The following is a 60948-nucleotide window of genomic DNA, read 5'->3' as shown; positions in this document are numbered from 1 at the left end:
GGGGGTGTGGCCAGCCAAGCCATCTGCGCCAGGATTGCCTCATGTCCCTCAGAGCTCAGGGAAATGGCTCGGGTCCGCATAGACGGGGCAGTGCGGACCCCTGGCTCTCTTTCCCAACCATCACCATCGCCAGGAGGAGCCCACCGGCACGGACCGGGGAGCAAGGCTCCACTTCCCCCAGAAGCAGACGAGTGCAAGCAGATGGAGCCTGTTGTTGTGGTGGGCCGGACCTGTGTTGGGGACTTTTGTCATGTCCCTGTCACTGTGGAGGGGGTGCCCTGCTCTGCCCTGGTGGACATTGGGTCCACAGTAACTCAGTTTGAGCCCATAACTGTGCCACTCCGCACAGTCACAGGTCAGCTGGCACCCATGAAAGAGAAGGGAATGACTCTGACAGTAGAGGGCAGGACTGTGCGTCATCCTGTGTGGGTAGGGGCTGTGTAGGTAGCGGGGTTGGACTTTCTTAGGAGCACAGGCTGCCAGTTAGACCTAAATGGAGGCACACTGAGCTTCCGGGGAGAGCCGGCCGTCACCATGGCCCCCCTAATGTCACGTTCACACAACCCAACAACCCCCTTACTCCAACAGTTAAAGCAGCAGAGACTCATGGCTGCCCCCCCTCCCCCACATCTGTGTGTGACTTTTGCCCAGCCCCTCTGTCACCTATGGCTGTGTGTTACATTCCCCCAGCTACCTCCACGACACATCCCTCCGTGAGCCCGGGCCACACCCCCCCAGCCCAGCTACCCCAGATGGGAGAGGAGAGGACACTGTCTGCAGTGAGGGAGATATGGGGGAGGAACTGTGTTGGTCTTGACCCCGAGCAGCAGGAACGGTTGTGGCAGTTGCTGTTTGAGTTCAGAGACAGCTTTGCTCTGAGTAGGAAGAGGTGCGTCAGACTCAGCTGGTGCAGCTTGAGATCGACACAGGTGATGCTTGGCCCATCAAGATGCGTCCCCGCTGTATTCCGCTGGCATGCCAGGAGGTGGCAGACAAGGCTGTGTTGGAGATGCAGCGGGCAGACTTCATCGAGCTCTCAGACAGCCTCTGGGCGGCACCAGTCGTCATGGTTCCTAAGAAGGGGGGCAAGCTGAGGTTCTGTGCGGACTACAGGTGGCTGAATGAGGTAACCAGGAAGGACTCATACCCCATACCATGCATCGATGAGTCGCTGGACCTGGTTAGGGGGTCCTCCTGGTTCTCCTCACTAGACCTCCGTAGTGGCTACTGGCAGGTGCCGCTCTCCCCAGAGGCCGGAGCCAAAACTGCGTTCTCCACTAACAGAGGACACTGGCAGTTCAAGGTCCTGTGCTTCAGCCTGTGCAACGCTCCAGCTACTTTTGAGCGTTTGATGGACAGGGTGCTGGATGGCATCCCCCGACAGGTGTGTCTGGTATACCTCGACGACATCCTGGCCCATGGCAGCTCCTTCCAGTCAGCCCTGGGGGTGCTACGGCGTGTGATGGAGAGGGTGGCTGCTGCAGGCCTGAAGCTCCACCCCAAGAAGTGCCACTTCATGAGGAGAGAGTTGTCCTTCTTGGGCCACCAAGTGCGGGAGGAGGGTATCAGCACCATGGAGGACAAAGTGGGGGCTGTTCGAGACTGGCCCACCCCCACCGACCAGCAACAGCTGAATAGCTTCCTGGGCCTGGCCTCATACTACAGGAGGTTTGTACGAGGCTTCTCAAGCGTCGCTGCTCCCCTGAACCGCCTGCTGCCGAAGGACAAGGCCTTCACTTGGACAGTGGAGTGCAAGGAGGCCTTCAACATCCTGAAACGTGCACTGATCGAGGCCCCTGTGCTCGCCCCCCCCTGACCTCACCTTGCCCTTTATCCTGGACACAGATTTACTGTAAGGACTGACCACTCTGCTCTCCAGTGGCTCATGTCTTTCAAAGAGCCAGAGGGGCAGGTTGCATGCTGGGTGGAGGAGCTTCAGCCGTACGACTTCACAGTGGTGCACAGGGCTGGAGCACGCCATTCCAACGCTGACACCATGTCCCGTCGGCCCTGTACTGCAGACGGGAGCCGACACTGTGAGCGGAGAGAGGCCCGTGAGACAGAGCTGTGTGCAGAGGAGGGGGTCTGGGCCACAGTGTGTTTACCATTTCTCATTACCATATGGTTGTCTGTTACGGTAATGATAAAAATTGTTTCTGATACATGTACAATGAATGAATTCCATCACAACGTGTGCAACTGATACATCACTAACCAAACAAAAAGTGCTAGGTGCATGCATACTTGATTAAAAGGATAGTTTGGGATTTTGGCAATTAAGTTCTTTATCTACTTCCCCAGAGTCAGATGAACTCTTGGATACCATTTTTATGTCTCTGTGTTCAGTTTGAAAGAAGTTGCCAGCTAGCGTTTGCACAATTGGCAACTAGTGTTAGCGCAATGACTGTAAATCTCATGCTCACTGTTCCTATAGACTTAGTTAGCATTGGCTCGCGAAACTACCTCTAAATTCCTTCATACTGGACGCATTGACATAAAAATGGTATCCACGAGCTCATCTAACTCTGCCAAAATCTCGAACTATCCCTTTAAAGCGTAACTGCAAAAAAAATGGTATCCTGATGTGGTTACAGCATTGTTGTGGACTTAAAATATCACACTGTGTTTATGGATAATTCCTATTTCCTTTCATATCGACAAGGCCAAACAAGAGGAAATGAATCATTTTATAATTTGTCTAGTTGAAAACCAAAATGAAAATTGGATATCAACTCGTTTTCTCCTTTATGGTTTCCAAATTGGGCATCGAATTACAGAAAACAAATAGGACAAAATGTATCCATTTTTTTGTTATAGTTTTTTTGTTCATACCTGGAAGTACACGCCCCCTGATATAATATTCATAGTGAGCTGCAGTGTCGGCAGCACAGAGAAAGGGTTAGACAGTTGTGTGACAGGAAGATAAAAATAGTAATGTTAGCTAAGATGCTTAACTTATCATGAAGTTCGCATGCCAAGAGAACGAACTCAACAGCAAGTGCACAAAGTTGGCTTGCATTAGCCGTCTAACGTTACTGCTGACTAGCTAGCAAGCTGGCTAACTGACTAGCTAGCCCTACTTGGCTACTGGCTATAGTCATGTTAGCTAGCAGTAGCTAGTGAAAGTAAGTTAGTACCTCAACCTGCTACAAGATGAAGCTGCCCGGCCAGAGGTACCTGCTGCAGAAAGGTGAGATTTCTACATTACTTTCTGTAGGTAACTTAGCGAGCTAGATCTTCTGTCTAGCTGGTGCTTATTGACTAAGTAGTGTGATAATGAACTGCAGTTACTGTAAATGGTTACCTATCTGTCCCTTTGCATAGGTATTTCTTACACATTCAATATAACAATATCCAGTTAAGCTACAGTCAATGCTGATATTGTGTGTTTGTGTGGGTTCAGAATGTGCCCAGAGGAGAAGGGCACAGTATGGCATCTGAGCAGATCATCATGAACTTCATCCAGTTGCATCAGCCAATACAGTAAGTTAAAATCAGCCTTTTTATTGGTGTGGGTATAATTCACAAACCTCCTTCCTGCTTACTGAAAGGCAGATGTAGAAAAGGCATATATGTGCGGATACTACATGAATTGCTATGACAATTTGCCTACTTTTCTGAATGTATACCTACCACCTTTCAGGGGGGCTGATGATTCGATGCCCAATTTCCTCTTGTTTGGCCTTGTCGATAAAGTAATCCTTCTACCCCCCCCCCCCCCCCCCCCAAAAAAATTGTAAAGTGGTTATCCCACTGGCTATAGGGTGAATGCATCAATTTGTGAGTCGCTCTGGACTAGAGCGTCTGCTAAATGACGTAAATGTGCCCTTGAGCAAGGCACTTAACCCTAATTGCTCCTGTAAGTCGCTCTGGATAAGAGCGTCTGCTAAATGACTAAAATGTAAAATGTAAATGTAATGATCAATGATACAGAGCCAGTCTGATATTACTTGATTACTGATTCCCCCAATACTCTCTCTCCCTCTCTCTCATTCACAGGACCATTCACACAGTCCAGTCACTCAGCACTATCCAGAATCTCTCAAAGTCCTACACTACTTCTTTCTCCTACAACACCCTGACGAGAAACAAAAAGTCTGGCCCCATGACTGTACGTTTGCATATCTCTCTAACCCTGCTGTACCCTACCATGCTGAGACAATCTGACTCTAGAACAGTATTACACTATTTTTAAATGGAATGCTCAACAGTGATTGTTGATCTCTTACTCTCCCTCTCTCTGCCATCCTCACAGTTAGCTCACTCAGATGGTATGTAGGCTGGTTGATGGCACCTACAGGCCTGTTTGAGGGACAGCTGGACAGAACATATCAAAATGCTTGGACCTCAGCTGAGACCCTCCTCTCCTTCCCTGTCTTTCAAGGAAAGCCCCTTCTTTACACTTCCTGTTTGGCATGATGCTCTCAAGGTGTGTCTCTTTCTCATGTTGTGTGGTATTACCTATAGATGACTCCTAGATACTTTCACATAGTTAGCCTCTGAATTGGTGTCCACATCAGGCTATTTACTTGTTACCTGTGTGTTAGAATACTGCGTCCCTTTCACATAATTTGAATGATCCCTCCACTGCCACCTGCTCTCTCTCTTTCTCTCCAGGATACATTGGGGGAAGTTGCTTTGCTGTTGGCACCAATCCCACCACGCTGCCAGACAACATCAACAACTTTATCCCCCTCAACCTAAACTTTACTAACTCTTGTTCAACTGCTCTTAAATCAGTTTAATTAAATGTTTACATTTGCTTCAAGTGTGTTTTTTTAAAACTAAAAGTTGACAGATGACACTTGTATGGAGTTAGACGTTTCAAAGGGTAACTAGAAGCATAAAGCCCATTTTCCAGTTGGTTTTGGCGCAGAGTAAAACTAACTAAAACACACCAATCAAATCAACAGTGGCGCAGTGGTCTAAGGCACTGCATCTCAGTACTTGAGGCGTCACTACAGACACCCTGGTTCTATTCCAGGCTGTATCACAACCGGCCGTGATTGGGAGTCCCATAGGGCGGCGCACAATTGGCCCAGCATCATCCGGGTTTGGCCGGTGTAGGCCGTCATTGTAAATAAGAATTTGTTCTTAACTGACTTGCCTAGTTACATAAAGGTTAAATAAAAAATCTAATCAAATTTTATTTGCCACATGTGCCGAATACAACAGGTGTAGACATTACAGTGAAATGCTTACTTACAAGCCCTTAACCAACAATGCCGTTTTTTTTTTTTTTTTCAAAAATAGCAAATAACTAAAGCAGCTGTAAAATAAAATAACAGTAGGGAGGCTACAGTGAGGGAAAAAAGTATTTGATCCCCTGCTGATTTTGTACGTTTGCCCACTAACAAAGAAATGATCAGTCTATAATTTTAAAGGTAGGTTTATTTGAACAGTGAGAGACAGAATAACAACAACAAAAAACCAGAAAAACTTATGTCAAAAATGTTATAAATTGATTTGCATTTTAATGAGGGAAATAAGTATTTGACCCCCTCTCAATCAGAAAGATTTCTGGCTCCCAGGTGTCTTTTATACAGGTAACAAGCTGAGATTAGGAGCACACTCTTAAAGGGAGTGCTCCTAATCTCAGCTTGTTATCTGTATAAAAGACACCTGTCCACAGAAGCAATCAATCAGATTCCAAACTCTCCACCATGGGCAAGACCAAAGAGCTCTCCAAGGATGTCAGGGACAAGATTGTAGACCTACACAAGGCTGGAATGGGCTACAAGACCATCGCCAAGCAGCTTGGTGAGAAGGTGACAACAGTTGGTGCGATTATTCACAAATGGAAGAAACACAAAAGAACTGTCAATCTCCCTCGGCCTGGGGCTCCCTGCAAGATCTCACCTCGTGGAGTTGCAATGATCATGAGAACGGTGAGGAATCAGCCCAGAACTACACGGGAGGATCTTGTCAATGATCTCAAGGCAGCTGGGACCATAGTCACCAAGAAAACAATTGGTAACACACTACGCCGTGAAGGACTGAAATCCTGCAGCGCCCGCAAGGTCCCCCTGCTCAAGAAAGCAAATATACAGGGCCGTCTGAAGTTTGCCAATGAACATCTGAATGATTCAGAGGAGAACTGGGTGAAAGTGTTGTGGTCAGATGAGACCAAAATCGAGCTCTTTGGCATCAACTCAACTCGCCGTGTTTGGAGGAGGAGGAATGCTGCCTATGACCCCAAGAACACCATCCCCACCGTCAAACATGGTTGAAACATTATGCTTTAGGGGTGTTTTTCTGCTAAGGGGACAGGACAACTTCACCGCATCAAAGGGACGATGGACGGGGCCATGTACCGTCAAATCTTGGGTGAGAACCTCCTTCCCTCAACCAGGGCATTGAAATGGGTCGTGGATGGGTATTCCAGCATGACAATGACCCAAAACACATGGCCAAGGCAACAAAGGAGTGGCTCAAGAAGAAGCACATTAAGGTCCTGGAGTGGCCTAGCCAGTCTCCAGACCTTAATCCCATAGAAAATCTGTGGAGGGAGCTGAAGGTTCGAGTTGCCAAACGTCAGACTCGAAACCTTAATGACTTGGAGAAGATCTGCAAAGAGGAGTGGAACAAATTCCCTCCTGAGATGTGTGCAAACCTGGTGGCCAACTACAAGAAATGTCTGACCTCTGTGATTGCCAACAAGGGTTTTGCCACCAAGTACTAAGTAATGTTTTGCAGAGGGGTCAAATACTTATTTCCCTCATTAAAATGCAAATCAATTTATAACATTTTTGACATGTGTTCTTCTGGATTTTTTTGTTGTTATTCTGTCTCTCACTGTTCAAATAAACCTACCATTAAAATTATAGACTGATCATGTCTTTGTCAGTGGGCAAACGTACAAAATCAGCAGGGGATCAAATACTTTTTTCCCTCACTGTATATACAGGGTGGTACCGGTACAGAGTCAATGGGCGGGGGCACCGGCAATATGTACATGTGGGTAGAGTTAAAGTGACTACGCATAAATAATAAACAGAGTAGCAGCAGTGTAAAAGAGGGTTATGGGGTGGGGTGGGGTGGGGGAGGCAGTGCAAATAGTCCAGGTAGCCATGATTAGCTGTTCAGGAGTCTTATGGCTTGGGGGTAGAAGCTGTTGAGAATCATTTTGGACCTAGACTTGGCGCTCCGGTACCGCTTGCCGTGCGGTAGCAGAGAGAACACTATGACTAGGGTGGCTGGAGTCTTTGACAATTTTTAGGGCCTTCCTCTGACACCGCCTGGTATAGAGGTCCTGGATGGCAGGAAGCTTGGCCCCAGTGATGTACTGGGCCGTACGCACTACCCTCTGTAGTGCCTTGCGGTCGGAGGCCGAGCAGTTGCCATACCGGGCGGTGATGCAACCAGTCAGGATGCTCTCGATGGTGCAGCTGTAGAACTTTTTGAGGATCTGAGGACCCATGCCAAGTCTTTTCAGTCTCCTGAGGGGGAATAGGCTTTGTCGTGCCCTCTTCACGACTGTCTTGGTGTGTTTGGACCATGATAGTTTGTGGACACCAAGGAACTTGTAGCTCTCAACCTGTTCCACTACAGCCCCGTCGATGACAATGGGGGCGTGCTCAGTCCTCTTTTTTTTCCTGTAGTCCACAATCATCTCCTCTGTCTTAATTTCAACAATGTGTACCAATGTATATCTGGTATTTTTAGAAGTAAATCTTGCTCATTTGTGCTCCCTCAGTCATATTTTTAGACCGATTTTCTACTTCAGTAGCAAAATGTTCTGACTGCTCCCATAGGATATAGTAATTACAAAAGTGGACAACGCTGAAAGTAGGGCTTAGGTTTAAAAGCTCTCGTATGGTGTTTTTCATTAGCATTTTTGTGGACACTATGCTGGCCAAAGGTTCCATGGCCACAGTAAAGCTAGATTAGGATTCAGAATGTCATAGAAATGTACTACCACCATTTATTTTACCAGGATAACAGAGGACCTGATGCCTCTGGATCTCCAGATACACTATACAGTGCATTCGGAAAGTTTTCAGACCCCTTGACTTTTTCCAAAAAAAAAATTACGTTACAGCCTTATTCTAAAATGGATTGAATAGTTTTTTTCCCTTCATCAATCTACATACAAAACCCCACAATGACAAAGCAAAATCTGGTTTTTAGAAATTGTATAAAATATCACAATTACATAAGTATTCAGACCCTTTACTCAGTACTTTGTTGAAGCACCTTTGTCAACGATTACAGCCTTGAGTCTTCTTGGGTATGACACTACAAGCTTGGCACACCTGTATTTGGGGAGTTTCTCTCATTCTTCTCTGCAGATCCTCTAAAGCTCTGTCAGGTTGGATGGGGAGTGTCGCTGCACAGCTATTTTCAGGTCTCTCCAGAGACGTTCGATTGGGTTCAAGTCCGGGCTCTGGCTGGGCCACTCAAGGACATTCAAAGACTTGTCCCGAATCCACTCCTGCGTGGTCTTGGCTGTGTGCTTAGGGTTGTTGTCCTGTTGGAAGGTGAACCTTCGCCTCAGTCTGAGGTCCTGAGAGCTCTGGAGCAGGTTTTCATGAAGGATCTCTCTGTACTTTGCTCTGTTCATCTTTCCCTCGATCCTGACTAGTCTCACAGTCCATGCCGCTGAAAAGCATCCCCACAGCATGATGCTGCCACCAACATGCTTCACCGTAGGGATGGTGGCAGGTTTCCTCCAGACGTGACGCTTGGCATTCAGGGCAAAGAGTTCAATCTTGGTTTCATCAGACCAGAGAATCTTGTTTCTCATGGTCTGAGTCCTTTAGGTGCCTTTTGGCAAACTCCAAGCGAGGAGTGGCTTCCGTCTGGCCACTACCATAAAGGCCTGATTGGTGGAGTGCTGCAGAGATGGTTGTCCTTCTGGAAGGTTCTCCAATCTCCACGGAGGAACTCTGGAGATTTGTCAGAATGACCATCGAGTTCTTGGTCACCTCCATGACCAAGGCCCTTCTCCCCCGATTGCTCAGTTTGGCCGGGTGGCCAGCTCTAGGAAGAGTCTTGGTGGTTCCAAATTTCTTCCATTTAAGAATGATGGAGAATACTGTGTTCTTGAGGACCTTCAATGCTGCAGAAATGTTTTGGTTCCCTTCCCCAAATCTGTGCCTCGACACAATCCTGTCTCAGAGCTCTACGGACAATTTATTTGACCACATGGCTAGGTTTTTGCTCTGACATGCACTGTCAACTGTGGGACCGTATATAGACAGGTGTGTGCCTTTCCAAATCATGTCCAACCAATATAATTTATCACAGGTGGACTCCAATCAAGTTGTAGAAACATCTCAAGGATGATCAATGCAGACAGGATTCACCTGACCTCAATTTAAGTCGCAAAGGGTCTAATAATAAGGTATTATTATTTATTTATTTATATATACTTATATTTCCAAAAAATTCAAAAAAACTGTTTTCGCTTTGTCATTATGGGGTATTGTGTGTAGATTGATCAGGAAAACAATTAACTTAATCCATTATAGAATAAGGTTGTAACATAAGAAAATTATTGGAAAAAGGGAAGGGGTCTGAATACCTTCCGAATGCGCTATATATATAAAAGTATGTGGACACCCCTTCAAATTAGTGGATTCTGCTATTTCAGCCACACCCATTGCTGACAGGTGTATAAAATCAAGCACACAGCCATGCAATCTCCATAGACAAACATTGGCAGTAGAATTGCCTTACTGAAGAGCTCAGTGACTTTCAATGTGGCACCGTCACAGGATACCACCTTTCCAACAAGTCAGTTGATCACATTTTTGCCCTGCTAGAGCTGCCCCGGTCAACTGTAAGTGCTGTTATTGTCAAGTGGAAACGTCTAGGAGAAACAACGGCTCAGCCGCGAAGTGGTAGGCCACACAAGCTCACAGAACGGGATCACCGAGTGCTGAAGCGTGTAATGTGTAAAAATCGTTTGTCCTAGTTTGCAAGCCTCCGAGTTCTTACCGTGTTACTACTGAGTACCAAACTGCCTCTGGAAGCAACGTCAGCACAATAACTGTTCATTGGGAGCTTCATGGCCGAGCAGCCGCTGGAGTGGTGTAAAGGTCGCCCCCATTGGAAACATGTTCTCTGGAGTGATGAACCACGCTTCACCATCAGTCAGTCCGACGGACGAATCTGGGTTTGGCGGATGCCAGGAGAACGCCACCTGCCCGAATGCATAGTGCCAACTGTAAAGTTTGGTGGAAGAGGAATAATGGTCTGGGGCTGTTTTTCATGGTTCGGGCTAGGCCCCTTAGTTCCAGTGAAGGGAAATGTTAACGCTACAGCATACAATGACATTCTAGACGATTTTTCCAAATTTGTGGCAACAGTTTGGGAAGGCTCTTTCCTGTATCAGCATGACAATGCCCCCGTGCACAAAGTGAGGTCCATACAGAAATGGTTTGTCGAGATCGGTGTGGAAGAACTTGACTGGCCTGCACAGAGCCCTGACCTCAACCCCATCAAACACCTTTGGGAAGAATTGGAATGCCGACTGCGAGAAAGGCCTAATCTCTCAACATCAGTGCCTGACCTCACTAATGCTCTTGTGGCTGAATGGAAGTAAGTCCCCGCAGCAATGTTCCAACGTCTAGTGGAAAGCCTTCCCAGAAGAATGGAGGCTTTTATAGCAGCAAAGGGGGGACCAACTCCATGTTAATGCCCAGGATTTTGGAATGAGATGTTTGACGACCTTTTGGACATCTTGTGTTTGTGTGTGTAAGTGTGTGTGTGTATATATATATACAGTTCCAGTCAAAAGTTTGGACACATCTACTCATTCAAGGGTTTTTTCTTTATTTTTACTATTTTCTACATTGTAGAATAAAAGTGAAGACATCAAAACTATGAAATAACACATATGGAATCATTTAGTAACCAAAAAAGTGTTAAGCAAATCAAAATATATTTTATAATTTAGATTCTTCAAAGTAGCCACCCTTTGCCTTGATGACAGCTTTGCACACTCATGGCATTCTCTCAACCAGCTTCATGAGGAATGCTTTTCCAACAGTTTTGAAGGAATTACCACATACAGTGCTATGAAAAAGTATTTTCCCCCTTTTTAATTTTCTCTACTTTTGCATATTTGTGATACTGAATGTTATCAGATCTTCAGCCAAAACCTAATATTAGATAAAGGGAACATAAGTGAACAAATAACACAACAATTACATATTTATTTCATAAACAAAGTTATGCAACACCCAATTCCCCTGTGTGAAAAAGTAATTGCCCCCTTACACTCAATAACTGGTTGTGCCACCTTTAGCTGCAATGACTCCAACCAAATGCTTCCTGTAGTTGTTGATCAGTCTCTCACGACGCTGTGGAGGAATTTTGGCCCACTCTTCCATGCAGAACTGCTTTAACTCAGTGACGTGTGGGTTTTCAAGCATGAACTGCTCGTTTCAAGTCCTGCCACAACATCTCAATTGGGATTAGGTCTGGACTTTGACTAGGCCATTCCAAAACTTGCTTTTTAGCAATTTCATGTAGACTTGATTGTGTGTTTTGGATCATTGTCTTGCTGCATGACCCAGTTGCGCTTCAGCTTCAGCTCACAGACGGATGGTATGACATTCTCCTGTAGAATTCTCTGATACAGAGCAGAATTCATGGTTCCTTCTATTAAGGCAAGTCGTCCAGGTCCTGAGGCAGCAAAGCATCCCCAAACCATCACACCACCACCACCATGCTTGACCTTTGGTATGATGTTCTTACTGTGGAATGCAGAGTTTGGTTTTCGCCAGGCATTACTGGAACCATGTCGTCCTTAAAGTTATACTTTTGAATCATCTGTCCATAGAACGTCTTGATGATCATCCAGGTGCTTTTTGGCAAACTTGAGTCAACTTTTTGGACGAGATGGGTCCCATTATGTCCTTTAGTAGTGGTTTATTTGAAGGCCTGATTCACGGAACTCTGTGAACCATTTATTTGGGCTGCAATCTGAGGTGTAGATAACTCTAATGAATTTATCCTCTGCAGCAGAGGTAACTCTGGGTCTTCCTTTCCTGTGGCGGTCCTCATGAGAGCCAGTTTCATCATAGCGCTTGATGGTTTTTGCGACTGCACTTTAAGAAACGTTCAATGTTCTTGAAATGTTCAATATTGACTGACCTTCATGTCTTAAAGTAATGATGGACTGTCGTTTCTCTTTGCTTATTTGAGCTGTTCTTGCCATAATATGGACTTGGTCTTTTACCAAATAGGGCTATCTTCTGTATACCACCCCTACATTGTCACAACACAACTGATTGGCTCAAATGCATTAAGGAAAGACATTCCACAAATTAACTTTTAAGAAGGCACACCTGTTAATTGAAATGTATTCCAGGTGACTACCTCATGAAGCTGGTTGAGAGAATGCCAAGAGTGTGCGCAGTGGTCTAAGGCACTGCATCGCAGTGCTAGCTGTGCCACTAGAGATCCTGGTTCGAATCCAGGCTCTGTTGTAGCTGGCCGCGACCGGGAGACCCATGGGGCGGCGCACAATTGGCCCAGCGTCGTCCAGGGTAGGGGAGAGAATGGCCGGCAGGGATGTAGCTCAGTTGGTAGAGCATGGCGTTTGCAACGCCAGGGTTGTGGGTTCGATTCCCACAGGGGGGCAGTATGAAAAAATAAAATAAAATAATAACAATGTATGCACTCACTAACTGTAAGTCGCTCTGGATAAGAGCGTCTGCTAAATGACTAAAATGTAATGTAAATGTGTGCAAAGCTGTCATAAAGACAAAAGGTGGCTACTTTGAAGAATCTCAACAATAAAATATATTTTGATTTGTTTAACACCTTTTTGGTTACTACATGATTCCATGTGTTATTTCATTGTGTTGATGTCTTCACTATTATTCTACAATGAAAAAAGTAGTTAAAAATAAAGAAAAACCCTTCAATTAGTAGGTGTGTCCAAACTTTTGACTGGTACTGTATATACAACTTGCACTCCAACGTGTAGACGTGTGTACGTAAGTGGTGTAAAAAGTATTCTGAGAATGTTCATTGGTCCCCTTACGGATCATTTGTATTGATAAGGTTAAAGCACTGTACAATCCCAGAACAACAGCAAAGGACCTTGTGAAGATGCTGGAGGAAACAGGTACAAAAGTATCTATATCCACAGTAAAACGAGTCCTACATCGACATAACTGAAAGGCCGCTCAGCAAGGAAGAAGCCACTGCTCCAAAACCGCCATAAAAAAGCCAGACTACGGTTTGCAACTGCACATGGGGACAAAGATCGTACTTTTTGGAGAAATGTCCTCTGGTCTGATGAAACAAAAATAGAACTGTTTGGCCATAATGACCATCGTTATGTTTGGAGGAAAAAGGGGAAAGCTTGCAAGCCGAAGAACACCATCCCAACCGTGAAGCACGGGGGTGGCAGCATCATGCTGTGGGGGTGCTTTGCTGCAGGAGGGACTGGTGTACTTCACAAAATAGATGGCATCATGAGGAAGGAAAATTATGTGGAAATATTGAAGCAACATCTCAAGACATCAGTCAGGAAGTTAAAGCTTGGTCGCAAATGGGTCTTCCAAATGGACAATGACCCCAAGCATACTTCCAAGGTTGTGGCAAAATGGCTTAAGGACAACAAAGTCAAGGTATTGGAGTGGCCATCACAAAGCCCTGACCTCAATCCTATAGAACATTTGTGGGCAGAACTGAAAAAGTGTGTGCGAGCAAGGAGGCCTACAGACCTGACTCAGTTACACCAGCTCTGTCAGGAGGAATGGGCCAAAATTCACCCAAGTTATTGTGGGAAACTTGTGGAAGGCTACCCGAAACGTTTGACCCAAGTTAAACAATTTAAAGGCAATGCTACCAAATACTAATTGAGTGTATGTAAACTTTTGACCCACTGGGAATGTGATGAAATAACTAAAAGCTGAAATAAATAATTATCTCTATAATATAATAATAATAATATGCCATTTAGCAGAAGCTTTTATCCAAAGCTACTTACAGTCATGTGCGCATACATTTTTACGTATGGGTGGTCCCTGGGATCGAACCCACTACCCTGGCGTTACAAGCGCCATGCTCTACCAATTGAGCTACAGAGGACCACATTGATATTTCACATTCTTAAAATAAAGTGGTGATCCTAACTGACAAGTATTTTTTACCAGGATTAAATGTCAGGAATTGTGAAAAACTGAGTTTAAATGTATTTGGCTAAGGTGTATGTAAACTTCCGACTTCAACTGTATGTGTCACGCCTACTCCTGCTTCCTCCCTCCGGTGCTTGACGTCGCCGGTCTACTAACCACCGGTCCTGGCAACCCACATTACGCACACCTGAACTTCATCACCATCCTGATTACCCTCCCTCTGTTGCCTCAGTCATTAGGTATTATTCGTTTTGGTTACGTTCAGTATGTGTTTCCTGTTTTGTATTTTCTTCATGTTTATTATTGTTAAACTCACCTTTTGCACCTGCTTCCTGACTACCTGCGTATACATTACAGAATACTGCCTCAAAGTATGGAAGCAGCAGAAGAGAAAGACATCCCAGACAGTGGGCGAACAGGGACACGTACTCCGCCAACACAACGATCAGTTGGCAAAACTGGGCGTGGCAATGGATGAGGTCCTCCACATCCTCCACCGCCTCGACACCATCCGAGAGGATTCACCTTCAAATAGCGGAGGGCCTTCTACCCCGAGTCGGCCCTGCAAGCCAGTCCCCCAGCCTACCCAGCAGTCCACCCAGGTCAGCGATGCCCAACTGTCCCTCCCGGACAAGTATGACGGGACTCCATCCAAATGCCGTGGCTTCCTACTCCAGTGCTCCCTCTATTTCGCCCATCAGACGGGAGCCTCCACCACTGAGAGGTCCAAGGTTGGAGTGGGCTACGGCTATGACCGTGCGGGCGTTGGAGTGGGCTACGGCCATCTGGGAGAGAGGAGAGGAAGATCTGGGTTCCTACGAGGGGTTCATGGCTCTGTTCAGTGCAGTCTTCGACCATCCAGGGGGCAGAGAGGTGAGGGCAGAGAGGGAGGTGAGCGACTACTCCAACTCCGGCAGGGTGCCCAGACCACTGCGGAGTGCACCCTCACCTTCTGGACCGTGTTAGCCTCCAGCGGATGGAATGAGCCGGCGCTCTGCACCATATTCCGAAGAGTCCTGTGCGAGGAGGTCCAGACTGAGTTGGGACGTGCTCATTGCGATGGCCATCCGTCTGGACAACCTTATTTGGGAGCGCCGGTGCCCCCCCCCCCCCTCTCGCCCTCCTCCTTTGGCCGTCCTGAGGCAGAGTCTGAACCCATGGAGATAGGGGTCACACACCTCTCCGCGGTAGAGCGACGTCGTTTCAGACAGCTGGGGTTGTGTGCCTATTGCGGCAAGGAGGGGCACCAGCTTCAGTGGTATCCAGTGCGTCCCAACCCAAAGTCCACTGGGGCAGAGGGACAGCTCCGTGATCATCCGTCTCCCAGGGTAGGCTTGAGTATTCCTTCATTGTTTTCCGCCAAACCCTTCCTGGTTTCCATTTCGCTGGCTGTTCCTCAGGTGTTGTTTCTACGGCTCTAGTGGACTCTGGTTATGTGGGGAATTCTATCGACCAGGCCCACATCTCCTCCCTGAACATCACCGCATACCCGCTCTCCTCTCCTTTTCCGGTCCAAGCCTTGGATAAACGACCATTGGGATCCGGTACTATCACAGCACCACTCACCCTCACCGTTGGACCCTTGCACCAAAAAAGCCTTCCCTTTTAAAGGAATACCACCCCGGTAATACATTTGAAACTAAACCCATGCCCTGTGTAAGTAGGCAAATTGAACCACTCCACCAGGAGGAGTGTGGGTCTGACACTGCCTCCCAGTCTATTCTGTCTCAGGTGCCAGAAACCTTAAGGACATAACAATGACAGTGGACTGATATGCAGTGCCAGCCCAGTTGTAATTAATGTTGATCCCAAGAAGAAACTCCCCAGGTTACCTCAATATCCTATTAAGCCAGAAGCAACAAAAAGTGTTTGCAATACACCAATTTTTCCTGTTACGAAACCTGGGAGAGATGAGTGGCGCCTGGTTCAGAACCTGAGAGGTGTAAATTATATGGTAATCCCAGTTTATCCCGTGGTACCCAACCCAGTTGCCATCCTGTTATAAGTTCACGCCGCAGGCAGAATGGTTTACTGTTATAGATCTCTGTAGTGCGTTTTTCTCTGTTTCTCTGTTCCAGTGCACAAGGATAGTCAGTACCTGTTTGCATTATATGAGTGACATCTTGGTGGCATCTAGGAGCAGAGAAACACACATTAAGGATGTTACCACAGTATTACGATATTGCCACTCCTATTTGCCATATTTTCAATTTAAGCCTACTAGAATTGGCTCAGAACAGGGCAGCACGGCTGGCCCTTGGATGTACACAGAGAGTTAATATTAATAATATGCATGTCGATCTCTCCTGGCTCAAAGTGGAGGAGAGATTGACTTCATCACTACTTGTGTTTATGTTTGGGGCAAATCTAATACAACACATTACTGAGTACCACTCCCCATATTTTCAAGCATAGTGGAAAATATGGAAAATGTATGCACTCACTAACTGTAAGTCGCTCTGGATAAGAGTGTCTGCTAAATGACTAAAATGTAAAATGTAGTGGTGGCTGCATTATGTTATGGGTATTCTTGTAATCGTTAAGGACTGGGGAGTTTTTCAGGATAAAAAATAAACGGAATGGAGCTTAGCACAGGCAAAATCCTAGAGGAAAACCTGGTTTAGTCTGCTTTCCACCAGACACTGGGAGATGAATTAATCTTTCAGCAGGACAATAACCTAAAACGCAAGGCCAAATCTACACTGGAATTGCTTACCAAGGAGACAAAGAATGTTCCTGAGTGGCCGAGTTACAGTTTGGACTTAAATCTACTTGAAAGTCTATGGCAAGACCTGAAAATGGTTGTCTAGCAATGATTAACAACAAATTTGACAGAGGTTGAAGAATTGTAAAAATAATAATGGGGAAATGTTGCACAATCCAGGTGTGGAAAGCTCTTAGAGACTTACCCAGAAAGACTCACAGCTGTAAATGCTGCCAAAGGTGCTTCTACAAAGTATTGACTCAGGGGTGTAAATACTTATGTAAATGAGAAATGTCTGTATTTAATTTTCAATACATTTGCTAAAATTCTTAAAAACATGTTTTCACTTTGTCATCATGGGGTATTGTGTGTAGATGGGTGAGATAAAAAACAAAACTATTTAATCCATTGTGAATTCAGGCTGTAACACCACAAAATGTGGAATAAGTCAAGGGGTATGAATACAGGTGATTAAACCACCATTTAATGGTATTGTTGCAGCCATATTGGATTTTGGACGCCATAATGGATTTGGAATCAAATCTAGCTGTGTCCCCTAACGTAATTGAAAGAGGCTGAACATATAACATCCACAGAGAAACCTTTGACTGAAAATATGGGACAGTTTTCACTCTCAACCCAGTTGTTTTCCTTGGAGCCGATTAGATTACAATAGCCACAACATCATTATTTCCTACTGGCCCTCCAACACCACTTAGAGCAGCATCTGGTCTCCCATCCAGGGCCAACCCTGCTTAGCCTCAGAGGCAAGCCAGCAGTGGGATGCAGGGTGGTATGCTGCTGGCTTACACATTAAACATGTGTAACTGTGTATATTGTTGTCAGACAGGACCATACAACACTGAATGAGAGTAAATGTGCCTTGGAAAGTTGTCTATAATCAGCTAACAAAAAGTAAAGCTTACATTCATCATAAATATTGATGGTTGATATTTCTGCCTATTGTGTCTCTGCGTTTACAGGTCTATATTCCCAATATGCATTAAGATATCCTAATGCTGTTTGTTTGTGTATGTAGGGCAGATAATTGACTACTTGTTTTCCACATTTTAACAATTCCAGAGCTTGCAATAAAATAGCTTAACTTCTTTCAGTGTGAAGTAATTGGTAGCTTGGTAAGTGTATTTTCAGAGTAGCTTCCCCAACACTGTCATTTATACACATCATCACATCATTTACACATCATTGGCAAAACCCCATGGCAAAAATGATCACTACTATATCAGTGCAGCCTTAGCTGAGTGTACTCCTGTCCAGTAGGTTGCGGTATACAGCTGAACTTGGTTGCGCTAGCTGTTGTTATTGATGAAGCGGAATAATTGTGAAAGCCTCTGAAAAGGACCGACTTATCAGCTCGCCGGGTTAGACAGCTAGCTAAGTACAAATACAAGGTAAAACAAAGACATGTATCTTGTATCATGTTTCTCTGAAATTGGGGAAATCAAACTAGCTAAATGCGTAACGTTAGCTAGCTAATGCTAACTTGAGCAAGAGTCATCTAGCTAACTAGCTGCCAGTTAGCAACTGAATAGGGAGTTCCCTTTGACCAACGTTACAGTTGCCAATGTAGCATGCTAGGTTTTCTCCATAACATTACTGTTTTGCCCCTTTTCTCTGATCTAGCTAGCAACACAATTTCAAAAATCGAATAGGCCTAACTTAGGGTGTGTTCGTAAATTCACTCTGGAGTGCTAGAGTCATAGGCTAGATGACGACTAAATGGAACGTTTGCTACCTAGCTAACGTTTTAGCTAGCTTATGGTTTTTATTTCAAGCTTGACATTTTGCATGTCTGTTGTAATGGGCCTCAGGCTGTGGCAGGGTTGTTTATAGTTTACATCCTGGTTGGTGTTATTGCTAGCTAGAACGTTTAATGCAAATTGACGTTCCTTTCTTTATTCTAGAGCCGAAATGACGACTGCTCCATACAACTACTCTTACATCTTCAAATACATTATTATTGGTAAGTGGCCAAGTTTCCCATATTTTACATAGCTCACTGAAATTAATCTGAATGTTATCTGATGTCTCATCGCAGTTGTGTTTGGTTTTATGTAAATGTGCCCTCAATGAGAAGACTGCATAAGTGTACATACTTATCCTGCAACTCTTTTATAAATTAGCCTAACTACAACACTCTTCCTATAAATCTTCAACGTCACTGTTTCATATAAGCCTTTGAATAATTGTAAGCGTTGCCTAAATTGCTTTGATTTAACTGTGTCTGTTTTCTCCCACTACAGGGGATATGGGTGTAGGGAAATCATGCCTGCTTCACCAGTTCACAGAAAAGAAATGTGAGTATGGTCTAAAGTAGTGGTGTCTCCTTTTAGGGGTGGGCCAGATGAACTAAAATTCATATCACGATATTTTCCACTGTCCGGATGATAATGATATATCACGATATACCGTAAAGGTTTTAATTTTTAATTTTTTTAATTTTATGAGCCCTTCAAAGTTAATAAATGACAAAATATTGATTTTAACCTTATAGAAACAGAAAGGGGGCATTGCACATGTTTTTATTATTTGTTTTACTGCTGTGGTAAACCTGTGTAAACATGAAACATAAACAAAGGTATATGTAGTAAAATGTAATTAAAAAAAATATTTTAAGTACTCAGGATGTAAAGTTTTCCCATCCAAATATAAGAAGTGCAGTCTTTTTTCAGCATAACACCAGTCATTATGAATTCAAGTTGTAAACCTTTTCAAATTAACTTCAAGCATTAACTAGACAGTCTGTATGTTTCTCAGTTCAGCATGTAACAATTCACTGCCTCCCTCTTCACAAGTTCCGTGCCAGGAACACCAGCCTATTGACAGTTTCTGGCTTCAAAGTTGCCCTGTGGCATGTGACCACATTGCCCCCAGTGCTAAATGCTCTCTGGTGAACTTGTGGCAGGGATGCATACGTATTTATTTGTCACTGTGGGAAGTTGGATGCATGAACTCGCCAACACTCCAAAGAATCAGCCTCACTGTCTGCTGCCATCATCAGAGTGTAGCTGTCCAGCTGTTGCTCGATGACCTGTCTCTGGGTTCTTAAGGCATGTGCACTACTGGTTTTCTTAAAGATGCTCCCAAGGCTCTTTTTGGACTTCTTTGCTGATTGTGGCGCAGTGGCAGCTTCTTTCTCTCTCTCACTCTGGTCCTCTTCAAGAGAGAAGTCTCCCACGGCTGTGTTCCCTACCAGGAGGGCTTCTGTCTCTGAGGCAGCTCTCACCTTCACCTCCACCAGCTTCTCAGTGGTCATGTAGGTGGTCTTGAACCTTGGGTCCAGAAAAGTAGCCATGGTGAGCAGCTCATCTGTTTCCGGGTTGGTGTATTTGTCATTCTGGTAATTGAGGACCCTCATCTTAATCTCTCGGGTCAGTTTGGCTTCGCCCTCATTTGATTTGAACAAATGGCGGACCGGCTTCAGATAGGACACACTCACGTATGTCTCTCCTGACAGGGCATCTGTGAAATCCTGGAGGGGCTTAAGTGCTGCCGTGATAGATTCAAAGACCTCAATGTCTTGCCAGGAGGGTGCAAGGTGCTGTGTTTTTTTGTCTGCTGCCAGGTCTTGTGTGATGGCCTTTTCCTGCTCCAGGACTCTTTCCATCATCTGCAGTCGAGATCCCCACCTTGTCGGGGATTCCGTGATTAGCTTTTGGAGGGGCAGGCTCAGTTTATCCTGTGCACTTGTCAGGGCCTTCTGCTTCTTCCAACTATAGGAAAATGTGCTGACCACTTTCTAGCACACTCCTGTGGCCCGGGAAACCCGAGGTTCGTTTTGGACACTCCTCTCTGAAAAATAAAAAGGCGAAAAATAATTACATATGAATCACAATTATTCAATAGAAATAACATTGCATCTGCTGTAATTACAACAATTTACAGAATGGACACTGGACATGATTACAAATGTAATCCATCTATAGATTTACAAACAACTGTTGTGATTAAGAGAGCTATGTTGCTTTAGAAAACGGGATCATTTATTGAGTAGGCTATTTATTATTGAAAGAGAGAGGATATATTCATATATTGAAACCATAGGCTAATGTATCAATTATAAATAAAAGCAATGTAATCCATGTAATGTTTGGATATTGCACACATTTACAAATTACAAATATTATAGATTTGCTTAGCTGTATATATTCGGCTTAACGTATAAGAAGGATCAGGCAGTGTAGGCAGCTCTAACTTTAAACAGAGGGGATAAGGAATACAATAGTTATTCTGCATTTTATGTTGTTTTTAAGTTACGTTATTTTTCTACCTAGCTCTGTGTTTTGGATGTTGAAACTTACCAATAGCAATGTGTAGCCTGTGTCCGAAACACCCTAGTCTTGTCCATTTGTTCAGCTCCAATGCTTTGACCATGTTCGATCCGCTGTCGGTAGTCATACATACTTGACATGACTCTTTCAAGCCCCAGGATGAAAGTGCCTCCCTCAGCCCAGCTGCAATTATTTCTCCGGTTTGGTCGTCTGGGAAATAAGAGGTCTGAAGGCATTTCCTTTGCAGCTTCCACTTGTCGGCAATGTAATGAATCGTGAGGCTAATGTATGGCTCTGTGGTCCGGCTTGACCATAAGTCGGCAGTGGTAGAGAAGAATGCAGCATCCCGAGAGGCGGACTTGATTTTTTGTGATTCTGCGGATCAGAAGGAACATGCGTTGTCTTAATCGATTAGATAACTTTGAAGTGTTGTGTGTGTCGCTTCGGAACAGGGCACCCCTTAAGGGGGTTATATCTGGCGTTTCGTGGGAAGTTGATTTGGAAGAGATGAAAAATATTCCTGGAGTGATTGAAGCACGTCGGATGAATCGAGTGGTAAATGGGGGAAAAAGTGAAGAGTTTGTCTGCGGTTAGGGTATATTAACTACAGAGTTAGAGCATTTATCCCAAGAACAATGCATTGTGAACATTGTAAAGCTTTTGGTCATGTAGAAAGTGTTTGCAGAAGGGAGAAGCCGAGATGTACAAGATGTGGAAAAGATAATATGTGTTATAAAAGTGAAGGAAATGTGACATGTTGTAATTGCGGTGGGAATCATGAAGCCACATCTTCTGAATGCCCCACAAGGGTAAAAGAGAATGAGGTGGCCAAAGTCAGGGTTGTACAGAGCATTTCATATGCAGAAGCTGTGAAAAGGGTTGAGGGTTTGAATGTTGCACCAGAAGAGTCCATGATAGTGGATAGGCCTTCACTGCAGGCTGCAGTGATTATTGGCACTGCCAAGGTGGAGAAAAGATCTAGGAAGATTGAAATCATTGTGATTGCGGCAGAGCGGTTCCTGGGGCTGAAAGATTTCACAGCAAAGGAGTTACATGGAATATTAGTAAAAGTCGTACTACCTTCTCAGGTACTAGAGCCTGAGAAGGGAGATAAGGTGAACTAAAAGAAGGAAGAAGTGGGAGTTTTGTTTGTTTTGGCAATGTACTATTTTTATTAGGGTGGATTGTTAGAATCACTAAGTATGAATTTATTTATTAAAATGTTGGTTTCAAAACATTGGTGGCGGCAATACAACTTTTGGATGTAGTCCGCCATAAAACCCACAGAAGAGGAAGAAGAATGCAGCGTTACGGATATCGTTGGCAACTCTGTCCCGACATTCTGTGTAGTTCTGGCAGACGTTTTGCTGAAGTATTTACGGCTCGGGATCTCGTATATCTAGAGTTCGAATCAACTTTCTGAAACAGTCTTTCGCCACAGTTTGAATTGGTTCCGTGTCTTTCACTATGTGATACGTAATTGCACTCGTTATCTCATTCCACTTCTTGCTCTTCTTGTCATAGTGAGTACCACTAACGAATGATGCCTTGAGTGATAGCTGAGTGCTGGTCTGGCTTGAAGATGTCTTGGGACTTGCTCTGCTGCTCCGGGGGTTTGTTGCACGCATTCTGGTAGATTGTTCAGACTCACGCACATGCAGGGTTTTCCGGTGGTGAAAAAGATTGCTGGTGTTTCCACCATTGGCAAGCACAATGCGTCGACACAACTTACACAGTACTATTTGTTGGTCGAGGTCGGATATCTTAAAGCCAAACCAGTTCCAAACGACAGAGGAGGCCCCCTTTTTTCGAACCAATTCTTCGTCGTCCTGCAAATCAACCTCAATAGCGTTATTTTCCTTGTCTTCAGTCATCCTCAATGCTTGATTTTTGGACACTTTTGCTAACGAAAGGAGTTTACTTCACTCTCTAAATGTTTGCTTACTCTGCAGTTGCGCATGCTTGTTTGTTGACTTTGACTGGCAGGCAGATTGAGTGTAACGTCCATGCTTCTAGTTTTTTTCTTTGCTAAAAAAAGGCTATGTTTTTAGTAAAATAAACAATTTGAACTAGCCCACTAGGATGTATCACTCAACAGACATTTTGAACGAAACAAAAACACCTTATTTCAAACATTTAATGTATCATGATATGCACGATATGGCACAATGTCATACCGGTATTCACATTCATACCGGTATACCGCCCACCTCTATCTCCTTTATGGAAGATTGTACACAATCATTTTACTGTACAACTGTTCACAAAGTTTACTTTCGATTCAAGGTTACATAATCCAGGGGTGTACAGTGCCTTGCAAAAGTATTCATCCCCCTTGGCATTTGTCCTATTTTGTTGCATTACAACCTGTAATTTAAATGGATTTTTATTTTGATTTCATGTAATGGACATACACATAATTGTCCAAATTGGTGAAGTGAAATAACAAAAAGAACTTGTTAAAAAAAATTATACAAAATAAATAAAGGAAAAGTGGTGCGTGCATATGTATTCACCCCCTTTGCTATGAAGCCCCTAAATAAGATCTGGTGCAACCAATTACCTTCAGAAGTCACAATTAGTTAGATTCCACACAGGTGGACTTTATTTAAGTGTCACATGATCTGTCACATGATCTCAGTATATATACATGTTCTGAAAGTCTGCAACACTACTAAGCAAGGGGCACCACCAAGCAAGCAGCACCATGAAGACCAAGGAGCTCTCCAAACAGGTCAGGGACAAAGTTGTGGAGAAGTACAGATCAGGGTTGGGTTATAAACAAAATATCCGAAACTTTGAACATCCCACGGAGCACCATTTTAAATCCATTATTTAAAAAATGGAAACAATATGGCACCACAACAAACCTGCCAAGAGAGGGCCGCCCACCAAAACCCACGGACCAGGCAAAGAGGGCATTAATCAGAGAGGCAACAAAGAGACCAAAGATAACCCTGAAGGAGCTGCAAAGCTCCACAGCGGAGATTGGAGTATCTGTCCATAGGACCACTTTAAGCCGTACACTCCACAGAGCTGGGGTTTACGGAAGAGTGGCCAGAAAAAAAGCCATTGCTTAAAGAAAAAAATAAGCAAACATGTTTGGTGTTCGCCAAAAGGCATGTGGGAGACTCCCCAAACATATGGAAGAAGGTACTCTGGTCAGATGAGACTAAAATTGAGCTTTTTGGCCATCAAGGAAAACCCTATGTCTGGCGCAAGCCCAACACCTCTCATCACCCCAAGAACACCACCCCCACAGTGAAGCATGGTGGTGGCAGCATCATGCTGTGGGCAGGGACTAAAAAACGTCAGGGACTGAAAAACTGGTCAGAATTGAAGGAATGATGGATGGCACCTGTTTGTCTTCCAGAGATTTGAGACTGGGACGGAGGTTCACCTTCCAGCAGGACAATGACCCTGAGCATACTGCTAAAGCAACACTCGAGTGGTTTAAGGGGAAACATTTAAATGTCTTGGAATGGCCTAGTCAAAGCCCAGACCTCAATCCAATTGAGAATATGTGGTATGACTTAAATATTGCTGTACACCAGCGGAACCCATCCAACTTGAAGGAGCTGGAGCAGTTTTGCCTTGAAGAATTGGCAAAAATCCCAGTGGCTAGATGTGCCAAGCTTATAGAGACATACCCCAAGAGACATGCAGCTGTAATTGCTGCAAAAGGTGGCTCTACAAAGTATTTACTTTGGGGGATGGTGAATAGTTATGCACGCTCAAGTTTTCTGTTTTTTTTGTCTTATTTCTTGTTTGTTTCACACCAAAACATTTTTTGCATTGTCAAAGTGGTAAACATGTTGTGTAAATCAAATGATACAAACCCCCCCAAAAACATTTTTTATTCCAGGTTGTAAGGCAACAAAATAGGAAAAATGCCAAGGGGGGTGAATACTTTCGCAAGCCACTGTATTCATTAGTGCCCACTAGCAAAACATTTAGCAACATAACTTTTTGAAACTAAAACAAGTGTTTCTTCAGTATCAAAATGACCTTTATTTACCAAGTACATTTACAGCAATATACAAACAGAATACAGACACACGTCAACATAGTCACCATACAGAATAGGACTTATTGGACAAGTTGTGATTAGTCCCTCCCTGTTTCAGCCTGTTTGCTTTTGTTTGGTTCCTAGTGAATACACCACTTTTTAACAAACCAAGAAAGGTGCACTGCACTCCAAAGCTACTCGCTTCAATTGATACTTCTAGTAAGCTAATAGGGCCTATCTGTTTTCCCAACAGTCATGGCAGACTGCCCCCACACTATTGGAGTCGAGTTTGGCACGAGGATAATCGAGGTGAGCGGACAGAAGATCAAACTGCAGATCTGGGACACTGCGGGACAGGAGCGCTTCAGGGCCGTCACACGCAGCTACTACAGGGGTGCAGCAGGGGCACTCATGGTCTACGACATCACCAGGTAGGCCAGGACCTCAGCTCGGCCTTACTTGGAGTGACTATCAGGGCCGGCACCAGAACGAATCAGTTGGACGGGCATTTGATTTCCGCCCAAAAAATTACGCTAGAACTGCTCGGCTTCGAGGGACCCCCCTTCAAGCTAATGAGCTGTCATTCTGACTGCAACATTCTAACAGTGTTATGAATACATTTCATATATGCTATCGCAAATATAATCATTTGGTTGTGTTTATGAAGGTCTTAGGTAACATTAGAATACGATTATATATTTTTCAAATAAAACAAAAGCATTTGAATTAGTTTGTTACTTTTGGTCATGTAGTGTATATCCAACAGTATGCGGACACCTGCTTGTCGAACATCTCATTCCAAAATCATGGGCATTAAAATGGAGTTGGTCCCCCCTTTGCTGCTATAACAGCCTCCACTCTTCTGGGAAGGCTTTCCACTAGATGTTGGAACATTGCTGCGGGGACTTGCTTCCATTCAGCCACGAGCATTAGTGAGGTCGAGCACTGATGTTGGGCGATTAGGCTTGGCTCGCAGTCATCGTTCGAATTCATCCCTAAGGTGTTTGATGGAGTTCAGTTCAGGCCTCTTTGCAGGCCAGTCAAGTTCTTCCACACCGATCGCGACAAACCATTTCTGTATGGACCTTGCTTTGTGCACGTGGGCATTGTCATTCTGAAACAGCAAAGGAAGGGCCTTCCCCAAACTGTTGCCACAAAGTTGGAAGCACAGAATCGTCTAGAACAGGGTTTGGCAAACCTGGTCCCGGAGTGCTGCAAGCACTTCATGGTTTTGATTTAACTGACCTGGAAGACCAGGTGTGTTGAATTTAGGCAATCATTGAACTGATCAATTAGCTCAGTTGGTCAGGTGTGGTGCCTAGTTGGAACAAAATCCTGCAGTACCTGCGGCACTCCAGGAACAGGGTTGCCTACCCCTGGTCTAGAATGTCATTGTATGCTGTAGCGTTAAGATTTCCCTTCACTGGAACTAAGGGGCCTATACCGAACCATGAAAAACAGCCCCAGACCATTATTCCTCCACCAAACTTTATAGTTGGCACTATGCATTCGGACAGGTAGCGTTCTCCTGGCATCCGCCAATCCCAGATACGTCTGTTGGACTGCCAGATGGTGAAGCGTGATTCATCACTCCAGAGAATGTGTTTCCACTGCTCAAGAGTCCAATGGCAGCGAGCTTTACACCACTCCAGGTGACGCTTGGCATTGCGCATGGTGATCTTAGGCTTGTGTGCAGCTGCTTGGCCATGGAAACCTATTTCATGAAGCTCCCGACGAACAGTTATTTTGCTGCCGTTGCTTCCATAGGCAGTTTGGAACTCGGTAGTGGGTGTTGCAACCGAAGACAGACATTTTTACGCGCTTCAGCACTTGCCTCTCCCGTTCTGTTAGCTTGTGTGGCCTACCACTTCGCGGCTGAGCCATTTTTGCTCCTAGACGTTTCCACTTCACAATAACAGCACTTACAGATGACTGGGGCAGCTCTAGCAGGGCAGAAATTCGACGAACATGACTTGTTGGAAAGGTGGCATCCTATGATGGTGCCACGTTGAAAATCACTGAGCTCTTCAGTAAGGCCATTCTACTGCCAATGTTTGTCTATGGACATTGCTTGGCTGTGTGCTCGATTTTATACACTTGTTAGCAACGGGTGTGGCTAAAATAGCCGAATCCACTAATTTGAAGGGGTGTCCACATACTTTTGTGTATATATAGTGTATTAAAAACAAACAAAAAACACTAAACACCAAAATTCAAGTGTTCATTACAATTTATCCGTGGAGTGCCTTTGTTACAACTATAAAACAGAAAGTGTATGTGTTGGAACGCGGTAACAGCTTATTTTTATAATGATAAAATACCCCAACCAAGACGCACGGTCAGCAAGATATCCGGTCAAATTATGAAAACATCAGTAGCCTAAACATCATTATAAGCCCCAAGTGTGCTTGATAAATAATGAAAATCAGCACAAAAGCAACAATGGCATTATATACTTTCAGAAAGTATTCATAGCCCTTGACGACTTATTTTTCTCACCCATCTACACACAATACCTCATAATGACAAAGTGAAAACATGTTTTAGAAATGTCAGCAGATTTATTGATAATGATGTACAAAAAGATCATATTTACATAAGTATTCACACCCCTGAGTCAATACTTTGTAGAAGCAGCTTTGGCGTCGAATACAGCTTTGATTTGTCTTGGGTATGTCTGTATCAGCTTTGCACATCTGGATTTGGGGATTTTCACCCATTCTTCCTTGCAGATTTTCTCAAGCTCTGTTAAGTTAGAAGTGGAGTGGCAGTGAACAGCAATCTTCAAGTCTTTCCACAGATTTTCAATGGAATTCAAGTCTGGGCTTTGGCTGGGCCACACAAGGACTTTCACGTTCTTGTTCTGAAGCCATTCCATTGTTGCTTTGGCTGTATGTTTGGGGTCATTGTCCTGTTGAAATGTAAATATTCACCCCCAGTCTAAGGTCGTTTGTACCCTGAAGCAAGTTCTCATCAAGGATTTGCCTGTATTTGGCTCCATTCATTGTACCCTCTATCCTTATCAGTCTCCCAGTCCCTGCTGCTGAAAACCATCCCCATAGCATGATGCCGCCACCACCATGCTTCATGGCAGGGATGGTGTTAGATGGGTAATGAGCTGTGCCTGGTTTTCTCCAGACATAGCACTTTGCATTCAGGCCACATTTTTTGTCTCATCAGACCACAGAATATTTTCCCTTATGCTCTGAGACTTTCACGTGCCTATTGAATAGAAGTTTGAGTTCCTCCCTTCTAAACTCCCCTGTGGTATTGTGCTCCATACGGTCAAAAGCTAGTTTAATTTAAGAAGACCACGAGTGGGGCTTTTATTTTCTTCATGGAAAATGACCATCTAGTTTTTCAGATGCAAATAGCACTTTTAGGTAGAGCTCAAAGCATGCCATTCCAAGAGCAGCAAAAACAACAGATTAGTCTAATTAGTCCTTAGTTTTTGGGTTACACTCAGGTAAAACAATTTGGCTAATCTGTAATTCCAGATTTCCAAATCCTATTCTTGAAGATCAAGGGGTATTAAATTAATTGGAATGACTGGAAATCTGACTGTAAAAAAAAAAAGAAAATGATAATGTATGTAAAGATATAGCCTAATCATATATTATCTGTAGTAGAAAGCAACGGGTTAGAAGAAGTCTACATAACCAACCCATAAAGTAAAATCATCAATTTATGGCCAGCTATGTAAACTCTAACAGATTAATCATACAATAGATGTTGTTCAATTGGTAATATTCATTTTCGTCATCTTCTAATGCCTGTTAAGCAGGTTGATGTTTATTGGGATGAGTCTTATCCTTGAGGCAGAACTGAGCGATTTCTGTTACAGTGGGGAGAACAAGTATTTGATACACTGCCGATTTTGCAGGTTTTCCTACTTAAAAAGCATGTATTTTTATCATAGGTACACTTCAACTGTGAGAGACGGAATCTAAAACAAAAATCCAGAAAATCACATTGTATGATTTTTAAGTAATTCATTTGCATTTTATTGCATGACATAAGTATTTGATCACCTACCAACCAGTAAGAATTCCGGCTCTCACAAACCTGTTCGTTTTTCTTTAAGAAGCCCTCCTGTTCTCCACTCATTACCTGTATTAACTGCACCTGTTTGAACTCGTTACCTGTATAAAAGACACCTGTCCACACACTCAATCAAACAGACTCCAACCTCTCCACAATGGCCAAGACCAGAGAGCTGTGTAAGGACATCAGGGATAAAATTGTAGACCTGCACAAGGCTGGGATGGGCTACAGGACAATAGGCAAGCAGCTTGGTGAGAAGGCAACAACTGTTGGCGCAATTATTAGAAAATGGAAGAAGTTCAAGATGACGGTCAATCACCCTCGGTCTGGGGCTCCATGCAAGATCTCACCTCGTGGGGCATCAATGATCATGAGGAAGGTGAGGGATCAGCCCAGAACTACACGGCAGGACCTGGTCAATGACCTGAAGAGAGCTGGGACCACAGTCTCAAAGAAAACCATTAGTAACACACTACGCCGTCATGGATTAAAATCCTGCAGCGCACGCAAGATCCCCCTGCTCAAGCCAGCGCATGTCCAGGCCCGTCTGAAGTTTGCCAATGACCATCTGGATGATCCAGAGGAGGAATGGGAGAAGGTCATGTGGTCTGATGAGACAAAAATAGAGCTTTTTGGTCTAAACTCCACTCGCCGTGTTCGGAGGAAGAAGAAGGATGAGTACAACCCCAAGAACACCATCCCAACCGTGAAGCATGGAGGTGGAAACATCATTCTTTGGGGATGCTTTTCTACAAAGGGGACAGGACGACTGCACTGTAATGTGGGGAGGATGGATGGGGCCATGTATCGTGAGATCTTGGCCAACAACCTCATTCCCTCAGTAAGAGCATTGAAGATGGGTCGTGGCTGGGTCTTCCAGCATGACAACGACCCGAAACACACAGCCAGGGCAACTAAGGAGTGGCTCCGTAAGAGGCATCTCAAGGTCCTGGAGTGGCCTAGCCAGTCTCCAGACCTGAACCCAATAGAAAATCTTTGGAGGGAGCTGAAAGTCCGTATTGCCCAGTGACAGCCCAGAAACCTGAAGGATCTGGAGGAGGTCTGTATGGAGGAGAGGGCCATAATCCCTTCTGCATTGTGTGCAAACCTGGTCAAGACCTACAGGAAATGTATGATCTCTGTAATTGCAAACAAAGGTTTCTGTACCAAATATTAAGTTCTGCTTTTCTGATGTATCAAATACTTATGTCATGCAATAAAATGCTAATGAATTACTTAAAAATCATACAATGTGATTTTCTGGATTTTTGTTTTAGATTCTGTCTCTCACAGTTGAAGTGTACCTATGATTAAAAATTACAGACCTCTACATGCTTTGTAAGTAGGAAAACCTGCAATATCGGCAGTGTATCAAATACTTGTTCTCCCCACTGTAGGTGGGCAGCTGCAAAGTGGAAATTGGTTATGTTGTAAAAATGTATGAAAACAAAGATTTTCGTTTCTTTTTGTTCTTAATTTAAGGTTAGGGATAGCAGTGTGGTTAATTTCAGGTTTAAAATCCGATTTTATGACTTTGTGGCTGTGCCAGCTACTAACCTGCACCTCTTAAGGGAAAAGTAATCTAAGTTTGGGTAATCAAAAAGTTAAGTTACTGATTACAATTGGACAGGTAATTAGTAGCTGTAATGGATTACGTTTAGAAAGTAACCTACTCAACCCTGCTCAAGACTATATTCTGGTTTAGGAGGAGAATGTCTATGGAATGGTTTATGGAAACAGTGTTCCTCAAGTACTGCAAGAAGAAGTGGCAGAGGTGGTTTAACTTAACAGAAGCCCATGTTGATGTCTGTGGCGATGCCTACGCACTTGCCCTTCAGCACAGGCATCATGACCCCCAGCACGGCCTGTCTCTTCTCTCCACTTCTCCTGCTGTAGGACGCAGAGAAGGTGAAGAAGGTAGTACGTGCAAGAGGGTGTTGTGGATGATAACAGACAACGGAAATGCTCAGAGACCCATGCCAGCTGCGCCACTGACATGAGGTGTGTCACAAATGCACTTGCTGGCTAGGCTACCTAGACCTTTTCATTCCAAATTATTGACTAAAATGAACCAAAATAGTGATGGCATATACAGTGCATTCGAAAAGTATTCAGACCCCTTCCCTTTTTCCACATTTTGTTACATTACAGCCTTATTCTAAAATGGATTTAATAAAAAAATTTCCTCATCAATCTACACACAATACCCCATAACAACAACGCAAAAACTGTTTTTTAGAAATGTTTGCTAATTTAGGAAATATAAAAAACAGAACTTATTTGCATAAGTATTCAGACCCTTTGCTATGAGACTCGAAATTGAGCTCCGGTGCATCCTGTTTCTATTGATCATCCTTGAGATGTTTCTACAACTTGATTGGAGGCCACCTGTGGTATATTCAATTGATTGGATATGATTTGGAAAGGCACACACCTGTCTATATAAGGTCCCACAGTTGACAGTGCATGTCAGAGCAAAAACCAAGCCATGAGGTCAAAGGAATTGTCCGTAGAGCTCAGAGACAGGATTGTGTCGAGGCACAGATCTGGGGAATTTTCTGCAGCATTGAAGGTCCCCAAGAACACAGTGGCCTCTATCATTCTTAAATGGAAGAAATTTGGAACCACCAAGACTCTTCCTAGAGCTGGCCGCCCGGCCAAACTGAGCAATCGGGGGAGAAGGGCCTTGATCAGGGAGGTGACCAAGAACCCGATGGTCACTCTGACAGAGCTCCAGAGTTCCTCTGTGGAGATGGTTGTCCTTCTGGAAGGTTCTCCCATTTCTGCAGCACTCCACCAATCAGGCCTTTATGGTAGGGTGGCCAGACGGAAGACACTACTCAATAAAAGGCACTTGACAGCCCGCTTGGAGTTTGCCAAAAGGCACGTAAAGGACTCTGACCATGAGAAACAAGATTCTCTGGTCTGATGAAACCAAGAATGAACTCTTTGGCCTGAATGTCAAGCGTCACGTCTGGAGGAAACCTCGCACTATCCCTACGGTGAAGCATGGTGGTGGCAGCATAATGCTGTGGGGATGTTTTTCAGCGGCAGGGACTGGGAGACTAGTCAGGATTGAGTGAAAGATTAACAGAGCAAAGTACATAGATCATTGATGAAAACCTGCTCTAGAGCGCTCAGGACCTCAGACTGGGGCAAAGGTTCACCTTCCAATAAGACAATGACCCTAAGCACACAGCCAAGACTATGCAGGAGTTGCTTCGGGACAAGTCTCTGAATATCCTTGGGTGGCCCAGCCAGAGCCCGGACTTAGACTTGAACCCGATCGAACATCTCTGGAGAGACCTGAAAATAGCTGCGCAGCAACGCTCCCCATCCAACCTGACAGAGCTTGAGAGGATCTGCTGAGAAGAATGGGAGAATGGGAGAAACTCCCCAAATACAGGTGTGCCAAGTTTGTAGCGTCATACCCAAGAAGACTCAAGGCTGTAATCGCAGCCAAAGTGGCTTCAACAAAGTACTGAGTAAAGTACTGAGTAAAGGGTCTGAATACTTATGTAAATGTGATTTAAAAAATATATATATAAATACATTTGCAAAATATTCTAAAAACCTGTTTTTGATTTGTTATTATGGGGTACTGTGTGTAGATTGATGAGGGGGAAAAAACAATTCAATCAATTTTAGAATCAGGCTGTAATGTAACGAAATGTGGAAAAGGTCAAGGGGTATGAATACTTTCCGAATGCCCTGTATACTGTGTGAATAACTTTTTACTTACTTACAGGTGCATACTAGATGATGCACCCTACATAAAGCAAGCTCAGCCCTATTTGTTATATTGTCTAGTTGGGTTTTTCTATAAACTAGGGTACCATTGAGGATTTCTTACGCTGGACAACTTGTTACATATTGTGGCGGGCAAGGCGCATGCACGCTGACTTCGGTCGCCAGTTGTACTGTGTTTCCTCCATCACATTGGTGCGGCTGGCTTCCGAGTTAAGAGAGTCGTGTGTCAAGAAGCAGTGCGGCTTGGCAGGGTCGTGTTTCAGAGGATGCATGGCTCTCGACCTTCACCTCTCCCGAGTCCGTACGGGAGTTGCAGCGATGGGACAAGACTGTAACTACCAATTGGAAATCACGAAATTGGGGAGAAAAAGGGGTTTAAATAAATAAATAAATGCGGTGTAATTACGTAACATTTCGTGTTTCCTTATGTTACGTGGTGAAAACGGTTTTCATGGGCACACATTTCCCCCCCAAATTATGCAATTGCTAAATCGAATGCTTCTAACCGAAAGAGTCACCTGACCTTGATACTTAAAATCTAAATTGATACTGCCGTTAATGTGGTTCTTCAGTAATTATGTATGTTACTTGTTGGATGCACATTTTGGTTTTGAGCTGTTTAATTATGCAGTGATAATTTCACACATCATCTGATCCAGGAAGGACTTTTCTGAATGACAGTCAAGTTATGAACAGCTGTTGTGGTAGCGCATGCAATGCTACAACAGACCAAGTGCTGGAGAAAAAGTGTTTGCGAGGAATGTCCAGAATATATTGGTGTCTCATTCATTATGCCGGTGAAGACAGTTGTGACTGGATCGACAATTGGATCTAATATCTCCAGCGAATTGATGTTGATCATCTGTTGTAGTCTGCTTGATTTACAGCAGGGTGTTGTTCGATTTACAAGAGAAAGCATATTGAGTTCATGTTTTTGTGCCTCAGATTGGACACCCTGATAGACTATTGCACAACACCCAACACAATTCTTAGACATTTTTCTGGATATAATGACAACAAATTATATAGCCTAGTGGGCTTCTTCACAATATGATCTGGTATTGAAATAACATCACTAATATACACTGCTCAAAAAAATAAAGGGAACACTTAAACAACACATCCTAGATCTGAATGAATGAAATAATCTTATTAAATACTTTTTTCTTTACATAGTTGAATGTGCTGACAACAAAATCACACAAAAATGATCAATGGAAATCAAATGTATCAACCCATGGAGGTCTGGATTTGGAGTCACCCTCAAAATTAAAGTGGAAAACCACACTACAGGCTGATCCAACTTTGATGTAATGTCCTTAAAACAAGTCAAAATGAGGCTCAGTAGTGTGTGTGGCCTCCACGTGCCTGTATGACCTCCCTACAACGCCTGGGCATTCTCCTGATGAGGTGGCGGATGGTCTCCTGAGGGATCTCCTCCCAGACCTTGACTAAAGCATCCGCCAACTCCTGGACAGTCTGTGGTGCAACGTGGCGTTGGTGGATGGAGCGAGACATGATGTCCCAGATGTGCTCAATTGGATTCAGGTCTGGGGAAGGGGCGGGCCAGTCCATAGCATCAATGCCTTCCTCTTGCAGGAACTGCTGACACACTCCAGCCACATGAGGTCTAGCATTGTCTTGCATTAGGAGGAACCCAGGGCCAACCGCACCAGCATATGGTCTCACAACGGGTCTGAGGATCTCATCTCGGAACCTAATGGCAGTCAGGCTACCTCTGGCGAGCACATGGAGGGCTGTGCGGCCCCCCAAAGAAATGCCACCCCACACCATGACTGACCCACCGCCAAACCGGTCATGCTGGAGGATGTTGCAGGCAGCAGAACGTTCTCCACGGCGTCTCCAGACTCTGTCACGTCTGTCACGTGCTCAGTGTGAACCTGCTTTCATCTGTGAAGAGCACAGGGCGCCAGTGGCAAATTTGCCAATCTTGGTGTTCTCTGGCAAATGCCAAACGTCCTGCACGGTGTTGGGCTGTAAGCACAACCCCCACCTGTGGACGTCGGGCCCTCATACCACCCTCATGGAGTCTGTTTCTGACCGTTTGAGCAGACACATGCACATTTGTGGCCTGCTGGAGGTCATTTTGCAGGGCTCTGGCAGTGCTCCTCCTGCTCCTCCTTGCACAAAGGCGGAGGTAGCGGTCCTGCTGCTGGGTTGTTGCCCTCCTACGGCCTCCTCCACGTCTCCTGATGTACTGGCCTGTCTTCTGGTAGCGCCTCCATGCTCTGGACACTACGCTGACAGACACAGCAAACCTTCTTGCCACAGCTCGCATTGATGTGCCATCCTGGATGAGCTGCACTACCTGAGCCACTTGTGTGGGTTGTAGACTCAGTCTCATGCTACCACTAGGGTGAAGGCACCGCCAGCATTCAAAAGTGACCAAAACATCAGCCAGGAAGCATAGGAACTGAGAAGTGGTCTGTGGTCACCACCTGCAGAACCACTTCTTTATTGGGGGTGTCTTGCTAATTGCCTATAATTTCCACCTGTTGTCTATTCCATTTGCACAACAGCATGTGAAATTTATTGTCAATCAGTGTTGCTTCCTAAGTGGACAGTTTGATTTCACAGAAGTGTGATTGACTTGGAGTTACATTGTGTTGTTTAAGTGTTCCCTTAATTTTTGAGCAGTGTATTTAGGTTTCCATGTTACAGCTGCAATTTAAACAAGACAAGGGGTTTGAAGTAGCCTATTTGAACTTGCTGGCTTCAACTTGGCTTTCCATACAAATCCTTACATTACAAAAAATAACCTGGTTTTTGGTTGCTTTCTCGTTATAAAAACAGACATGGTGAGATAAATGCTACCGCTATTCATGGCTTTATTATGTGTGCTTGCATCGGCCACATAAGCTACAGAAAAATCGCCATGCATGCTTCCAATTTATTTAGTCAGGCAAGTCCACATTTATTCTCACATTTTATAATAATAATTAGAAAATCAATGCATTGGCAAGGCCTAAAAACACCTTAGTTGGCTGGCTTTCTATGGGCTGAACAATGCTAGCTAACGTTAGCGATGCTAGCTAACGTTAGTTGCTACTTACTAACCACAACATTGTAACATTTAACAGGGTGGTGCAGTTGTCTAATGATTTGATTTGATTTGATTAACATGTCACTTGTGTTAGTGCCCTATTCATGATGTTAGCGGCAAACAATGTCCAAACTCCAAAGGTTTGTGCTAGCTACTGTGTGTTTGGTTATCCTGGAAGCGGAAGGACTGGGCCGGTCCTATGTAAACCAATAGATCATGATTTGTTCGATTCGAAACGGAGAGATCCAACCAGCATAGGGTGCAGCCTTGAAGTCTGAGGGCACAGCCCCTTCATTATCGACACTTTGTGCCAACACATCAAAGCATCCTTTACAGCAGGGTTCCCCAACTGGCAGTCCGAAGGCCAAATGGGGTTTTATTTGACCCCCCAAGTTTTCTGAACAACTTGTAATTTTCATTGTTGGCTATAAAAGAATGTAAAAACACCAGGAAATCAGCTCCAAGTGATTTTAATTTAAGTAATCAATTCCCAAGTATTCCCACGCATAATAGATTATAGTAAAGACATGTCATTTAACTGGAAAGATGTATCACATTTTAATATGGCATGAACACAACCAGTCATGATGTTTTCATCTGGTTGTGAAATAAATCACTTAAAAAATTAGGTTACCTTCGCACGTTCGTCCAAATATATTCCAGCATCCGAACAGTGCACTTTGCACCCACCAACTTTCCTTTAATTCGCAAGTGGCTGAAACTACTGTCTCACCGGAGAAGCATCCGAGCGAGCGAAACAGCGCCCCTCTGTCGTACCATATGTACACTACATGACCAAAAGTATGTGGACACCTGCTCATCGAACATCTCATTCAAAAATCATGGCCATTAATATGGAGTTGGTCCCCCCCTTTGCTGCTATAACAGCCTCCACTCTTCTGGGTAGGCTTTCCACTAGATGTTGGAACATTGCTGCGGGGATTTGATCCATTCAGCCACGAGCGTTAGTGAGGTCGAGCACTGATGGGCCATTAGGCCTGGCTCGCAGTCTGCGTTCCAATTCATCCCAAAGGTGTTCAATGGGGTTGTCAGGGCTCTTCAGGCCAGTCAAGTTCTTCTACACCGATCTCAAAAAATCATTTCTGTATGGACCTCACTTTCTGCACGGGGGCATTGTCATGCTGAAACAGGAAAGGGCCTTCCCCAAACTGTTGCCGCAAAGTTGGAAGCACAGAATCGCCTAGAATGTCATTGTATGCTGTAGCGTTAAGATTTCCCTTCACTGGAACTAAGGAGGCTGAACCATAAAAAACAGCCCCAGACCATTATTCCTCCTACACCAAACTCTACAGTTGGCACTATGCATTGGGGCAGGTAGCGTTCTCCTGGCATCCGCCAAACCCAGATTTGTCCGTCGGACTGCCAGATGGTGAAGCGTGATTCATCACTCCAGAGAACGCGTTTCCACTGCTCCAGAGTCCAATGGAGCTTTACTCCACTCCAGCCGACGCTTGGCATTGTGCATGGTGATCTTAGGCTTGTGTGCGGCTGCTTGGCCATGGAAACCCATTTCATTAAGCTCCCAACGAACAGTTATTGTGCTGACGTTGCTTCCAAAGGCAGTTTGGAACTCGATAGTGAGTGTTGCAACCGAGGACAGACGATTTTTACGTGCTACGCACTTCAGCACTCGGCGGTCCCGTTCTGTGAGCTTGTGTGGCCTATCGCTTCGCGGCTGAGCCGTTGTTGCAACTAGATGTTTCCAGTTCACAATAAGAGCACTTACAGTTGACCTGGGCAGCTCTAGCAGGGCAGAAATCTGACGAACTGACTTGTTGGAAAGGTGGCGTCCTATGACTGTGCCACGTTGAAAGTCACTGAGCTCTTCAGTAAGGCCATTATGACATGCCATACTCTTTTTGTCCAGACAGCATCAGATACATGGGCCACACGCACTGAGACAGATGGGCTCTGTTTCGCCGGCTCGGATGATTTATCTGAGATTGATGCGTCTTCCTGTCGGCTCGCGTCCCGTTCAAATAAATTATCAATATTGAAATATCCGAAATATTTTATTTGGACGGACATTGAGGTATATGGTAGGGCGGACCAGGCCCCCTAAGGCCCGCCCATAACGCCGGCCCTGGTGACTATTAGTTTGAGTATAAATCTGGCCTCCACAGATTAAGCCTAGTCCTGGATTTAAAAGCATGTTTTAAAATCCTGCCTATGCATAATCTGGGTTTCGGTAAACCAGCCCATAAGGTGCCCAGCATTCGAGTGTTGAGAATTAGCATGGATTCAGTAACCCCATTTAACCTGTTGTCCAAATGCCATTGTCTTGTATTCACAATTACTATGTTATCTGATGTTATATACAGTGGGGAAAAAAAGTATTTAGTCAGCCACCAATTGTGCAAGTTCTCCCACTTAAAAAGATGAGAGAGGCCTGTAATTTTCATCATAGGTACACGTCAACTATGACAGACAAAATGAGGAAAAAAAATCCAGAAATTCACATTGTAGGATTTTTTATGAATTTATTTGCAAATTATGGTGGAAAATAAGTATTTGGTCAATAACAAAAGTTTTTCAATACTTTGTTATATACCCTTTGTTGGCAATGACACAGGTCAAACGTTTTCTCTAAGTCTTCACAAGGTTTTCACACACTGTTGCTGGTATTTTGGCCCATTCCTCCATGCAGATCTCCTCTAGAGCAGTGATGTTTTGGGCCTGTCGCTGGGCAACACAGACATTCAACTCCCTCCAAAGATTTTCTATGGGGTTGAGATCTGGAGACTGGCTAGGCCACTCCAGGACCTTGAAATGCTTCTTACGAAGCCACTCCTTCGTTGCCCGGGCGGTGTGTTTGGGATCATTGTCATGCTGAAAGACCCAGCCACGTTTCATCTTCAATGCCCTTGCTGATGGAAGGATCGTTTTCACTCAAAATCTCACGATACATGGCCCCATTCATTCTTTCCTTTACACGGATCAGTCGTCCTGGTCCCTTTGCAGAAAAACAGCCCCAAAGCATGATGTTTCCACCCCCATGCTTCACAGTAGGTATGGTGTTCTTTGGATGCAACTCAGCATTCTTTGTCCTCCAAACACGACGAGTTGAGTTTTTACCAAAAAGTTATATTTTGGTTTCATCTGACCATATGACATTCTCCCAATCCTCTTCTGGATCATCCAAATGCACTCTAGCAAACTTCAGACGGGCCTGGACATGTACTGGCTTAAGCAGGGGGACACGTCTGGCACTGCAGGATTTTAGTCCCTGGCGGCGTAGTGTGTTACTGATGGTAGGCTTTGTTACTTTGGTCCCAGCTCTCTGCAGGTCATTCACTAGGTCCCCCCGTGTGGTTCTGGGATTTTTGCTCACCGTTCTTGTGATCATTTTGACCCCACTGGGTGAGATCTTGCGTGGAGCCCCAGATCGAGGGAGATTATCAGTGGTCTTGTATGTCTTCCATTTCCTAATAATTGCTCCCACAGTTGATTTCTTCAAACCAAGCTGCTTACCTATTGCAGATTCAGTCTTCCCAGCCTGGTGCAGGTCTACAATTTTGTTTCTGGTGTCCTTTGACAGCTCTTTGGTCTTGGCCATAGTGGAGTTTGGAGTGTGACTGTTTGAGGTTGTGGGCAGGTGTCTTTTATACTGATAACAAGTTCAAACAGGTGCCATTAATACAGGTAACGAGTGGAGGACAGAGGAGCCTCTTAAAGGAGAAGTTACAGGTCTGTGAGAGCCAGAAATCTTGCTTGTTTGTAGGTGACCAAATACTTATTTTCCACCATAATTTGCAAATAAATTCATTAAAAATCCTACAATGTGATTTTCTGGATTTTTTTCCCTCATTTTGTCTGTCATAGTTGACGTGTACCTATGATGAAAATTACAGGCCTCTCTCATCTTTTTAAGTGGGAGAACTTGCACAATTGGTGGCTGACTAAATACTTTTTTTCCCCACTGTATGTCTTTGTACATCTGAACTGAAATTCTCTTATTGTTATGATTCCAAATGTTCTCTTGTCCTTTCCTGTAGGAGAAGCACATACAACCACCTTAGCAGCTGGCTGACTGATGCTAGAAACCTCACCAACCCTAATACCGTGAGTCAGCCAGCTGGAAATCTGAACTCCTGATCAGACTGTGGGATGTCTTTACAAGACAGTTGTATGTTTTATGCTGCCATGACAACCCTGGCCTGTGTGCTATCTCCCCAGGTGATCATTCTTATTGGTAACAAGGCAGACTTGGAGGCCCAGCGAGATGTAACCTATGAGGAGGCTAAGCAGTTTGCTGAGGAGAACGGTACGTTTTATCACAGCATCATGGGAAATCACAAAGTTTGAACGATCACTTTCTATTTGCAAACAACTTTTCTTATCAACCTAATTCAGTATTTTGTTTTTTGCAGGTCTATTGTTCCTAGAGGCTAGTGCAAAGACGTAAGTTAACACACCCAAATGTTTTCACTTGCATCAAAGAGTACATTGAAGTTGTGGGGGGACTAGTCAGTCCATTGTGCCTGAGTCTGTTGTTTTCCTGTAACCCAGGGGTGAGAATGTGGAGGACGCGTTCCTGGAGGCAGCCAAGAAGATCTACCAGAACATTCAGGACGGAAGCCTGGACCTGAACGCCGCCGAGTCTGGTGTCCAGCACAAGCCCTCCGCCCCGCAGGGCGGCCGGCTGACCAGTGAACCGCAGCCCCAGAAGGAAGGCTGCAGCTGCTAATGACCCCACCCGCTGACCTCTGCCCCCTGTGCCACAGCCTCCCTCCACCACCCAGGAGCCCACCTGCCTCCACCAAGGCCCTGTCAGTCTGGGCCCCAGAAGGCTCTGAGCCAGGGATGGGCTTTACACCACACCCAGCCATCCACATCCATCTCCCCCCCTCATCTCTCTCTTTCTCTCTCTCTGTGTCTCTCTGTCTCCCCGTATCTATCTCCCACAGCTATGCTGTATGGACCCATGGCCTACACAACCCAGTGCACCCAGCACTTATGATGAGATGAGCAAGCCTCATAGGTCACACATTGTGATTAGAACACTGCAACAGAGAAATAGGCCTTGGTGGCTGGCTGGCTGCTCTACTGAAGAAAAAGGCTTTTTCTATCCACAGCAGAAACCATGATGTGCATAACTATAAATGGAATGATTCATCACTGTTGTGGTGTTTTGAATGTAGTACTATTTTAATTCAAATTAAATTATTACATTTATATATTCTATGGAAAGAGTTTCTGCAAAATACTCAGCAAACAGGCACAGATATCAAAGATAATGGATGCATGTGTATAACCATTATCCATATTGTTCATTCTTTTTAAACGTTTCCGGAGGTTATATCGGTCTTGGAATACATTGGATTGACTTTTTGTTTGATATAATTAATACCAAATATTTGTTCTTTTTTACCCATTTATTTTGTGAACATTAGTGGGAAACGATGGGTACAATATAATGTAGAATATGAGCGTGTGAAAGACCAAATTGTCCATTTTCTTAGGTGCCTCAATGAGAGATCTGACCGAACACTCGGGCATGAAGTCCAGGAGAAATCTTTGCACTTTTTGTGATGTGTAGCGTTGCTGGTCTGGAGGCCGTTTCAGTGGAGATGGCCTCCAGCAGGGGTGTATTCACTAGAAACCATATGGAAGCAAACAGGGAGGGACTAACCTGAAATTGTCCAATAAGAAAAGCTTGTTTCCGTTGCAAAATATTTTCCTTTGCAAAACGTTTTGCATATGTTTTGCGTATGTGCACTAATGAATACACCCCAGCAGTAGAGGTTCTGACCAGTGAGACGTCTCAGGTGCCCACTCCAGCTGTGACTCAAACGGGAGTATTGTATGTGGATCTCTGGTGGCTGTGAAAATGTGTCATCCTGCTCAGCCCGTGGCTTTCTATCAGAGGGATAATTTGTAAGTCGCTCTGGATAAGAGCGTCTGCTAAATGACGTAAATGTAAATGTAATATCTCTCCTATGTCACCTGGGGCACTTTAGTAGGACTTAGCTGGTGAACCGAGGTGAGGTGGTTCAGCAATGCACCTCTGGCCCTTTGGTTGATGTAATCTCAGGCACTTCATCTCCCTGCTTGCATCCCAAATTGCACCCATGGGGCTCTGGTCAAAAGTAGTGCACTACATAGGTAATATGGGGGCATTTGGGATGCAACCCCTCACTGTGATTGTTTTTGCCTAATTTAGTGTTAACTTGTCACGCAGACTAATGTAGAACACCTTTCTGTAAATTCAATAGGCTACTATATTAGATTCAGAACTATATTTTGATATATTTTACAGCCTCGCTTCAGATCATATACATGGAGTGTACAAAACATTAGGAACACCTTAATTATGAGTTGCACCCCCTCTTGCCCTCAGAACAGCCTCAATTCGTCGGGGCATGGAATCTACAAGGTGTCGAAAGCATTCCACAAGGATGTTAGCCCATTGACTCCAATGCTTCCCACAGTTGTTAAGTTGGCTGGATGTCCTTTGGTTGGTGGACCATTCTTGAAACACAAGGGAAACTGTTGAGCATGAAAAACCTAGCAGCTTTGCGTTTCTTGACACCTACTACCATACCCTGTTCAACGGCACTAAAATATTTCGTATTTTTTGGCTGGTTTGTTCCAATTCTAATAACACCAGATTCATTCCCTTCTTCTAATGGAGCATCCAGGAGCTCTAGCTGAGCCATGTAATGAGAGCAGTTTATCTTAGCTACTCACCTAAAGCAGTTCCTGTCCCTTTCTTCATGTCTTAGCAGGGGTGTATTCCAGAGGAGGCTGGTGTGAGGCACTATAGGAGGACAAGCTCATTTTAATGGCTGGAATGGTATAAATGGGGACGGAGTCAAACAAGTTGATTCCATGTGATTGATGTGTTATGATTCAATTCCAGCCATTACAATGAGCCCGTCCTCCTATAGCTCCTCCCACCAGCTTCCTCTGGTGTATACACTAGGAACCAAATGAAAGTAAATGGCTGAAACGGGGAGGGACCTACCTGAATTTGTCCAATAACAAACCCTCGTTGTTGTTGCAAAATGTTTTCTAATGCAAAACGTTTTGCACTAATGAATACACCTCAGAGGACAGGAAAGCTCATTCCTCAACAATGATCTTCACATTGGGATGACTGCATGTGGTGCATTCTGTAGAGAGATTATATTTCCCATGTTTTGGGAAATATATTTTTCTTACTAATCTTTCGTTGAAGTCATTCCAGACGTACTTTTCGATTTACCTTGACATCACTGATGTACGTGATTTCTTAGTCGGAGAGATGTCGAGCTATGATTCTGAAGGACTTGACTCATTCCGATTTCCCACAGAGGCGTTAATGTGTTATGTTGAATCTGTATTTGCTTGTGCTGTATTTCAGGGCCCAGTATCGCGACGCAGCAATGGTGTTATCTTGAAAATGGGCTTAGACGATACAACTGTAATGCAATTTCTTAAAGCTCGATGCACTGTAAAAAGACTGGTCCAGTCCGCCTTTCACTCAAGTTTTTTGGTGGCATGAAGAGACTGGCTGATATAAGTTGTGGTGCTTTTCCCCAAACGGTCTCCTCGGAAGTGTTGAGAAGGATTTAAATTGGTCTCATTAAATTTAGCTCCATCACATTCTCTCCTCTACAAAAAACAATGTAGGCCTAGTCTCGTATTCACAAAGCATCTGAGTGGGAGAGCTGATCTAGGATCAGGTCCCCCCTGTCCATGTAGTCTTATTCATTATGATGTAAAAGGCTAAACTAATCCTGGATCAGCACTCTTACTCTGATAGGCTTGATACATATGGGCCCTGGTCAAAAATCTTAAGTGTTGGAATTGGTTCACTGATGGCAAGCCATTTCTGTTTGTAATGATTTTCTTGGACTAATGTTACATTTTTGGCTTGAGCAAATGTCAAATTGAGATCGCATAATGTACAGTCATTATTTAATGACTTTATTTAGATAACCATTATTGTACATTATTTATACTATTGTGAATCTAAACACTGATGCTCTTGACCAGATCAGATTATAAAAAGTTTCTCTGTGTAATAATACTGGCTTCGAAGGACCACCTCTTTTAACCATGGTAAATATTTGTGGATACACAACTCTTAAATCACAGTTTGGTGCTTTCCCTAATTTGATTTTGTTCTGAGAGCAGCTCTGCATTAAGGGTGATCTTGTGTGGCAACTAGGGATGTGCATCTTTCCCTTTCAAGATGATTCGGTACGTATCTATACTGAACAAAAATATAAATGCAACATGTAAAGTGTTGGTTTCATGAGCTGAAATAAAAGATCATAGGAATGTTCCATACGCACAAAAAGCTTATTTCTCTCAAATTTTGTGCACAAATTTGTTTACATCCCCGTTAGTGAGCTTTTCTCCTTTGCCAAGACAATCCAGCCACCTGACAGGTGTGGCATATCAAGAAGCTGATTAAACAGCATGATCATTACACAGGTGCACCTTGTGCTGGGGACAATAAAAGACCACTACAATGCCACAGATGTCTCAAGTTTTGAGGGAGTGTGCAATTGGCATGCTGAGTCCAGGAATATCCACCAGAGCTGTTGCCAGAGAATTGAATGTTCATTTCTCCACCATAAGCTGCCTCCAAGGTCGTTTTAGAGAATTTAGCAGAACATCCAACCGGCCTCACAACCTCAGACCACGTGTAACCACGCCAGCGCAGGACCTCCACATCCAGCTTCTTCTCCTGCGGGATCGTCTGAGACCAGCCAGCCGGACAGCTGATGAAACTGAGGAGTATTTCTGTCTGTAATAAAGCCCTTTTGTGGGGGAAAACTCATTCTGATTGGCTGGGCCTGGCTCCCCAGTGGGTGGGTCTATGCCCTCCCAGACCCACCCATGGCTGCGCCCCTGCCCAGTCATGTAAAATCCATAGATTAGGGCCTAATGAATTTGACTGATTTCCTTATATGAACTGTAACTCAGTAAAATTGTTGCATGTTGCGTTTATATTTTTGTTCAGTATAGATACATGGGCTCCGATGCGATACAGGAACGATATGTTTTAGTTTGAAATGATTCGGGTTGATTAGAGAACGAACCGATGCGATACGATGCACTAACATTTGTTGTATAAATACATTAATTTTCCATTCTAAATTAAAATCTGCTGCTGACAGAGCTCATGAGCTTGGGCCTCTGAGCTGGATCCGTCTGAGCTGACTTTTGTGTGTGTAAATTGTGTAGGGACTATGTAGGCACCTGAGAGAGACCAAGCATCTACCACCTCTACCACTATCAGATTAGGGGGAGGGGGGAGGGGGGGGGGGGGCAATGTAGCCGTTTTTTCTGTCTCCCCACTTTGGTTCTGAAATCACCATCACCCATAAATACATTTGTCATATTTGCAGATTAAGTGTTTGAGCTAGTAATGTATCAATATTTATCGTTTACAAATTAGCTATGACACAGCCAATGGATATATAGCACAACTTTGAATTTCACCCCCATCTCAAAATCCAATGGTTTTGACCATTTGGAAGTTTTTATGGAGAGATCTTTTCCATGCAGTGCGCCTCGCAAAAGTGATTGCTCATTATGAAAAACAGTTACATGACTTACAGCATGGTCAAGCAAGTTAACGTCTCCGACATCTTCGGACTACTAAACAACTATTGATTTAGAACCACGCACAGTTACCGCAAGTCGCAAAGAAAACAGGCGCTGCCTCCACTATTCCAGCACCGTTTCAACTTCAACATCACCTATACTTAGTCTAATACAGTGACAACTAAAAGATACCAAAACCAATTTAGTCCAATCAGTGTAAGCTAAATATGATGTGGCTGTCCATGGAACTGATTTATGTGTGTGTGTGTGTGTGTGTGTGTGCACGCGTGCGTGCAAGTAGAAAAAACATGTTGATTCACCCTACTTGTAGAGAAACGCCAATGCCATCCTTCTCTTTCATGTTGCCTAAACGGTCTATGACTCTGTCATACAGTACAAGCTTTTAGTTTTAGTTTTGCTGGCTAAAATGCTTGCTCGCTAGCCTAACTTCCTTTCATGGGCAACGATACGCCAGGCCAGCTAGTTAACATTAGCCTACTACATCTACAGTGGGGAAAAAAAGTATTTAGTCAGCCACCAATTGTGCAAGTTCTCCCACTTAAAAAGATGAGAGAGGCCTGCAATTTTCATCATAGGTACACGTGAACTATGACAATGTAGGATTTTTAATGAATTTATTTGCAAATTATGGTGGAAAGTAAGTCTTTGGTCAATAACAAAAGTTTCGCAATACTTTGTTATATACCCTTTGTTGGGTAGGTCAAACGTTGTCTGTAAGTCTTCACAAGGTTTTCACACACTGTTGCTGGTATTTTGGCCCGTTCCTCCATGCAGATCTCCTCTAGAGCAGTGATGTTTTGGGGCTGTCGCTGGGCAACACGGACTTTCAACTCCCTCCAAAGATTTTCTATGGGGTTGAGATCTGGAGACTGGCTAGGCCACTCCAGGACCTTGAAATGTTTCTTACGAAGCCACTCCTTCGTTGCCCGGGCGGTGTGTTTGGGATCATTGTCATGCTGAAAGACCCAGCCACGTTTCATCTTCAATGCCCTTGCTGATGGAAGGAGGTTTTCACTCAAAATCTCACGATACATGGCCCCATTCATTCTTTCCTTTACACGGATCAGTCGTGCTGGTCCCTTTGCAGAAAAACAGCCCCAAAGCATGATGTTTCCACCCCCATGCTTCACAGTAGGTATGGTGTTCTTTGGATGCAACTCAGCATTCTTTGTCCTCCAAACACGACGAGTTGAGTTTTTACCAAAAAGTTCTATTTTGGTTTCATCTGACCATATGACATTCTCCCAATCCTCTTCTGGATCATCCAAATGCACTCTAGCAAACTTCAGACGGGCCTGGACATGTACTGGCTTAAGCAGGGGGACACGTCTGGCACTGCAGGATTTGAGTCCCTGGCGGCGTAGTGTGTTACTGATGGTAGGCTTTGTTACTTTGGTCCCAGCTCTCTGCAGGTCATTCACAAGGTCCCCCTGTGTGGTTCTGGGATTTTTGCTCACCATTCTTGTGATCATTTTGACCCCACAGGGTGAGATCTTGCGTGGAGCTCCAGATCGAGGGAGATTATCAGTGGTCTTGTATGTCTTCCATTTCCTAATAATTGCTCCCACAGTTGATTTCTTCAAACCAAGCTGCTTACCTATTGCAGATTCAGTCTTCCCAGCCTGGTGCAGGTCTACAATTTTGTTTCTGGTGTCCTTTGACAGCTCTTTGGTCTTGGCCATAGTGGAGTTTGGAGTGTGACTGTTTGAGGTTGTGGACAGGTGTCTTTTATACTGATAACAAGTTCAAACAGGTGCCATTAATACAGGTAACGAGTGGAGGACAGAGGAGCCTCTTAAAGAAGAAGTTACAGGTCTGTGAGAGCCAGAAATGTTGCTTGTTTGTAGGTGACCAAATACTTATTTTCCACCATAATTTGCAAATAAATTCATAAAAAATCCTACAATGTGATTTTCTGGATTTTTTTTCTCAATTTGTCTGTCATAGTTGACGTGTACCTATGATGAAAATTACAGGCCTCTCTCATCTTTTTAAGTGGGAGAACTTGCACAATTGGTGGCTGACTAAATACTTTTTTCCCCACTGTACATGCAGTTCGACACTGAAAGAGAGGACGCATCAGTTGTCACAAAAGATTAGGTGTTTTTGGAAGGTAAAAATAATGTAATATGATCTAAACATTTTGGTTAACCGACGATTTGTAACGTTTGAATTGGTTTTCTGACTGATGCATGCTACATTTGGATCACTTTGGGGTTCGCGGATCGGGACTGATGCGTATTGATGAATTGTTACATTCGTAGTGGGAACCCGCGTGTTACACAAGCCTACCACCTAGCAAGCCTTTTCCTCTTTTCAATCTCAGGACGATGTAAGCTCTGACCATTGATTTCACACAAGTAGTCGCATTCATTCAGCCCTCAACAAGATTGAAAAAAGGACAACTCTACTGAGCAACTTAAACTGGCTTTAACATGTGCTTGGTTCATACGTATTTTCTGCAACCTTTTGTTTCTGTAAATGATCTTAACCACATGCACATGGGTCTTGTTATTTATATCTGTAACATTCTTGTCAGCTGTACTTTTCATTTTATGACCATAATGCAGTTTATCGTAATATTTGTAAATAAAGTATATACACAAGTCTTGACCATTCCATTTTCTTTGACCTTGAGTAGTAGCTGCAATTAGTTTGTTAGCTGGGGTCTCCTGTACATGCCACTCACAGAACAGACAGTTCTTTAAATTGTCTATATCTGTCTAAAAATGTGGGCACAATCAACGTGTGGACAAGATTAAAGCCTAGGGGCTCAATTCAATCTGTAGTGCTGAAGAGCTATGCTACAGCGTGATATAAATTTTAATGGCAATGTTCCCGCATTAATGTATTTTCACCAGACGCGGCATTGGCAGGAGAAGTTCCGCCCCCATTCAATTTCAACAAAGGCGTGCAGGGATTTGTGGGAAGGTGAGAGGCAAAAACCCTGCTAGTGGAGGAGTAGATCACTTTTGGCTCTGCTCTAATGTATGCAACTGAAATATCACGTTTACATAAGTATTCAGACCCTTTACTCAGTACTTTGTTGAAGCACCTTTAGCAGCGATTACAGCCTTGGGTTTGGAGTTTTCTTGGGTATGACGCTACAAGCTTGGCACACCTGTATTTGGGGTTCTCCCATTCTTCTCTGCAGATCCTCTCAAGCTTTGTCAGGTTGGATGGGAAGCATCGCTGCACAGCTATTTTCAGGTCTCTCCAGAGATGTTCGATCGGGTTCAAGTCCAGGCTCTGGCTGGGCCACTCAAGGACATTCAGAGACTTGTCCTGAAGCCATTCCTGCGTTGTCTTTGCTGTGTGCTTAGGGTCGTTGTCCTGTTGGAAGGTGAACCTTCGCCCCAGTCTGAGGTCCAGAGTGCTCTGGAGCAGGTTTTCATCAATAATCTCTCTGTACTTTGCTCCATTCAGCTTTCCCTCAATCCTGACTAATCTCCCAGTCCCTGCCACTGAAAAACATCCCCCCCCAACGCGCGGCTGCTGCCGCAGGACGACACTGGCCAGGAGGACAGCCATGAGAGCGAGAAGTGGGCCGGTCCGGACGACGAAGGTGGAAATCTCTGATGATGTTGGGATCTAGAATGTCGTCCACAGGAACCCAACACCGCTCCTCTGGACCGTACCCCTCCCAGTCCACCAGGTACTGGAGCAGACCCTTAAGACGTCGGGAGTCCAGGAGTGATCTGACGGCATAGGCAGGCTCCCCTCGATGTTCAAGGGAGGCAGAGGGGTGTCGTGGGGGACGACATCAGCCAGGGGACCAGGAACCACCGGCCTGAGGAGGGAAACATGAAAAGATTGTGAGATCTGGTAGTTAGTGGGGAGTTGTAATCTGTAAAATACCTTGTTGACCTTAAACGGCCCCACAAACCGGGTACTGAGCTTTTCACAGGGCAGGTGGAGCGGGAGGTTCCTGGTGGAGAGCCAGACACGATCACCAGGATGGAACACAGGAGCCTCACTGTTGTGGCGATCCGCCTGCTCTTTCTGACGGCGGACGGCATGCTGGAGTCTCATGTGGGCATCATTCCATACCTCTTCTGCGCGCCTGAACCACTCGTCCACCGCAGGAGCTTCGGTCTGGCTCGGAATCCACGGAGCCAGGACTGGCTGAGTCAGCTCGGTGGAGGAGTGTCGCAATGAATTCTGGACGTATTCAGCCCAAGGAAGGAATCGGGCCCACTCCCCCTGCCGGTCCTGGCAGTGGCTCTTTAGGAACCTCCCCAAATCCTGGTTCATCCTCTCCACCTGCCCGTTAGAGTGAGGCTGACCGTGACGCCCAGCTTCTCCATGAAAGCCTTCCATACACGTGATGTGAATTGGGGACCACAATCGGAGACGATATCCTCCGGAAGGCCATAGTGCCAGAAGACCAGAGAGAGGGATGAAATGGCATAAAGAGAATCTGTCCACTATCACCAAAATGGTTGAAAAACCATCAGAAGAGGGGAGATCAGTGACAAAGTCAATGGACAGATGAGATCAGGGATGCTGAGGCACGGGAAGGGGAAGGAGTTTCCCTGTTGGAGCGTTCCAGGGGGATTTGGATTGGGCACATACAGAACAGGAGTTGACATAACGAGTGACATCCTGTGCTAAGGTGGGCCACCAGTACTTTCCAGAGATGGACTGAATGGTATGGGTGATACCTGGATGCCCAGCAACGACAGCTGTGTGCGCCCAGGTCAATAGCTGATCCCCCCGTGGGAACATAGGTGCGCTCAGGTGGCAGGTTCCCTCTCCAGGGCCTGGCGAATGTCCACATCTACGTCCCAGAGCACGGGGGCTATGACTCGAGAGGGCGGGATTATGGGTGCACTCAAGCCAGGAACCTCTCCTGAATCGTAGCGATGGGACAGGGCATCGGCTTTGATGTTTTTTTTACCTGGGCGATATGTCAGCGTGAAATAGAATCTGGTGAAGAAAAGGGCCCACCTAGCTTGGCGCGTGTTCAGTCGCCTCGCTGTCTGTATGTACTCCAGGTTCCGATGGTCGGTGAGGATGAGAAATGGGTCCTGAGCGCCCTCCAGCCAGTGTCTCCACTCCTCTAATGCCAACTTCACCGCCAGGAGCTCCCTAACGCCAACATCATAGTTCCTCTCTGCAGGAGACAGCTTTTTTGGAGAAATATGCACATGGATACAACCTTGACGTTGGGACAGGACAGCCCACACACCTACTTCTGAAGCATCCACCTCCACCACGAAGGGCAGCGTAAGATCTGGATGTTTAAGCAACGGGGCAGAGGTGAAACGACCCTTCAGTAGGCGGAAGGCTTCGTCAACTGCAGAATTCCATCCCAACTTCCAGGGACCACCCTTGAGGAGAGAAATGAGAGGAGAGGCGATCGAACTAAAGTTCTTAATGAATCGGCGGTAGAAGTTGGCAAATCCCAAAAAATTTTGTAACCCATTTATGGTGGTTGGGACTAGCCATGACCTGACAGCATCCACCTTCCTCTCATCCATCTTGACTCCTTGTGGGCCGATCTGGTAACCCAAAAAGGAGACCTCCTCCTGATGGAATTGGCACTTCTCCACCTTGACGTACAGGTGGTTTGCCAGGAGGCTTCCAGGACTACTCGGACGTGAGGATGTCGTTGATATACACGTCCACCTGGCGTCCAAGCATGTCCTGGAACACCTCGTTGATGAATGCCTGGAACACTAACGGAGCATTGGCTAATCCAAAAGTACTCGTAGTGACCAAACATTGTGCTGAAGGCCGTCTTCCATTCATCCCCCTCCCGGATGCGGATCAAATTGTAGGCACTCCACATGTCCAACTTGGTGAAAAAACGGGCCCTGCGGAGTTGTTCAATCACGGCCGGCACCAACGGGAGAGGGTAGCGGTACTTCGTGGTGATGGAATTCAGATTTCTGTCATCGATGCACGGGCGCAATCCTCCGTTATTCTTGGCCACGAAGAAGAAGCCTGCCGACGCAGGGGAGGTGGACGTGCGAATGAAACCCTGCTGGAGAGCCTCCTGGATGTACTCCTCCATAGCCTTGGTTTCGGCCACCGACAGAGGGTAGATGCGGCCGCAAGGAGGCGCAGAGCCTGCAAGCAGGTCTTCTGGCACTCGGGTGCCCAGTCTGTGATTTTTATCCTCGGCCATGAGATGGTGGGGTTATGACGTTGAAGCCATGGGAGGCCAAGGATGATCTTGTGTATGGGTGCACTGATGATGAGGAAGGGAAGGCTTTCTTGATGTATGGATTCCACTGTGAGGGTGAGTGGTGCTGTGATGTGTGTGATTGTCCCGGATCCCAGTGGTTGACTATCCAGCGCTTGAACCGGACAAGGAGAGGAGAACGGGTATGAGGTGATGTTAAAGGAGGAGGTGAGGGCCTGGTCAATAAAATTCCCTGCGGCACCGGAGTCCACTAGAGCTGTAGAAACAAAACATGAAGGACAGCCAGCCAGTGAAATCGTTATTAGGAAAGGTTTGGCGGAAAGTGATGATGATGGAATACTCACGCCTAACCCAGGAGACGGATGATGACGTGGCTGTCCCTCTGCTCCCGTGGACCCCCGGTTCGAACGTACCGGACACCGTTGAAGCTGGTGCCCCTCCTGTCCGCAATAAGGACAGAGCCCCAGCTGTCTACGACGGCGTAGCTCAGCCGCGGAGAGACGTGTGGCCCCACCTCCATGGGTTCAGGCTCTGACTCAGAATGATCAACGGAGGAGGGAGAGAGGCGATGGGGGTACCGACGCTCCCGAAGAAGGTTATCCAGGAAGAAGGTAAACCTCTTTGCGCAATCCTCTTCTGAATAGGGTACGGAGCACCGGCTCATTCCTTCCGCTGGATGCTGCCACTGTCCGAAAGGTGAGCGCGTACTCAGCCGTGGTCTGGCCATCCTGCCGTAGTTGGAGTAGGCGCTCACCCCCCTCTCTGCCCTCTGGTGGATGGTCGAAGACCCCCATTAACAGAGCCATGAATCCCTCATAGGAACCCAGCTCTTCCTCTCCTCTCCAACGCCCGTCCAGTCAGCAGAGAAATAACCGTGGCAACCTTGGACCTCTCGGTGGTGGGGGCTCCCATCTGATGAGCGAAATAGAGGGAGCACTGGAGTAGGAAGCCACAGCATTTCAATGGAGTCCCGTCATATTTGTCCGGGAAGGTCAATCGGGCATCACTGACCAGGATGGACTGCTGGATGTGCTGGGGTACTGGCTCGCTGGGTCGACTTGTGGTAGAGAATCCTCCGCTGGTTGGAGATGTCGACTCGTTGAAGAACGTGGAGGACCTCATCCATAGCCATCCCCAAATGAGCCAGCTGGTCATGGTGTTGACGAAGAAGGTGTTCCTGTTCACCGACCATCTGGGAGATGTCTTGGTTAACTGCTGCTTCCATTTGTAGAGGTAGTATTCTGTAATGTAGATGCAGGGAGTCAGGAAGCAGGTGCAGTTAGTGAGTTTAATAATAACGAACATGGAGCGATACAAAACAAGAGAAGCATCTGACATAGAAACATAAACAATACTACCCGATGACTGATAACAAAATATTGCTATATAAAGGGTAAGTAATCAAGGGAGTAATGAAGACCTGGTGTGACTGATGATGAGACGCAGGTGTGCGTAATGATGGTTTGCCAGGATCGGTGGGTGGTAGACCGGTGACGTCGAGCGCCGAAGCGGGAGTGGACGTGACATTTAGTTCAAAGTCAGCTCCATGAAGTTTGGTTTCCAGGCTATGGAGCCCTTGTTGATTCTTCAACGGCAGAAGGCCTTCTTCACATATTCTGCAGCATTCTGCTATGAGGCGTAGGATGAGCGTTTGCTGTTCCAGGATCTTTTCTTGCTTGGTGAGCATTTCCCACATTTTAAGGGGCATTTCACTACAACACAGCGAAGTGGGCTAGAGGGAGGTAAGTGTATATTGCTGCCCTCCAGGAGAAGAAGAGACCGGGAAGATGTGTCTTTCCGATGCAACGGATGGGTACATCCTCCCCATCTCTCCCTCCACCAGCTGATACTGAAACATGAGTGAGTGAGGAATTGTTGCCCACCAGGAGAAGAAGGAGAGACAGGGAAGATGTGTCTATCCTCTGCGTCGGATGGACACATGCTCCCTTGAGTGTCTGATGAATCCTTCGGTTTTCTTGTGGTGGTGTCTGCTGGGGCCAAGGTCTTGCATGGTCTTGAGGAATCTGGTGGACAAATTGGGGTACTAAATATATAAAGTGCTTTCATTTCTAAACAGTAAAACTGATATGTATGAAAATACCCTCAAATAAAAGGTGACATTCTGTACTGTCACCTCATATGAAACATGCTGGAGTACAGAGCCAAATAAAATGTTTTAGTTTCACTGTCCACATACATACGAGCGGAGTGTATGTTGTAGTTAGGGAGATTAACCACAGTCAATAGTTTTAATGTTCGTTTTAGTGAGAGGCCACTGTTTTTAGTGACAGACCATGCTGTGTCACTGCAGCTGGATAATATTAGGTTGGGCCACATACCACCCGCCACACTCAGGCCGACACAACTCAAACACCCTATGTGGATTTAGCTAAATTGCAAATGTTTGTGGAAGGCCAGCAAAGCAACTAGCTAGCTTTAGCTAGTAGATACATTGGCCAACATCAAGAATCGAACTCTAGCCTAAGTCATATTCGATTAAAATGCAAGTAGGTAATCACATCACACACAAATGTTGATTAGCTAGCTAATACACCTTTTAATCTACCATACTGCTAGCTAGCTACATTACATGACCAAAAGTATGTGGACACCTGCTCGTCGAACATCTCATTTCAAATCATGGGCATTAATATGGAGTTGATCCCCCATTTGCTGCAATAACAGCCTCCCCTCTTCTGGGAAGGCTTTCCACTAGATGTTGGAACATTATTACAGGGACTTGCTCCCCTTAGTTCCAGTGAAGGGAAATCTTAACGCTACAGCATACAATGACATTCTAGACGATTCTGTGCTTTCAACTTTGTGGCAACAGTTTGGGGAAGGCCCTCTCCTGTTTCAGCATGACAATGCCCCTGTGCACAAGGTGAGGTCCATACAGAAATGGTTTGTCAAGATCGGTGTAGAAAAACTTGACTGGCCTTCCAATTCACACCTTTGGGATGAATTGGAATGCCGACTGCGAGCCAGGCCTAATCTGAGCGATTAAGCATTAAGATTTCCAGGCCTAATCTAACGCTGTAGCGTTAAAATGTCCCTTCACTGGAACTAAGGGGCCTAGCCCGAACCATGAAAAACAACCCCAGACCATTATTCCTCCTCCATCCAACTTTACAGTTGGCACTATGCATTTGGGCGGGTAGCGTTCTCCTGGCATCAGCCAAACACAGATTTGTTCGTCGGATTGCCAGATGGTGAAGCGTGATTCATCACTCCAGAGAAAGTGTTTCCACTGCTCCAGAGTCCAATGGCGGCGAGCTTTACTCCACTCCAGCCGACGCTTGGCATTGCGCATGGTGATCTTAGGCTTGTGTGTGGCTGCTCGGCCATGGAAACCCATTTCATGAAGCTCCTGACCAACAGTTCTTGTGCTGACGTTGCTTCCAGAGGCAGTTTGGAACTCGGTAGTGTGTGTTGTAACCGAGGACAGACGATTTTTACGCGCTTCAGCACTCAACGGTCACATTCTGTGAGCTTGTATGACCTACCACTTCGCAGCTGAGCCGTTGTTGCTCCTAGACATTTCCACTTCACATTAACAGCACTTACAGCTGACCGGGGCAACTCTAGCAGGGCAGTAATTTGACAAACTGACTTGTTGGAAAGGTGGCATCCTATGATGGTGCCACATTGAAAGTCTCTGAGCGCTTCAGTAAGGCCATTCTACTGCCAATGTTTGTCTAGGGAGATTGCATGGCTGTGTGCTCTATTTTATACACTTATCAGCAACGGGTGTAGCTGAACTAGCCGAATCCACTAATTTGAATGGGTGTCCAAATACTTTAGTATATATAGTGTAGCTGTTAGCTACCAAAATGAGCTAGCTAGCTAGCCAACTCAGCTACATGATATGAATGGAACACAGATGATTGGACAAGTACTAATTGCAAAAACTGTGCTCACTTTAAAAATACATGGCCATAGCTCCGTGCTGCTGTTTAATTTGAAGCATTTCTCTAGTAGCTAGCTACTTACCAATATTTGTTTTTCAGGATGACGTTCCTCATGCTTCACTCCTCGCCCTTGCAATTTTAGGGGCTTGTGCTGTCCACACGCACCTGCGCAGTGAAACTTCACCCAATGTACATAGCTATCACAACTGTGCAGCAGAATGGCGTCTGGTAAAATAGTTCCCCCTAATTTGAAGGAAAGGTACATTTTCGGGGTGATTTTTCATAATTCCAATCAAGTATCTTAAAATATATGTCTAAAGGAATTGACATATTCAATTGGGCTAATTACAGTAATGATATCACTTTTGAGCTTTTTCAAGTCATTTTGGATGCCAATTCCACCTGGGTGCACGCACTTCAAACCACTTGTGGCCCTATCACCTTCATAATGATATAGGGCCAAGTAACACACAACAGTCCCGGCACACGTTGTGCAGTTTGTCTGTGCTGTAGTAGTGGTGCGTGGATAAAATCACTGGGGAATCAAGCCAGGAAAAAAATCCATATGACAATCTATGTGTTGTGATAATTGCTTTGTTTGCTCTATAACCTGTTAGTTCATATGCCTTGATACCGTGATATATAGGCCTAAGGCCGAGACAATAAGAAGACACAGTGGCAGAATAAATTCAACCACACCTTTGTTTAATCACAAAACCGGAGAGCAACATATGTCCGGTGAAGTCCACAAAACATATTGCTTGTAACAAACAGTTCCATGACCTACAGTATGGTGAAGCAAGTTAATGTTTACAACATTTTCGGACTACTACACAACTATTGATTTAGGATCATGGAGAGTTACCGCAAGTTGCAAAGAAAACAGGAGCTGCCTCCACTATTCCAGCACTATTTCAACATCCCCTAATCACCTATGCTTAGTCTAATACAGTGACAACTAAAAGATACCAAAAACGATTTAGTCCAATCAATGTAAGCTAAATATGATGTGGCTGTCCATGGTACTGATTTCTGTGTGTGTGTGTGTGCACGCGTGCGTGCAAGTAGAAAAAAACATGTTGATTCACCCTACTTGTAGAGAAACGCCAATGCCTTCCTCCTCTTTCATGTTGCCTAAACGGTCTATTACGCTGTCATACAGTACACGCTTTTAGTTTTTGTTTTGCTGGCTAAAATGCTTGCTCGCTAGCCTAACTTCCTTTCATGGGCAACGATGCGCCTGGCCAGCTAGTTAACATTAGCCTACTACATCTAGCTACATGTTGAACTTCCATCCTCTCAGGCCAGGGGCACAATGTATGAATTTATGGTTGGATCTGAATCAGTGTTATAATCATTGGCCAGTACGGAGAATTAAGGAAAACAGTTGCTAACTCTGACAAGTTTAGCCTTTTACTGTATCTTCCCGAGAACATGGAGAAACGTATAGTAATAACATTAAGGGAACTTAGTAACTTAGTGCAAGCTACAGCCACCTTATGATGAACTTCTCCGTCTCTCCATCTGTAGCTTTGGATGTGAAGGTTTCTCCTGACAGCACCTTAGAATAACAGAAAAAAAGAACAAAATAAGTAGTTACAACAATTAGTCCGATTTTGACACCACACAAAAATCCTAGGAATCCCAATCCAGACCTCAAATGGGAAGCACATCAACACAACACAATAACCACAGAGGTTTTCAATTTCAACACTGAGTCAAACAGATCAGGAGATATAAATATGTGCACGTTGTAGCGCCACCTTGTGGTCACTCCGAATGTGCTTGCAAATGTTGAGTCTCGACAGGGTTTGGAACATGTGTACCAAGTTTGGTTACAAAACAAATATCCGTGTTTGATTTATATGCATTTATTTGCCAGATCACGCCCACATTAATGTTTATTGGTCAGTTGTTTGACATACTAGTCTGGAAAATATTGCGTTGAAAGACCTTGGTCCATAGATGCCATATATCAAGATGTAATTGAAGAGTTTTTCAAAAATTCAAAATGGCAGAAAATACATCATGGCAGACCTTGTAGGTCATTTGTTCCTTGTGAGAAGAGGGAGCTATGCACAGAATTTCAGGACTCTAGGTCAGGGATGGGCAACTCACGGGCCACAAAGGCATCAGATTCCCAAAGAATTTTCAGGCTATGTCATAATAGTATTTTAATTCCTAATTCTATTGTAAGGCCGCTGTCTGTCTCACACCAGTCTCTCTTATCTTGTGTCCCCTGCCCAGTATTCATGAATACAGCTCTCAGATTATAAACATATGGTCCGTGCTATTCAGAATCCTTTGGATGTCCCTACCCCATTTAAAATGGTTAGGTAAGGGATTTGGTTCTGTGTAAGGTTAGGGTTATGGTTTAGGGTAGGGACGTCCGAAGGATCCCATATAGCACTAGCCATGAACATATAGGAGCTATGGTTGCAAGGACTGGCCATACATTATATACAAATTATAGTTTTAACCATGTTTTGAGGCTTTACAGGCTATTTTGGATTCTGATGGAAGAACAGTTCAACTAAGCTCAACAAGCATTTATAACTTATTTTCTTCAAGAATCAAGGGATATACAATGCCTAGTGAAAGTCTACACATCCTTGAACAGTTTTCACATTTGAGATTGACTCCTTTACTGTCCAGCCACAGCAGCTCAGGCTCAGGGTGCAAGCCTTCAGATTCATATTTTCAGTATTCGGCACAAGGTGGTGGAAGGTGGAGACAGTCCATCAGAGAGACTGAGTCTGCTGTTAGGGAGACAAACAAGAAGACATGTATTGTAGAGCACATCACTTTACATGGGGTTTAAGTGAGGAATGGGGTCGGCTGGAAACCCTCATCATTCAACCTATAGAATGTTGTTTTAAATTATACTTATAGTTTATTTTCTTTTTTAAAGATATGCTTTCAATGAAAGAAGACAGCAGCTGATTGACCCATTGACTGTATAGGGTCAACCATGACTCCCGAGTGGCGCCCAGCTAGGGACCAAAGTGATAGCCTCGTAACCAGACGGATATGCCCACTGTTCTGTTTCACTTCACGATACGTCTGGTTTACGAGGCTACCAAAGTGAAGATCGCGAAAGGAGAGACGGATGAGAAAGAGAGACATTCCTGTATTAATATAGGGACCTAGTAACATTTCCATTCCCCACATATGGCGTATGATGGTTTAAAATCCTTTCCGGAATTTTGCATCCCTAATATTGTGATTGACATGAACTTCTCCCCCATACTGGAAAAGCCATACTGCACCTCAGTTGTAGCCTGATCCCAGATCAGTTTTTCATGCCTTGACAATGACCGTAGGAGTTGGCTTATACAGCACAAACAGATCTGGGACCAGGCATCCTCAGTTGAGCCTTCTGGGGATATTTATCACAGTTCTTACATTCCCTCTCACCTGGAATAATAATAATTTGGCTAATGTTTATAATTTGTTGTGCTTGTTTGTCTGTGCTAAGGCATGTAGCTACTGTAGCAGTTTGGTCAATGATTACTGCTCGAGACGCTTTAAATATTTTAATGCGCTTCATAACGTCCTATAGTTTTGTATTTTCCAAGAAAATTCCCCCGAAATAATGATTAAATTAAATAATGTTCTGATGAATTTGTCGATCTATCCTTGTAGTGCTACTGTTAATCCTTGTGAATACAGAAAGACTGGAAGTTCAATGAAAAACTTTATTGTATAAAACAAAACGACAATTTCTTTCTAACACGTCTTTTACATAGTCTAATCCACTGACCACTTTTTCCACATATCTGTTTTCGCACCATCTGGCATTTTGTCCTACTTAACCCGAAACCCATCATCACTGTTCTTTCACTCGTCTACTCTAGTCTGTTCCTGATGTTAACACTTGTACTTACTGTAAAAAAGGGAACGTAATTGATTGATTTAGTCTGACTGATTGTTTCTTAATGCTATGCATATAAAGTATGTCAAGACAACCTTATTCACCAGCTGATATGTATTTTATGTGTTTCCCTCATTATTGTTTTTGTATGTGTTTCTGTGTCATAGAAATGTGTCAAATAGATCAGCAATACCAGAGAATCATTAATCCTTCCATTTCTCTGGTCTGTGTAGACGGATACCATATTCACATTTTTTGTCCCTGGCAAGCGAGCCTAGGGTGTAGCTCAGTTGGTAGAGCATGTGGGTATGATTCCCACGGGGGGCCAGTATTAAAAAAATTATAATGTATGCACTCACTAACTGTAAGTCGCTCTGGATAAGAGCGTCTGCTAAATGACGTAAATGTAATGTAAATGTAAGGCACTGCATCGCAGTGCTAGCTGTGCCACTAGAGATCCTGGTTCGTGTCCAGGCTCTGTCGCAGCCGGCCGCGACCGGGAGACCCATGGGCGGCGCACAACTGACTGTTAGCTAGCTAGTTATGTTAACCGGGTGCTTTCTTGCCTAGTATTGGGGATTTATTATTCTCCTAAATTGATGGGATGACTAACTTAGAAAGAATGCAGTCTTGACTGGGCTAATGTAGGCTGTGACACCTGGCAAGGCTGTGATTGATGTGAAGAGCTGCTTTAGGGGGTAAAATTAGACAAGGATGTGTCTTCAAATTCTAGACTATACTGGTTCTTTGTGATCTATGAGTCTTCCTTGGACATAGGAATGATGTCTAAGGGAGCTGGCTCTTCTCACTATGATAGGTTGTTATGATAATCTTGTGCCTGGCTGAAGTGTGTAACAAATGGCGCCGAAGAGATGAGACCAACCCCTGAACCAACGGATTGGCTGAGAAAGTTTAAACCACGCTCAAGTCTTTACTCTAATTGGCCAGCAGAGAAGTGGGAAATTCCCTCTGTCAGAGTATTTGGGTATTGTTTCTAAAACAATGTGTTAGTTCTCTGGAGTGTCCTGCGAGGCATCACAGAGAGCCCGTATATACGAAACATCATATTTACCATTGAAGGTTTTTGCATTAATTAAAATAACTAGTATATCTTAGAAGTCGTGTTGACCTCTTTTGTTCCTAATACCAGATTTGAATTGACGCAATTTCTAACACTAGTTTTAGCTACACTACCGATGTTTTACAAACAAAAACACTAGCTAGCTCAATTTGCTACCTAAAATCACACAGGCTAGACCCTAAACATATTGACTTAGCTAGCTACCTCTGCTCTAACAGTTAGCTAAGATAGCTAGCTAGCTAACATTAACTGACATTAATGTAGAAACTTTGACTACAATGTGATAAACTAATTTGCGACTGCGACGAAATACACTACTACAAATACAATAGCTACAATTACCTATTTTGAACTTTTTGGTACCTTCTCCGGCTGGCCTCG

General features: G+C 44.6%; 1 protein-coding gene and 1 long non-coding RNA gene across 2 annotated transcripts; both read left to right on the top strand.

Moving 5' to 3' along the window:
* Positions 1–3395: 3395 nt before the first annotated feature.
* Positions 3396–4763, top strand: LOC311141009. Its single transcript, XR_014614196.1, has 4 exons — positions 3396–3483; positions 4000–4111; positions 4256–4429; positions 4618–4763. It is a non-coding gene; the product is annotated as an uncharacterized lncRNA (long non-coding RNA).
* Positions 4764–18090: 13327 nt separating this feature from the next.
* Positions 18091–41161, top strand: LOC311141309 (ras-related protein Rab-14). The gene is made up of 8 exons (XM_084176603.1): positions 18091–18218; positions 18732–18790; positions 19071–19124; positions 25361–25538; positions 39982–40048; positions 40163–40250; positions 40357–40387; positions 40496–41161. Exons 2-8 carry the CDS (start codon positions 18739–18741, stop codon positions 40671–40673), a joined length of 648 nt encoding a protein of 215 aa, XP_084032729.1. The 5' UTR covers positions 18091–18218; positions 18732–18738; the 3' UTR covers positions 40674–41161.
* The last annotated feature ends 19787 nt before the right edge of the window (positions 41162–60948 follow it).

The sequence above is a fragment of the Coregonus lavaretus genome, assembly GCF_964263955.1.
Source record: "Coregonus lavaretus genome assembly, chromosome: 14".
NCBI classification, from domain to species: domain Eukaryota; kingdom Metazoa; phylum Chordata; class Actinopteri; order Salmoniformes; family Salmonidae; genus Coregonus; species Coregonus lavaretus.
Note: the sequence above shows the minus strand (reverse complement) of the source record. Positions and strands in the feature narration are given on the sequence as shown.

Excerpts from the sequence above, each read along its gene's own strand:
- LOC311141309 (XM_084176603.1), top strand. The coding sequence starts at position 18,739 with ATGACGACTGCTCCATACAACTACTCTTACATCTTCAAATACATTATT. Across the intron at positions 19,125-25,360 it reads CCAGTTCACAGAAAAGAAAT|TCATGGCAGACTGCCCCCAC; the intron begins GTGAGTATGGTC and ends TTTTCCCAACAG. Across the intron at positions 40,388-40,495 it reads CTAGAGGCTAGTGCAAAGAC|GGGTGAGAATGTGGAGGACG; the intron begins GTAAGTTAACAC and ends CCTGTAACCCAG.